Here is a 72,089-nt window from a genome sequence, read left to right as displayed (position 1 = left end):
ACTCGCCTTTGCTCCGTGGTCACCAATTCAGGAGCAAAACGGGATAGTTCTGTGAACTGGACTTCATATTCGGCGACACTCATCGCCCCTTGCTTACATTTTATGAAGTCATCCTCCCTCTTTTCTTGGATAAGAGGTGGAAGAAATTTGGCATTGAACTCCCTTGTGAAGTTTGCCCAAGTCCTTGGAGTATGGTTCCTGTCCCAATTAGTCCTTACCAGATTCCACCAGGAGCGAGCAGCTCCCTCGAACTGGAATGCGGCAAAAATCACCTGCCGCTCTTCCGTTTAGTTTAAAGCTGCGAAGATGTCGGAGATTCTCTCCCACCATCCCTCAGCTATATCAGGTTCGGGTCCTCCGTAGAATTTAGGAGGTCCAAACTTTAGAAACCTCTCCAGTGCCCGGTCCTCAGAATCGGCTGGGCCTCCTTGGCGGTGCACTGGCCCAGAGGCTTGATGTTCAGTCAAGCGCTCCAAGACATCAATGATACGGTTAATTGCGGTGGCCACCTGATCTCCGGCCACTCCCTCTTGCCCTTGGTCTTGATTGACCTCGGGTTCCCTATCACCACCCGCTTCCGGGTGTTGTCTAGTGGGTCTCCCACGGCTCCTTCCCACCATTTGGCGATCCATTGCCTAATTATGCCTATTACTGAAGGGTAAGATAATTAGGCAAAATTTTATTTATAATTAATTTTTATGATTCGTTATGTGATTAAAACCAACATGGAAATAGAGGAAAAGAAAATGAAACACTTAACATATATATTTCCGTGGAACAGTCATACAATTAGCAAGTTGGAACATTTCCCAAAAGTAAGGCACATACGTTAGCAAAAATACATACAGATAATCCCTTAAACAAAATTTTAGGGATATGGTGCCTCGAAAGTAAGTCATTCACCTAGACAAAATTTGATGACTTAACTAATGTCCCTTTTCTGATCCTACGTATCCGATACTATCAAATCAATCTAATCTAACCCTCAGCAGGGCTATCAGGAGCAACGTCCTCAGCCGGATCCCCCTCCGGATCCTCCTCCGGGTCCTCCTCCGGATCCTCCTCCGGGTCCTCCTCGGCGCCTGCCTGCTCATCATCCTGAAGGTAACTAGTGGCCTCATCCATAAGCATAGAAGCATCAGCCCTGATGCCAGCACTCCTATCTCTGATCCCCTCAGCAAGTCGGGTCACTCTAGACCTCTGTCGCTCTATCTCCAACCGAGCAACCTCCAGCATATTATGCTCAGCAGTTAGCCTAATCTCCAAATCAGCTATGCGGTCGAACTGGGTATCCACCATGATACTCAGCTCCTCCACATCCTGGGTCAAGGTGTGGTTAGCGTCCCACAAGTGGCGGCGCTCATCATCTAGGGATAACACCAAGTCGTTGGGGTAAGCATATGTGACTCTACACTGGCATCTAGGTTGCCTATCAGCAGGCGAGTATCGAACTCGACCTCCTCCACCTCGAGGCCTATTGGAAATGGATCTCAGCGGCTCTACATGTCCATTAGCCGCGCCGTTACCATTAACATGTCCATTACCATTCTCCATACCTGCAAAATAATCAATACTTAAAGGTTAGAACTTAAATAGCTAACTGGATCAGATACCACTTAAGGTAATTCTAATGGTCTCAATTCTTATTCTTAGAGAGGATTAAGGTTTCTACATATTTAATATGTCTTTCAAATAACTTTTCTAACCTAGGCTCTGATACAACCTATGGCGACCCCACTTTCCCCTGAGGCGAACCAAAGGGTTGGCGGGCCGTCTGCCCAGCTCTCGCCAGGACTCACGCAAGCATTCTAACCCAAATCTTTCGAAGGATAACTTACTCTATGATAAAACAATTTTTCCTAAAAAGGATCATCCTTAAATCCACCTTAACATCAGAGATAGCAATGACAAAATAACCAGTCGAGGCTCTTAAACGTCCCACGTGCTACAAACCAAAGTCTAAAGTCGCACCAGTCCGGATAGATACATACATAAATCCCAAATACAAACTTACAAGCCAAGCAATAGAATTAGGGTTTACACAATTTCCAACTTCAAGTAGCAATCCAAAATGGAAATTTACTTTATCCCAAATAACACATTACAGCCCACAGAATAGGTTATAGTATTCAAATACAAGCCAAAAGGAAAAACATAAGTAAGCATCCAGCTTTCAGTTTCCAGAACCTGTTAAGGAAAACAATAAACGTGGGGTGAGCTAAAGCTCAGTGGTGCCCCAAAACATGCAATCACATAAATCAAACAGCGAGTAATAATTCAATCAAATTGAACAGTTAGGAAAGCGTGTAACAGCACACGATAGGATACAGGGGCTCTCAGGAGCCATTTTTCACGCTTGATCAGATACCATCGTAGTTGACCCTCCGTCAACTTTCACTACTTATAATCCATGTAGATCCACTTATTTTAATCCTAACCCGTCACCGTTCATACCTCTGCTTCGGGCCCGAACTTCGTCTACCGACGCAGTATACTCGAGATATACCCGTATAAAATTAGTCGAGGGATTCATCCAATGACGTGATTGCAATCAGATACATGCGTCGAGGAATTGACCAAACAACGTGATTGCAATCAGATACATGCGTCGAGGGATTCACCCAATGACTTATTGTAGTTAGATACATGCGTCGAGGAATTCGCCCACCGACGTAACTACATATTGATTTATGGTAGTTAGATTCATGCGTCGAGGGATTCACCCAACGACGTAACTACATTTAGATTCAAGGATTTAGGAGAAAATATTTTGCACAGGTCACCACTCGAACGGCTAGTGTGATAAAGTACACACAGCTCACTTCGGTGGATCAGAAACCAATATTTCAACCTATCACATAACAAGTCAAGAAAGCACTTTAAACGGATAGGCATAGAACAGACAGGGACACTCACCAAGAGTGGAGTTCAGATATCAAGTTGGGGATCGAATTCCGCGTCCTCGGAAAACCCTAAAACCAAAAATTTGAAACTATAAGTTTCTACTCAGTTTTTAAGCTTATAGTCATTGAGGTATATTTAATATACTACTAGTTCACTTTCCCTTAGAAAGATCAAGGGTTCCTTAGATTAAAACTTGACAACAGTAGAAAAGATATTTCTTATGGTTTTCCTTGAGGTACTTTTCTAAAATAAAGTAACTAGTATTATTTTATTGAAATAAGTCGATAAACCTCTGAATATCAAAGCTAGAAAGTTACTTTGAACATTTCTCTAAAGATACGGCTTTTTGCAAGATTTATTCCCAAAAATAGAGTTTTCTTGCCGAGCAAGTCTCCCAGGCTTTTCGCTAAAATTTGTAAATCTCGTATTTTGAAATTTTTCCTAAAGTTAGCTATCCAAATGTAAAGCTTAAGGAAAGAAAAGAAATTGAAATAAGACCTAGAATTTTCAAAAGCTATAGCATTAAAATACTATAGCTATCAAGACTAGTTTGAGCTAAAGGAAATTATCGGGTTGAAAGTTTTAGGCAAAACACTAGATATTGAGTTTTTATATTATACTACTAGCTGGAAAATATTTTTGATTACTTTGACCACAGTCACTCGAGTTCGCAAGATCGATACAACTTCCACAGCTCCGATTCCGTTTTGAAATCATAATATGGATCAAAATATGGCAAAAATCACATAACAAATTACTAGGGCTTCGTCAATCATTAGCCCTAGATTTCAACAAGTGCATTTCTGAATAAAATAAAATGATCAACCAAGGCTTCATCAATCATTAGCACTTGGTTTCAGCAATCCCATCATAAGCAAATAAAATAAAAGTAAAGCCTCCAAGACATTCCAACAATTTACTTTCGTCACCCTGTAGTACTTATAAAATCATTCAAATGGCCAAGGGCTTCATCAATCATTAGCCCTTGACAATATCAACCACTTCCAACCACAATTTAATCAAGAATTTAAACTACAGGTAAGCTAAAATCTCAACCCAAAACCCAATTTCTGTTTCACAAAGAAACAGGACATTCATGCAAAACAGTCCACTTTAAAAATTCACAGACAGTAGTATACATGGAGGAAAAATACGAAATTTCTACAGGAGAAAGGCCTATGATTCTAGTTTCAAACGCCACTGACAACGCCTTAAACGGATTTTCCTACACCAAGATATCAACATTTTATTGAGACTGGTCATGGGATATCCGAAAATCTGGAATTTCATTGGTCCACTTATGAAAAACCCCTTTTTCTTTTCTTTTCACACCAACAGTTTTTATTCAAACCATCATATATTTCTTATAGACTCCAAGACAACATATTCCAGGCATTTCAATCCATCATGTATCAAGGAAAAATTTCCAAAATCCAAGTTGATATCTCAGCTCAACATTCGGCTGTCTCAACAAAATTCCAGCATTCATGTACTAACCTTTTTGGTTCCATCATTCAATGTCCCAAATATTTCATTGCTAAACAACTTATATAATTTAAACTTACCACTCTTTTGTATTTCTAAGTCATTATTTTCCAAAGGAAAAATTAAAATAAGTTTCCACTTCAAAACCAGGTTCATATAACAACTCCAATCATCTAGGAAATCAGAAATTTTATCCAATCAGTCACGGTTGAACATGCATGGAGAGCTCTCTGTTTTTTTTTTTTTAATTTTATTTTCTGGTTAAAACATGCTTTTAAACTCTCATTTTCCTTATACACTTATCTAGCCAGACAATAACGTTTCCAGTTCAGAAATCAAGTTCAAACAGCGACCATTAACCTCAAAAATTTCAACCAATCTTCCAGCTTGGCTCGGATAATCTTGCATTGAGGCAGATTGCACTCTTAATTTTATTTCTCTGTTTTAGAACTTACTAATCAACTACATGCAGGGCCTAATCCTAATAATCATCCAAAATCCAGTTAGTTCAGCTCCATTTCATGCTCAGATTATCACCGGGAATCAGAAATAAAATTGCATTTTCATCTCAGCTCTCGGCTGGAACATCAACATCCAAAACAGAAATTTCTAATGGCTTAATATCATCATCCGACTGCCTAACCTCACATGCATGTTACTAGATGACTTAAACTTCTTGTTTTTGATTAGTTAGACACTTAATCCAACTCAGATTGTCGCATAAAGTCAGAAATAAAAACTACAATTCCAAGCAAGCTCCTCGGCAGAAATGTTTTTAACCAAAACAGATATTTTCCACAGCTTTGGTTTCATCATCTAATTACCCAAATTAACACATGCAAGGTCACGGCTGGCTTAAACTACCTCTGACTATCCATTTTTAGTCCAGAAAATTTACCTCAAAGCAAGCTAAGATCACACACGAAAATCTGAAAAAATTTCTGCTCCCTCTCGGTTCTCACGCACGCGACAGGTTTGCTGGTTCTGGTTTGGTGTAGCGGCTTCAACTGGTGGAGGTGGAAGCTGGTGGTGTTGCAGCCGTGAAGTTGGTTGCAGAATGGTTGAAGTTTTGCTCACGGTTTCTCTCTGCCTTTCTTCCAGCTTACGGTCAGAACAAAACGGACAGAAGATTTCAACTCGCGTTCCCTCCCTTGCTCTCGGATGCCTCACGATGAAAATGAAGTGCAGTGGTTTGCGGTGTAGGAATGAAAAGGAAGAGGGATGGTTCCGTGGTTTTGAGTGTAGAAGTGGTTGAGTGTTGTGTTGGTAATGAATTTTGATTGGTTGAATGGTGCGGTGCTGAAGCTTCTGTCCGAGGAGCTGTTTGTGCAGAGAAGGAATTAACATTTGTGGTTTGTGTCAGTGAAAATGAAGGAATGGTATTGTGTCTTGTGGTTGTGGAATGAAATGTGAAGTAGAGTGATTGATAGGTAGTTTTAGCCGTGAAATAGAAAGAATAATTTGGTGGTGCCGTAGTTTGTGAGAGTGGTTTACGTGTAAGAATCGATTTCGTATAACAATTGGTTTGCGTATCGAATTGGTAATAACAAATACGATTTGATTTGCGGTCAGACGTCTTGTTTGGTTTGTATGGAAGGTAAGGTAAGGTTATTTTAGTCTTTTCACTTCACTCCTTAATCTCAGCTTAATTCCTCAATTCCGACTTAATTCTAAAAATTATCCCCAAGTGCGATTTGAGCGCCTAATTATACCCTGCTATACCTAACCCATTTTTATCGAATAATTATCGATTAAACTTAAATGTTAAGGTTCCTAATAATATAAAGCCAAATGAAACCAAGAAATTTCATAACTTTGGAAAATTATATTATTTTTCACGTAAACCTATTTTTACATACTTAATTGTGAACAATTAAAAATAATGCTAGAAGTTATTGAACAATAAAAGAAATGCAAATGAAATATGCACTAACTTATATATCCATTTTTCAGGGTTCTCACAGTCACCGAAAGTAAAGGGGGATTTAACAAGGATAGAGTCTAGGAAGAAGCGTGATGGTAGAAGAGGTATGGGAGAAGGAGACGTCACCGAAAGTGGAGGGGGATTTAACAAGGATGGAGTCTGGGAAGAAGCGTGATGGTGGAGGAGGTAATGCAGGAGAGGAAGGGTTGGTGAGCGATGACTTTATAGCGGGAGGATGTAGAGAAACAGACGTAGGTGGTGATGGGACTGCAATTGGTAGAGGAGGAGATGGTGAAAGAGTTGGAAAGGGAGGTGTTATGCCAAAGGGAGGGGAAGGTGATGCTTGTGGGGGAGGAGGGAGTGATAAGTTTACAGATGGAGGAGGGCAGCAGGGGGTGGTGGGTGGTGGCACAGATGGAAGGGGGAAGGAGGGATGGAGGAGGTAAGGAAGGGGAAGGGGGTGGTGTTGATAATGGTGGTGGTGATGATTGGGATCGGGGAGAAGGGGGGAGGTAAGTAAGGAAGTATGTTTTTCGGTTTTGCCCTTAAAAATATGTCCATATGAGAGAGGCATGCTATTTTTAGGCTGAAAAATGAGCAAATACGATTATTAGAACTAAAATGGATCATAATTTATATGTTAGGAACAATTATGGTTGATTTTAAATGTTGGGGATTAAAAAAGTTTGTTGTGAAAATGTTAGGGGCCAATTTGGCAAATTTTTCTTAAATATATTAAGATCTAAACCCATTAAATTTAAAGTGTTGAATTCGATTATCAAACAGATTTTAAGTTTTTGGGGTGTATACATCTTTGTTTGAGACTGCTTTGCGCTTCTGATAAAAAGGAGCAAACTGTAAACACTGATTTTTTTGTCATTTTATACTGATTTTTTTGTCATTTTGATTTTCTTAGAAATAGGAAAGGTAAATTGATAATTTTTAATTAAGTTTTATTTTATTTTCTTTCCTTTTGTTTTGTGCACTAAGTTTTGATTTTTAGCTTTGAAAAAAATGAAAATAATAATAAATAAGGTAAGTTTCTAAGAAATTTTTGAGTGCACGCACCCCGACGCACTCGTGCACTCCACCAACATCAAAGGAAACAACATATATAGAAGTTGACTTTTGACCAAAAAAAAAAAAATCAAAGGAAACGACCAGAAAGCTTCCTTCCAGGATTCCTTTCTCATAGTAAAAGCGATGGCCTTCTCTTTTCATCTTCTGAGATCCTATGCGCTCAACCGACAGCAATGGAAATTACCAGAAAGCTTCCTTCTTCAATGCCTTCCAACTCAAAAAAGTCCACTACTATATTTTTTGGATTTTTTAAAAACAAGAAAGCATAGCTTTTGATGCACTAATCGAGATTTAAACTCTCGATATTATGCACCGAAAAGATTTAAGGGATAATTTCAGAAACCTCCCTTGAGGCTTCTGACAATTTCACTAAACTTCTCTAAAGTTAAAAAATTACACTTATTTCCCTTGATTTGATAATTTTAGTAACAAAAGCTTAAAATAATATTGAATTGGTCAAATTTTTAAATGAATATCCAAAAATACCTTTGTGTAATGAGTTTTAATTTATTTTCCTATACAATTATAAGATTATCTATTATAATTATAAGAAAAATATATCAAAATTTTTATGCCCATACTTACTATTTGATAAATAACTATAATAATAATTTTATCATTATGATAAGATACTTTTGATGGTATTTTATTATGAATTTAAATTTATAAGATAGAAAAGAAAATGTTGAAATAATTCATTTATAGTCTTTGAATTTTTCGAATAATGAGATTATCACAATTTAGTTGTGCCTTTGGGTTATTTCTTTTTGATTTATTGTTAATTTTAATAACAAAAAATAGAAAACAAAGATTAACAAAAACATTAGAGTACATATAAAATTAACTTGTAAAAACAAAAAATCACTAGTTCGATACTTGGTTACAATAAAAACTAGAGGCAATAGTGATAATTCTACAGTTTTATTGGTAAAAAATTTTAAAAAAAGGAAAAATAATGAAAAATAATTTTAAAATTCATTCTAAGTATAAACATACCAAATAAGAGAATTTTATTAAAATATTTAAAGATAAAATTGTCATTTTAAATAATAAGGGAGATATGTGTAATTTTTTAAATCTCAAAAAAGCTTAGTAAAATTGTTAGAAACCTCAAGGGAGGTTTCTGAAATTATCCCAAGATTTAAAGAGGCTCTCTGAATCATCTTCTAAAATTCGAATGCGTCCATATCGGGAACCGTTTGACAGTTCCTACTATAGGAACTGACCACCTGTGAGGCCAAGAAATAGACACGAAGGTTGCTGTCCAAACTCGTTGGATTTGTGATGGGGAGGGCCACTGAATGCACGGGCGACGGTCGTGAATGTGGAGTCGCTTAAGAAAGATCCGCTGGGGCTGGGCTGGGGACCCATAGTCACATGGCTGGATTTAGTACGAAATTGGTGAGGGTCACCATCGGATTGTCCCACTGAATGAAATTATTCGAGGGGTGCTAGTACTGCCATGGTTGCTTATCTTTTTCTGACTGGACTGTTTCCTTTTGTTTTCTCCTATTGCTCGTCAGTTCTTGGTTTCAAAATGAAAAAGAAATGGAAAATAAGGGGTTTGGTTATCAAGATTTGTAAGAAGAATTTCTAAATTTTTTGGTTTACATCATAAATATAGATTTTAATCACTTTTTATATCACATACATATTGCACACCATAGTATTATTTTAGATAATTTTTTTCAAATAATCTCCGACCCAAATAGATCCATCGTTTTCTCTATTTTTTGCTGATAGTGTTCTAGAAAATGGATCCAACCACTCAGGAAAATGACGTGAAATATGTTAAAAGATTTCAAATACAATCATTTCATGTGAAATACAGGATTTGGGAACAGTTGCTTGTTATGGGGTAATTATCCTTTCCTTGTCCCACTTTTTCTACTCTGTATTATAATCATGCTTCAAAAACTCGACGGAGGCTTACGGGGAAACCTTAATGGTAGGAATGCATTGACCGTTCCTACAATAGGTTGAGGAGCAGAGCATGACACGTATATTTGAAAATAAAGGTGCTAACGGACCGGTTATGTTGTAGTCCTAACGCGCGTGGAGAAGGTCAGCCATATAGAAGCATTGTATGTGATTTGGTATATTTTAATACTCTACCATTTTAAAGACATTGATCAAACATGATCAGTTCAATTTCTTTCATTTTCTCCAAAAACTCTCCTTTTTTCTTCTTGTATTTTTTTCGTTTTCAATACATTAGTTTGGACCAAAAAAATAAAATAAAATTGAAAATATGTAAAAGATTCATAAATTAACTCAAAAACACCTTATATACTACCCAAAACATTATCTTTGTAACTTGCAAAAACTTCAAATACTAACTTTTGGTATTTAAAAAATGCACTATATTTTATCGAATCAGAATAAATCCTTATACTTTTTTATTTTTATTTGTTTTTAATATACTCAAGTTTTGGTAATAAAAAGTAAGACAACAAAAAGGTAAATTTGGAATTACATTTTTTAATATACTTAAAATGAATTTTTTTAATATTATATTTTAAAATGAGCTGTAAATAAACAAATAGTTTAAAGTAAGGGAGGCAAGTGAGTTTCACACCAAAAAAAAAAAAAAAAAAGAGAGGCTAGTGAGATTTTTCAATATTTGTGAGTGCCAAGTAAAATTGTTAGAAACCTCCGAGGAGGTTTATGAAATTATCCCAAACAAAAATTTAGAATGAATAAATTGCTTTTTATAACGGTTCTAAAGGTTGCTTAAGACTTTATAAATTAGGTGTCTTGAATTTGCAAAAACAATTTCTTGCATATCTATAGCTAGTGGAAACGGAGTTTAAACTTGCTATAGGTTAGTTTCTTGTTTTCCATTGTATCCTAAAGGGTAATTTGCCATTCAACCTAATTTTATTCTGATTTTATCCAACTAATAAATTAGCTTATGGAAAAATGGGTAAATGGATAATTTATGCAGGAAAGCAATAAAGAGCTGGTGTTTTATTAGAAAACAGGTTTATTTTTATTTTATCCGATAAATAAATTTGTTTATGGGAAAATGGGTACTCTGTTTTTATAATGGAGGAAAGTCATAAAGAGCTGGTGTTTTATTGGAAAATGGATTTATTTTTATTTTATCCAATAGATAAATTTGTTTATGGGAAAATAGGTACTCTGTTCTTATAATGGATGAAATCCATAAAGAGCTGGTGTTTTATTGGAAAACAGGTTTATTTTTATTTTATCTGATAAATAAATTTGTTTATGGGAACATGAGTACTCTGTTCTTATAATAGAGGAAAGCTATGAAGAGCTGGTATTTGATGGAAAAATGATACTTTAGGATACCAATGGATAACAGTTAAAACACATTCATAGATTTGGTATTTTAAATAATGAGATTGTTTTTAGGGGTATTTTTATGATTGTATTTTGGGATATTTTTAGAATTTAAGAATTATTTGAGATATTTTATAAAAATTTCAACCACCCACTACCACCCCCTTCTCCTCTCTCTCTCCCCCTTATTTCTTCCTCTTTCACTCTTCTCTCGTCTCCCTCACCTTCCTTCCTTTTCTTCACCCTCCCACCACTACCCCTGCCACCACCCACCACACACTGTGTGACGACCTCACCTTCTCCTAGGGCATACCCTAGAAGTTAGCGGATCGCCTGCCTGGCTTTCGCCAGGACTCACTCACTCACATTAACTTCAGAGATAACATTACCATTGGACAACTGAACATTCACTCTTAAGTACATCTCCAATCAGTTTGAAACATAAATTTGTCCAATAAAAGAAACAAAATACCTGTTCTAAATATCCATTCTTAATATCACACCAACTCAAACAAAAGATTCAACCGTCTCAAAATTCAAAAGAAACCATGACTACACTATATACACAGAGTAATGGATTTTCCCAAAATAACTTTCTAGTTCAATCCAATCACTTTTCAATCTCCAACTCCTATAAGGAAAACAAATCTAAAAGGGTGAGCTTACGCCTGTGAGGTTTCCATGCAAGCAACAATCAATAAACACTTAAATCAGTACAATTAAGCAAGTAATGCATATTTCACAGTACAATCACTTTCATTAAGCAATTGAGAAAATACTTCACTAAACAATCACTTTTAAAAGGATACGGTGCTCGCATTAGAGCCACTTTAATGCACTACACACTCCGCCGAACTCCTCCTTATAACCTCAAAAATAGTAAACACTTCCCTCACTTAGATGACCATATCAATATCAGCAATCTGCTACTCCGTGATAATACTCGAGTATACTGAAACACTTACCCAAAGCTACTGTCCTATCCGACCAAGCCCTTTGCTAGCTCGAATAGTCCGTTGAATAGAGGGTTTTGGGGCTCAGTTTAGCGAGTGTGATAAAGTACACACACGGCTTACAGTCATGCACACTTACAATATCACTTGATCAATTATCAACCTTCAAGCTCAACTAAGCCGAGTGCGATAAAGTATACCCTCGACTTAGAAGGCGAGGGACAATTAAAAACACTTCACAATGAATCACTTAGCAATATTTCATAATAAGCACATTTGCCATATAATTGCACTTAGGTATACATAAGCAGTTTAACACATAAATTTGGAAAACACTCACCAAATATCCAAATAAATTACTCTGGAGCCTCGAGTCAGTTTTCTGGTTCACAGCTACTTCCTGGACAAGTTAATAATTTATAAGATATTTATTTTAGGATTAAATCATTTTCCACTCAAGATTCCAAAATTAAGGCTTAGAAGCATTCCATTTGTTCCCTTTTAATTAATTAGACTCTAAGTTATTTGGAAATTAAGTTTTATTCCACTATACCAGCCCCTCAGATTAATAGTCTTTAAAATATTTGTGAAAACAATATTAAATAATTAGAAGCCACTTTACGTATATAACTATCGTTACTTTCACTCAATCACCTTAGTTTAACTCTACTCGTGGAACTAGGTATATCACAATCGTAGCTATCATTTATGAAAGCTTACAAGATTGGAAATTAGAAGAAATGTTAGTTAAAAGTTGGTTTCCTCACGGCCATTATCAAAGCTGCATGCATGCGAAACAAAAGGAAAGCTAAGGCAATGAGGAAGGCAGCTTTGTCATCCTCTGGTATTTCAATCATAACTAGAGCTACGCTTATCGGATTGAGACGAACTTTATAGCGTTTCGAAGCTAAGATATAGACCTACATTTCTTATGAAGACACCAATGCCCAGTTCTCACATTTTCAAGGTAAAAAATGGCCGGACAGAAACACATCCTGCTTCACTCTCTCGGACAGCAACCACAAAATTAATCCAGTAACGTTATTTCAACTTTTGTCAAAACTCTATTCTTTCACTTGCTTAAAGCGCTAAATACTTAAGGTACATTCAGTCCAGCATATACCAAGGCAAATAGCATCTAGTTTCAACAATTATTCAACCCAAAAGCTACGCACAAGCAATCTGAAGTCTACTTCTCTCTCTCGGTCAAGCTGTGACTGATTTGTACAGCAATCAGTTTGACACAACTCTTCTCCAATAAACTCTTCAGTTTATGTTCAAATCTTTCATGCATGTTCAGACCAAGCTTTAATGCAATATATATTACAGCTTAGCATAAAAATTCAAGGCCAAAATTCAAGGAGACAGCTAGAAACCTCTGCATTTCCCCCTCTCGGATGAGACTGAAAAATTCCAGCAGGTTCTAATCAACCTTTACACATCCAAATTTCCAGCTTTTCACAAACCTGTTCAGCTAATGTTCTCATAATACTTAGAGTAAACATTTTACATGCATTTCCTAACATTATTCTCCACAGAAAACTCGGTTAACAAGCTGCAATTCCGGTTCATCGTCTCGGTGATTTCAGTTTTCTTTTCTAGCACTTAGTCAGTTACTAAACAGAGTTTCCCTCGGTCAAGAACTCATTTTCTTTGCTAGAACCTAACATGCAGCTTATATATTCATTTAGGGCAAATTACATTTTAGCCCCCTGTGGTTTTCGCAAAAATCACATAACCCCCATGATTCAAAAGGCTATACATAAACTCCCTGTGATTTGGGTTGAACTGTCAAATAGACGGAAAGAAGCCATCGTGACGGTTCGTGGGCAAAATGTCCAAATTACCCTAATATAAATACAAAAAGAAAGCAGATGAAGTCAGACTCTCCCTTGCTCTGGCCTTTGTCGTGAGAAAGAGAAGATTATCGGCTTTTACCTTCGGACTTTGGAGAAGGTTCGGTGACTGGTGGGTAGTGATAAGGGTGGTGGGATCTTGGCTTGCGGAATTTGGCTGCTTTGGGGATTTCTTCTTACAGCTCCTTTCCTTATTTTTGTATTATTTCGCTTTTATTTTTTATTCCCTCCTTTTGAGTCTTGTGAAGGGGTTTGTTATTTATGGGTAGCGTGAAGAATTGTGTTGTAAAAAGAATCTGTCAGCCACTGGGGAGATATGGTAGGACACAGCCAGAGGACTTAGCAGCTTCTTCTTCTTCTTCTGTGTCTTCACACCATAACATTCTACTGTATCCTTCACACCGCCGACAACCCAAGCTCGTGCCACCCCTGAAATGAGAGTGAATTTCGGAACCAGAAATGGGAGGACCAGTCAATCAAAACAAGAGATGCCCTTTGACCCATGATGTGGACGCAGGGTCTTCCCCATCTGCAATTCAGTACATAACTAGAGTACGATAATCGATGTCCCCAAAGAAACTCCATCAATCTCAAATGCCGGTGGCCAAGGCTGCCTTAGCCCCAAATATTCCCAAAGAACTCACAGTCGACATACTCTTACGTCTTCCGCCGAAATCTATCGGTAAATTCAGGTGCGTCTCGAAGTCATGGCGATCTCTACTCTCCAACCCACTATTCATCACAGCCTACCTCACTCTTCATCTCCATTACCCCCAAAAACTCATCTTCTTTTCTTCTTCCCCTGTCCCTCTCTCTTCACGCAGCATCTACACCCGAACTTTCACTACCGCTGACAACCCTGGTTCCGAAGCTGTTTTGCAAAAGCTCACCCTTGCAGAGAACATTTTAGAGAATACATCTTCGAAGTACGCCTCAATTGTTGGTTCTTGCAACGGGTTGGTGTTGGTGTTAGGATTCAGAATGGAGATAGGCTTCCGGGATACAATGTATTTGATAAACCCCACGACCATGGAGTTCGTGAAATTGCCCGCTAGCCCTTTGGTTCGGGAGGCTGTTCGAATTGGGGGTGCATTGGGTTATGATAGTTCTAATGATGATTACAAGATCGTTACTGTCTCGTGTGATGAACCCACGAGTAATGAAACTTCTAGTTAGCATTCTTTTTGTGTACAGTTAGCATCCTGTCCACATCAGGGTCAAAGGGTAATATGGGAATGGTTCTTATTGATACCAGTAGTACAAGCGCGTTTTGCCCACGAACCGTCACCAAGTGTTCATTCCGTCTATTTGACAGTTTAACCCAAACCACAGAGAGTTTATGTATAGCTTTTTGAATCATGGGGGGTTATGTGGTTTTTGCGAAAACCACAGGAGGCTAAAATGTAATTTGCCCATTCATTTATACCAGATAAATAAACAAGAGATTGTTGAAGTTTCTTACCTTTTTCCTCCTAAAGCTCGATAATTACAGATTGCTCTCTTCTCTCGGCTCTGGTTCCTCCCACTCTTGCACCCGCTATCCTTCTCCCCACTGATGTAGCTGATACTCGAAGTTGCAGCCTGGTTTCTCCTCTTAGCTCTCGGCTTTGGTTGGTTAAAAAGTGCAGAAATGGAAAAGCGGTTCAGTTGCTCTTTTTTTTTTCCTCTCTCGGCTGTTGCTGCCTAAGGAAAAATGCAGAGCTATCTCACTCACTCTCCCAGTCGATAACTCCAAAGAACTGATCACTCACTTCCTCTCCAGTCGGTGGGAACAATTCTAAGCTCTCCACTCAGTTTTATTGCTACCATTCTGATAGTTTGTTGGCCGCATGGTGGTTTAGCCAAGACTCAAGGTTAGTTAGGTCATTTGGTACCAATTTAATTGCTTACTAAGGAGCTATGGTTTTTTTAGTTTACACATTAACTCCTAACTTTGGTTATATATATTTTTACACCATTCCAAAGTATTTATAATTTCTCGATTTGGTTGTAAAATTTAAATTTTGACCTTTAATCGACCAATTATTATTTCTAATAGCAAAATGAAAATAATACATGCAAGACCTACACAAAAATTTTCTAGGGTTTTCACACGCTGCCACTGCCACTGCCACTCCCACCCCAATTGGCCCCCTCTCCCCCCCCAATTGGCCCCCTCTCCCCCTCACGTTACGTATTTTTATTAATGAAAACTTTTCTCGTAAATGGCCTGCTCTTTATGGCTTTCCTTCATTATATGATCAAAATACCAGTTTTTAACGAGCATTTTACATCTATTTACTTAGTACTTTAAACAATGATATTTAGCTATTTCTTTCCTTATTAGACCAACTCTTTTGACTTGTGAATTTTTTTGCTCTCGGAAAAAAATTTTCGATTAATTTTTTATAGAAATGCAAAAGGAAAAAATTAATTATGTATAAATTCCAAAAATACTAATTTATTCACAGGATAAAATCAGAGTAAAATTTCTAGTGAATAAATGGGTTTAATATGTAATACCCGTGTTCCCAGTAATTACTATTTATTTTTGACTTTCCTCCATAAAGTGCTCATTTTTCCCTTTTTCCATGAATTACCAGCTCTTTATATCACTTCTCCATGAATTATTTATTTAATTCATGTTGCATGCATAATCCACCAGTCTCCATTTCATAAGTCTAGGGTACCGAAGGATTAATAATTTATTTATTAGATACAGTCAGAGTAAATGGCGAATATGTGGGTTTAACATGTTATACCCATTTTCTCATAAATTTTTTATTAATTATGCAGGGTACCATAGGATTAATAATTTATTTATCAGATAAAATCAGAGCAAATAGCCAATTATACCCATTTTCCATTTATTCTTTATAGAAATGCTACCAATTTACAGTTTTGTTGCATGAAGTGCCCATTTTTTCATAACATACCAGTTCTTTATGGCACTCCAACATATGAACAAAGCACCCACTTTTTATGGGTCGTTTACTTTTACATATTTAATTGATATTAAATGTATAATCCACTGGTTTACCTTTCATAAATGTAGGATACCAATGGATAACATTTAAAACACATTCACAGATTTGGTATTTTAAATAATGGCAACTCTTTATGGCAGTCCTCCAACATATGAGCAAAGTGCCAATAATTAAATTAGTAATTTTTTTGATTTATACATAATTAAATTTTTTTTTTTGCATTTTCACAAAAAATTAATGAAAATTTTTTATCAGAAAGCACAAAAGTCAAAAGGATTGGTCTAAAAGGGAAAGGAATAGCAGATATGTACAGTACTTGTATTTCACGTTCGAAATGCTACAGTGCTGTTTTTGAAAAACATCTCCAAAAACATCTAATCCAAACGGAGCTAGTATTTTTCCACTGTTTTATCCTTAGAAGAGTGATATAAATACAGACATATAAACACAGACATACATGTGTTGTGTGTGTATTTGAAGGCAACTTCTGCATCCAAAGCTAGCTATTCAACTTTTGTGTCTCCATTATTGTTTCTTAAGTATTATAAATTTTTGGAAATTAACAAAATGTCATTATTAGTTCTGTGTATGGATTCAATCCAAAAATATGGTTGTATTAGTTAAGTTTAGTTCGTAAAGTTAAAGTCTTCCAAACATACCATAAGAAGAAGTAGCAAGCATTGGCAATGATTTTGCAATATAATATCAATTTGAATAACTGACAAAAATTAAAATATCATCATATTTGATATTGGTTAAGTTTACAAAAATAATAATGAACAATTAAATGGCAGAACCTACTAATAACGAAACCTTCCCCAATTGCTTTAGACTTCGTATTAGATGGCAAATAAATTGATTTTGAAGTATTTATTTCCTATAAAACAAAGTTATGGAAAGATCATTTTTTTAGATTGTAATTGTATTCAATTTAAAAAATGAACACATTAATAGTGTGAACATAAAATTAAGGAAATTGTAAATGATATGATTTCGGGGAAAAAAATTATGCTGCCGACTTTTTTTACATTTATCACGAATTCACATATTGTGGCTGTAAATTAAAAAATTTTCGAGATCATCTTTTCATTAATTAGTCTTGTTTTTTTCTCGTACTATCATTAGTTTTGAATGGAAAGTTTAGTTGCACGTTATTTGTGAGTAACTTCTAAAGTAACTATCCTAATAATTTTTATGATTGCTTGGTATATTTATGTCACGGGTATATATTGTTGGTATGTTGTTATTAATTTTAATAAATTTTTTGGTATATTAGGTGCAGAAAATAGTAATTTCAGAATTTTTTGAATGTAATAAAGCAATGGGAGAAACAATGAAATAATTGCTACGAGAGAAACACATGCACAGTGAATGGAGGAAAACATACACAGTAATTGGAGAGGAAAACATCCATGTGGGTGCTGTGCATCTATATGGTTCGATAGTGGTTTAGTCCTCATCAATTCCCCGTGACCCTGTTGGATCACCCCCTTAGGATTAGGATTACGAGTAAGTATAAATGTAGACTTAGATTAGGACTACGAGTAAGTATAGATGTAGACTTTGACAAGTAACAAAAAAAAAAAAACAGAGAGAATGGCAAGAAACCCAGTACTAATGCGTAGGGCCCACTGCGTATATGACAACAGCGTACGGTATTCGTTGGTTGGCTGCATCCGGACATGTTCGTTTGGTTTATCTCCACGCGCATTAGCACTACAACATAACTGGTCCGTTAGCACCTTTATTTCCAAATATACGTGTCATGCTATGCTCCTCTAATAAAACACTAGTTTTTTATGGATTTCCTCCATAAATTATCCATTTACCCATTTTTCCATAAGCTAATTTATTAGTTGGATAAAATCAGAATAAAATTAGGTTAAATGGCAAATTACCCTTTAGGATACAATGGAAAACAAGAAACTAACCTATTGCAAGTTTAAACTCCGTTTCCACTAGCAATAGATATGCAATAAATTGTTTTTGCAAACTCAAGACACCTAATTTATAAAGTCTCAAGCAACCTTTAGAACCGTTATAAAAAGCAACTTAATTCATTCTAAATTTTTGTTTGGGATAATTTCATAAACCTCCCCGGATGTTTCTGACAATTTTACTTGGCACTCACAAATATTGAAAAATGTCACTTGCCTTTCCTTTTTTTTTTTTGGGTGTGAAACTCACTTGCCTCCCATACTTTAAACTATTTGTTTATTTACAACTCATTTTAAAAAATAATATTAAAAAATTATTTTGAGTATATTAAAAAATGTAATTCCAAATTTACCCTTTTGTTGTCTTACTTTTTATTACCAAAAATTGAGTATATTAAAAAAAATAAAAATAAAAAAGTATAAGGATTTATTCTGATTCGATAAAATATAGTGCATTTTTTAAACACCAATAGTTAGTAGTTGAATGTTTATTTGAAGTTTTTGCAAGTTACAAAGATAATGTTTTGGGTAGTCTATAAAGTGTTTTTGAGTTAATTTATGAATCTTTTACATATTTTCAATTTTATTTTATTTTTTTGGTCCAAACTGATGTATTGAAAACGAAAAAGATACAAGAAGAAAAAAGGAGAGTTTTTGGAGAAAATAAAAGAAATTGAACTGATCATGTTTGGAAACCTTTATGGTTGGAAGGCATTGACCGTTCCTATAATAGGTAGAGGAGCAGAGCATGACACGTATATTTGGAAATAAAGGTGTTAACGGACAGATTATGTTGTAGTTTTAATGCGCGTGGAGAAGGTCAGCTATATAGAAGCATTGTATGTGATTTGGTATATTTTAATACTCTATCATTTTCAAAACATTGATCAAACAGGCCAGGCTTACGGTCTGAGACGCTTTGGAGTCGCATCCAAGGAGGAAAAACTCCCGAGAAATTGGAAAGACGCGGTCAACTTGGACCGAGTTGTCTTTGAGATGACTTGAAAGACGAGATCCACGCAAGCCATTCCCAAGCTGTTTCGTGTTGAGAAGATGAACCGGCATTAGAAATTGGAGCATTAGTCCTCCTAGTTTCTTGAACTTTTAATGTTTGCTCCCAAGTTTTTGTACTTTGTAATATTTCCCTATACTTTACTTTTATGTTTTCAATTAGGTCCTTAATAGTTAACTAGTTAGCTATTAGTTTAATTAGTTTGTCATTTGTTAAGTTAAGTTGTAATTAATTTTAGTTTTTTAAAGATGATGTAACCCATATTATTACTGTATTTTTATTTTTATTTTTTCCTTTCTTCTTTTTTTTTTTGTCTTAATTACTCTTGATTGTTACCAAATGTGATCGAGCAGGCCACAAGTGTGTTTTTTCATGGCTTTTTAAATGGAAGCTTTGGAACTATTCATCTTGTTTTTACTATTTTTTTCTATTTATCATGCTATGTTTAGGTGATTTATTCTACTCTAATTAATTAAAATGCATGTTATGTGTTCAGCATAAATTAACTCATTTTTTGCCCTTGGAATTAGAAGAATAAAGTTAAACTCGCATTCAATTTTTAGTGGGTATAAAGGGATGCTTGAGGGTAAATCCTTAACTTTCCCCCCTCACAAATGTAATTCTTGAATTCATTTTCTTTTACTTATTTATTTATTATTTTTGTTTAGCATGGTTTTTTTTTATAGTTTTAATAAATTTTCACAATTTTTAGAATACTACATGCTTCAAAATATACATCTCGCTGAAACCACAACAGATATGCCAAGATTAATACAGAACAGTAATGACCGTGACCACGACCGCGATTTTAGGCTATGATTATGATGAATTTTAGGGCCCATATTTTTATAGTTCAAATTAGAAATGGAATTGTGCTGGCAGATAGATGATACCTAAAGAATTTAAGACCTTTAGTTGATTTTTAATTTTATTTTTTTGGGTTGAACCTTTAATTGATTTCTGAGAGTTGTTTAAGTTATATATTTATGTATTGAAGGACATGTATGCAACTTGAGAACCAGAGGAAGCATTTGTCATTTTTGCCTAACTTTTAGAATTTGTGGAACTATAGTCAGATTTCCATGACTATGGTGCCTCCATCTTCAGCGCTTTTATGCCCCTGCATCTCTTGCTTTACCTCTTGAGTGTCATACCCAGTTTTCCTTTTTAGTGATACTTAACGTTAAAGATTAAGAAAGACAACAGCACATATCTTGCCATGTTGAAAAATTTAGACTCTGCTGATACTGTTGAACGAGAGTATTGAGGATTTATGCTTTGTGGTCTTTGACGTTGGGCGTTACACATTATGGCCCCTAACTTTTTCTTCATGCAGCACTCATTGAATCTAATAGATGAAATTTAACTTGAACAGTAATAATAAGAATAAGTAATTAAAATTATATGTTTGTTGAAAAAAAAAATTTATATGAATTGCACGTAGTGAAAATGAAGCAGTCACTCCTTAGTGAATAATGTTTAACAACAGTATTAAATGGTCGGTAGTATTTTCAAGAGAATCACAGCTAACATTGAGCTTCTTATGTCCTTTGCTTGAGGATCACAGCTCGAGTTGCCAAGCTATGCCCGTTACTGTCTCATGCCGTATAACAACTGGTTTTCTTCCCTTGTCAACTTTAACTTTTTGATAGGTTGCATAATATCTATTAAAATTGTCAATATCTTCTCTTTATTTAGGTCAAATATTGTGCTAATTGATAGATTTTATTTATTTTTTGTATTTGGTGGTATTTGTAGGAATTAGTGGCAAAAAGAAGCTAAAGAGGCCGATTTCCAGAAGCTTGTATCTAATTAGGCATGGGCGTGTATGAGCATTTGCAAAGTCTTGAAAGCTCACGTGCGGAAGTTTCCGATCATGAATTCTCGCTGAAGCTTTGGACGAGACTTTACTCTAGGCGCAAGCTTCCAATTTCTATTAGAAAACTTATTAGTTCACTTTTGTCTATTTTAGAAATTCTTTTCCTATGGGAATTGGACTATTAGTTTTTAGTTTAAAAAGTAGGAAAAAAGTTAGAAGTAGGGTTCGGCTAGCTCTCTTCTTAGTCGACTACTACATCGATTTTTTTTATTCATCTTTTTACTTGGATTTTCCCAATGAGGAGCAACTAAACTCCCTTTTCTAGTCAAAGCTAAAGATTTGGTTCTACAAATAACTGGTTGATGACTGCATATTTGCATACTTGTGTACATCAAAACTCTATGTGTTGTCAAAGGGTCGCAGGTAGATCTGCTATTTGTGGTGAAATTGCAAATACATCATGGGTTCCTCCAACTTTTAACTGATGGTTGAGAAATTGGTGCTAACTTAACCAAATAACACTGATTGATACTCAGCTGCTATCCCAGAAGTCAACTTCAGTATAAACATATTTATCATAATTTGTGGCTGAGTACACATTGAAGAACATTGGAAGAAGATAGCAAGAATACCTCTTCCCTGATTACTAAGTTGATATTGGATTATACTATTTTCAAGAAGTGGATAAAAATAAAATCTTGGGAAAGAATGGACGTTTTTAATGAAATTGTTTGAATAAGTTAAGTTGTTGGGAAAAGAAGCCCTTAAGTCCTTCAAGTGAACCAAGGAGCTAGTAGGATAAGAAACCCAAGCTCAGTCTTTTAAGGGAAACCAAGATTGTAGGGAAGAGACAAGTTAATTAGGGTTACCATTCTGCTACAATGTCCTGATGGATTTTGTTCTCAGGTTTCTTTCTAGGTTAATAAATGATTTGAGCTACGGAGTGTGTTTTGATGGTATTCCTTTTCTTAATTTGGTTCTTCTACCTTGATATTCCGCATGTATGATCACTTGTGCATTTTGAAATCTAAGATGCGGTACTGGCTGGAACTGCTTCTGCAGGTTTGAGATAGAAGAAATTTTGATTTACAACATATTATTTGTACTGTTTCCACCTAACTTGCCGATCTGAAAGCACAAGCAATTTTCCATAACGACTTTCTGGTTTAGTGTAAGGAAGAATAAAAATCTCTTGAATTAGCGGCAACCATTATTTATGAACTTGGCCTTTTTATACACGCACACACAAAATTACTTAAACACTAGACTAAATGTCTATCCTGTATAAATTTGAGTGGTATTGCTTGTTTGCTTACTCGTTTCTCTAACATTTATGTTGGACATGAGAACGGCAAGTTGTGAACGAAGCTGGATACTTACCATCAAACCCTGAAAGGTATCCTCTAGGGGGCATAATCACAGCAATTCAAAATGCTTTCCATGCAACTCCGGAACTCCAGTGCAAAGGAGTGCAGTTGAGGAACTCCATTTGTGCTTCTTTAAGGATTTCAAGGCTTGTTCTTGCCTTAATTGGTTTTACTAATGTTAAAAGAATATAAGTATTCTTGTAGATAATAAATTAGTAAGGGTATTCTTGTAAATAGTTTATTAAGTTTGTACTCCTATAAATATTAGTTGGTCACTCATAATACGGTGACTAGATGTTTTTCTTCCAAAATACATATTCTCATGGTATCAGAGCTAAAGTTCTAGGGTTAGAATTAAACATCTAACAAAAGTCCTATTCACGCGGTTCATCACATACTGTTCACGTGACACTATTCATCGCAACTGTTCACGCGATACTGTTCATGCGGTACTGTTCACACGATACTGTTCATCATGGGTTTTGATTGTTTTTTGATTTGAAGTGCTATTCGCGTCCACTAATATTATGCCAATGGTGATGCCTCAAATCATAAATTGGAAGTTGAATGATACTAATTATCAACAGTGGTCAAAAGTCGTTAACATTTATCTGACAGGCCTAGAAAAGCAACGATATCTCACAGATGACTCTCCTATGGAGGACAACAAGAGACTAATGTGGATTCAAGAGGATGCCTAAATTCTTGGAGCAATATGGAATTCTATGAAGACACGAATTGTTTACATGTGTTCTCATTATGAGACAACAAAAGAAGTTTGGGATTACGTCCGGTTATTATACTGCAGTAATCTTTCATGGATGTATGATATTTCTTTGGAATATTTTCACTTGCAACAAAATAACAAGATAGTAACTGAATACTTTGCTGATCTCAAGCGAATTTTAGAAAAATTAAATGCTGTAATGCTTCTCTCAAATGATATTATAGTTATGCAGAGGCAAAGAGAACAAATGCTTGTGCTCAAATTCTTGGCTGGCCTTAAGCCAGAATTTGAACCAATCAAATCTCAAATTTTAGCTTGTGAGCAATTATCATCTTTTGCAAAGGCGTATACTTGGGTCTTATGTTCTACATCTAAGGACAATGCACAGGATGATGGTGCTCTAATTAATGACAAGTCTGCTTTAGTTGTTAATAATAATCGGATAGAGTAACTTAGCTCGGGACGTGAGCAACTTAGTTCTGGACGTGACCCTCGTGGAGGAAGAAGTAGAGGAGGTCATGGGGATCGAGACACCCGTGAGTGCACTCATTGTAGTTTGAAGAATTACAATCATGATACTTGTTGGGATTTAGTTGGGAAACCTCCTCGGTTTGCTAATGCGGTTACCACTAACCAACCTGAATCAAGTTCTTCAGCACAAGGGTCCCAGAAAACTTTTACCATATCTGAGGAAGATTATGTCAAATTTCTATAGTACCAAACTGCAAATCACGCATCTCTTCCCTCTATTTCTTTAGCACAAAAAAATAATACTATGGCTTGTCTCTCCACATCCTCTAATTTTGACTCATGGATTTTGATTCCGGAGCTACCGATCATATGTCAGATATCTTTAGAAAATTTTCTAATTTTCAAGAGTCTACCTCCTTTCCTCATATTACTTTAATTGATAGATCTACAACTAAAATTAAAGGGTTAGGCACTGTAGAAATTAACACATCTCTTCCGCTATCTTTTATTCTTTACGTACCTAATTTGCCTTTTAATCTAATGTCCGTTAGTAAATTTACTAAATTTCTACAGTGTTCAGTTACTTTTTCTCCTGATTTTGTTGTCAATCAGGATTTGAAGACAAAGAGGACAATTAGTGGAGGGTATGAGTATAATGGTCTTTATTTTCTCAACTCCAATGGTCTGATTGCGTGTTCTGCTACTGTTTCTTCTCTTGAAATTCACTGTCGTTTGGGTTATCCATCTCTACAAAATTTGAAAAAGTTGGTTCCTATCTTGAATCAGTTGTCTTCATTAGAATGTGAATTTTGTCAGTTAGGAAAGCATCATTGTGTTTCTTTTGCCCCTAAAGTCAATAAACGAGTCTCTGAACCCTTTTTATTAGTTCATTCTGATGTTTGGGGTTCTAGTCAAATTATTTCAAAGTTAGGTTTTAAATATTTTGTAATCTTTGTTGATAATTTTTCTAGAGTTACAAGGATTTATTTAATGAAAGATCGTTCAGAACTATATTCCATTTTTTGTGCATTTGTTACAGAAATAAAGAATCAATTTGGTGTGTCTATATGTATACTTCGTAGTGATAATGCGAAAGAATATTTTTCCACTCCTTTTGATACCTTTATGACTAAATCCGGTATTCTTCATCAATTCTCTTGTCCTCATACTCCACAATAGAATGGTGTTGCAGAAAGAAAAATTGGACATTTAATTGAAATTGCTCGAACACTTTTGTTGCACATGAATGTGCCCAAACAATTTTGGAGTGATGCAGTTTTAACTACATGTTATTTAATTAATCGTATGCCATCTAATATTCTTGGAGGCCAATTACCTCACTCTATTCTTTTTTCTCGTGAACCTATATTTAAATTACCTCCTCGTATTTTTGGATGTGTGTGTTTTGTTCATCAACTTGCTCTCAGGGTGGATAAATTAGATTTTCGTGCTATTAAGTGTATTTTCTTAGGATACGTACGAGCGCAAAAAAGGTATAGATGTTACAATCAAGTTTTAAATCAGTTTTTTACTTGTGTTGATGTTATTTTCTTTGAATCCACTCATTATTTTATGAAACAAGGTATGTCTTGTGAATTAGACCAGTATTCCTCTTTTCCTTCTCCTAGTTTACCAGTCCCTTCATCTTTATTACCTGAGTTATCTAGTCCACCAAATTCCACTACTCGATTATCTCGTCCTAATTTTCAAGTTTATTCTTGTCGTTTCATAGTTGTTATCTGAGTTATCTAGTCCACCAGATTCCATAACTCGATTATCTCGTTCTAATATTCAAGTTTATTCTCGTCGTTGCATAGTATCTCTTGATATGTCATGCACTTCACCAATTAATTCTCAAACTTCAAATCCAGGTATGACGCCCTTCTGTGAGTTAGATTTTCCTATTGCTTTACGTAAAGGTAAGAGACATTGTACTTCTCATTCTATTTCTAATTTTGTTTTTTATTCTCGTCTCTCTCTGTCATATTCTTCTTTTGTTACTTCCCTTGATTTTGTTTCCATTCCTAAGTCTATTACCCATGCTCTCAATTATCCTGGTTGGAGATTAGCTATGTAAGAAGAGATGTTTACTTTGGAGAAAAATGGTACTTGGGATCTTGTCCCTCTTCCTTCTGGTAAGCCGGTTGTTGGTTGTAAATGGGTGTACACTATAAAAGTGCAGCCTAATGGTTCCATTGATAGATTGAAGGCTCGTCTGGTAGCTAAGAGATTTACTCAGGTGTATGGAATCGACTACTTAGAAATATTTTCTCCTGTTGTAAAGATTACCTCTATTCGTGTAGTGTTGTCATGGAGTTAGGTCTGACAAGATATGGAATAGATCACTCTGTATTTTATCGGCATTCTAATATTGATAAAATTTTATTAGTTGTTTATGTGGATGATATTGTAATTACAGGTGATAATGTTGTGGGGATCCAGAAACTTAAATCCAATATGCAGGCAAACGTTCAGACAAAGGATTTAGGTCATCTACAATATTTTCTGGGTATTGAGGTAGTTCGGTCTAAATATATGATTTATTTATATCAAATGAAATATGTACTCGATATGCTGAGTGAAGTTGGGATGTTAGGTTGCCGACCTGTGGAGACTCCTATGGATCCCAATGTGAAATGAGTAGGAGATCAAGGTGCATTACTAGATGATTCTAAGCAATATCGAAAACTTGTGGATAAATTAAATTATCTCACTGTAACGAGACCTGCCATTTCGTTTGCAATGAGTGTTGTGAGTCAATTTTTGATACCCTTTGTACTAGTTATTGGGATGCTGTTATACGGATTCTCAGGTATCTTAAGAATGCTCCTGAAAAAGGGTTGCTGTATCAAAATCATGGACACACTGATATTGAAAGATACAGTGATACAGATTGAGCTGGTTCTACCTCAGATCGAAGATCGACCACAAGATATTGTGTGTTTGTTGGTGGTAATTTAGTGTCGTGGAAGAGTAAGAAACAAATAGTTGTCTCCAGATCAAGTGCAGAATCTGAATACCGCGCTATGGCTCATACTGTGTGTGAATTGGTTTGGTTGAAGAGCATGTTACTTGAAATTGGGTTTCAGCATAAACAGCCTATGAATTTAATATGTGATAATCAGGCGGCTGTTTATATTGCGTCTAATCCAGTGTTTCATGAAAGGACAAAACATATTGAAATTGATTGTCATTTCATTCGAGAGAAATTGCTTGATGGAGTCATTAAGACATCTCATGTACCGTTTGTAGATCAACTGGCTGATTTGTTTACCAAGTGTTTAGGGGACTCTAGGGTGAAATATATTTGTAACAAGTTGGGTGCTTATGATATATATGCTCCAACTTGAGGGGAAGTGTTAAGAGAATATAAATATTGTTGTAGATAATAAATTAGTAAGGGTATTCTTGTAAATAGTTTGTTAGATTTGTACTCCTATAAATACTAGTTGGTCACTCATAATACGGTGACTAGATGTTTTTCTCTCAAAATCCATATTCTCAACTAATAGGTTGGCTTTTGAACTTGTTACAGTTTTCTGGGAGTGTTACTGGCTTTCTTCAAACATTTATGGTACTTCTATGCAAAAATGCACATAATCCTGCAGTCCTTATTGTTTATGTACCACTTATACAGCAACTAGCTGACAGTATTCTTGATTTGCATTTGAGCATGAGGGTGACCTTAATATTACAGTTGATTAGAGTATGTTTCATCTCATTTCTTTCCCTCTTGACAGATTCATAGTTCTCTTCGGGAAATTACTATTCTTGCAGCCTCGAGATTGCATCAGTGAACCTCACATTGAAAGTTATCTCGTTGCTTTAAGCTCATGTGCCAAGTGTGTCAGCTTGCCTGCTGTTCAAGCCTCTTCAAGTGAGTCCACTTTTGTCTATTTATCAAATAACTATGCTACATTTGTTACAATTTTGATAATTTGTTTGCTTAACTCGAAAGTCTAAGGATATGCTGACACATGAGTGGCTTTTTGAATAATCACCAATGTGGAACATTATGCCAGTCGTCTCTTAAAGACACCTGTACCGAATGAAGAGCCGCAGATGATTTGGAGATGTTGTATGACAGACTAGTAGAAAATTGAACATCAAGGATGAGATATTTGTTCCTTGCAGAGCTCATAGTTTACTACTTCAGAATTATAGGATTATTGGAGCTGTCTGAAATTATAGCAATGTATGTAACGTAAATATTTCATCCTATCTTCTCTAGTTGTTCAAATGCAATATGTTAGTAGTTTATTTGGTCAAACGGTCCTCCTATTATCTCCACCCCAAGTTGAACTCCTCTATGCTTATCTTACATGCCTTCAAACAAATGGAGCTGTATTTCCATGGCGCCTTCTTTTTTTTTCACTGGCAAATGTTGGAAAGGGGAAGAAAGTCGCACAGGCTTTGGCTTGAAAAGCACAGGGCACATATACCATATGCTGTAGATTTTTAGGGAAAGGAATCAATATTGCAACATATGAGTAAAGTAACCAACATTTATAAAGATGGATAGCCCTATGCGGCTTCTGAACATTAGTTGATCATTATTCAGACTGACTGAATGTAGGCGTTTAAATTGGCTAAATACATATATGTATTGGATAGTAAGCTGCTCATTGGCAGCAAGGATGGCTGCCTACTCAATGTTCTTATATCTTAAGACTCGAGAACTCTTCTTGTAATTCTTGGTTCACTTTCATTAGGGTTGGCAATTAAGTTTGTCATGGTTTACCAAAATTTCTCAAAGATTTTATTTTTTGAAATTAATTGGGATTTTTTTTGGGGAAAATTGTAAGTTAATTGTCCTCTAGAATTTTTTTGAGAAATTTGTTTTTTTCATCTATTGGAGGGATGGAGGTGTATATGATAAAAGGGACTTTTCAGCTTAATCCTCTTAGACAGCCCTCGACCAGTAGTCCTTTTATTCCTTTTTTTTTAAATTTTTTTTAATTCCTTAAAACTTTTGAACCCATTTGACTGGTTGATTTAATGTATACATTTAAGAGGGCCCTCAATCCATAGTTTTTTATTCCTAGATTTTTTATTTATTTTAATTACTTAAAACTTTTAAACCCTCTTTTGACTAGTTGGTCTAATGTATACATTTATTACCGTTCATTATTGTCTATAAACGTGTACAGTTAAATTTGGAATATTTGAAAATGCTACTAAAAGTATAAAGTAAACAACAATATTTTTGACACTCATTATAGCAACTCTAACAAAAAAAAAAAATCAGTTCTACCAAAAGTAGGGTAGGTACATGTTAGTTGAAAATTGGTTATGAAGGAAAGAAATAGACATGCAATAAATGAATTATACAACAAACAAGGAAAATATTCATTAATAAAGTCTAAATGACCAAATATCCATAATAAAAAACTTGATTAGGGAAAATATATTTTATTATTGAATTATTTTAATTACCAATAGAATGTAAACAAAAGACCGCATAGTTGAATTAGAAAGTTATGGTTCATATCGATAAGCAAAACTTTATCCACATTTCAAGCCTAATATTTATGAAAATAAATGATCAGGAAACAAAAATAAGTTTTCATGCTATGGCCCTATTTGATAAAACCAATTTAGCACTTAAATTTAATGAGTTTAAATGTTAGTATGTTCAAATGTGTTTGATAACCAAAGATTAAATATCTTAATTAATTAACTGGCCCTCAATTATTTAAGCAAAACTTACTCAAAACAATAGGTGATAAGTTGTTCACTTATCACTTATTGCAAAATACGGTCAAATATTAATATTTTAGCACTCAACAATTCAATAACTTAACAGTTTTAAATTTTAGATTTCGATTTTATCAAATGCACCATATATATATATATATATATTTAAGAAGGGCTTTTAGCTAAGTCCCCTATTTAACCTTTAGATTTCCGTTCTTTTTTTTAAATCCCATTGCTTCTTTATGCCTTTTGATTAATTCCATTCTTTTTTATGCCTTTTTTAATCCCGTTGTTTTTTTTATTGGATATAAGTATATGCAGTTATTACCTCTTGATGTTTTCTGTACTTCTATAGTGTTTTATACCGTTAAATTTGAGAATGATACAAACAAATAAAAAGGAAACAACAATACTTTGGACCATTATTTTAGAGATTCTAACAGCAAGTTTTATTTCTACAAAAAAAAAACATAGGAGATTACTATATTCAATCCTTGAAATGACATTAATAAATACAGAAAGAGTAATGATATTCACACATCCTTGTTTGATACGAAAACACGTTCATCATCATAATTTTTGTTGCATCCTAAGTCAATTCAAGGAAGTAAAAGCATGTGGTATCAGATAGGAATATGTGAATATCACTACTCGATAGGAATTTTAACCAAATTTGATCCAAAATTGTTTGTGGTTTTTCATTCTACCAGAATGTCAATCATTTCAAAGATTGCTCGCAACAAATTTTTTTTTTTAAAGATAACAACCAATTTTACTAATAAGAGACAAAATCAAAAAGCTCTTCTCCTACTTTGAAAGATTGATCTCAACTTTTCTTCAAACTGCATCCAATTTTCTAAAATGAAATAAAATCAAAAAGCTCTTCTCCTGTTTTGATTCACCAAAGTTCATCTGGAGGAAAGATTAATTTTTATTAAAAATTTTCTTGACTCCTTTCATGTCTTTATATTAGAATTCAGGTTCATACATTTTTAAGGGCAATTATTGGCAGCCAATAATACTGGTACACCACTTTTAATGGTAAATAATTATAGCCAATAATACCGCTATAAGATAAAAGAATTTGTTATTATTTTTCTTGGTATTTAATAAGTATAGAGTACTTTAATATGTTCATTTTTTTCAAAGTTTTAGATTTCTAATTTTGAACTTTATAATCTAACACAACCTCTAGATTCGATAAATAATAGTTTTTAATGATTATTTTCACTTAAAATAGACTCATTATAAAAGAAAATGTAAATATGAATTTAAATAAACAAAGTGCATTTGGATGATTTTTTTAGAAAATATTCTCTCTAAATATTTTCTGAAAACCATCTCCAGATGATTGTTAAAAAAAGGTAGAATTTCACAAAATTTGAAATCAAAATTCAATTTTCCTCTAGATTCTGATATTAGTTTCTGATTTTGGTAAAAAAAAAAAAAGGGCTTGAAAAATGATCAAATGAATCATGAATAATGAAAAGAGGAGCAAAGATAGGGCTTGGACATTGAGTGAGGGTGACTTGTGGCCAAGGAGAAGTTGGCTGCGAGATAGAGGGGATGAGTGATAGGATGGAGAATAAAAAGGCTATTAGGTAGATGGGAGATTAGGGTATTGAGTGAGGAAGGGAAGGGAGAGGTGGGCCTTGTTGGGCTGGAAAAAGGATTGTAGGGATAGGGAAAGGTGATGGCATAGGAAGAAAGGATGGTAGTGGAGGGAAATAAATAGGTAGTAGGGAGAAGAGAGGTAGGTCAGTGGGTTAGGGTTACTGGATGGGAGGAGTGGTGGAGAAAGAAAGGAGAGAGAGGGTGAAATTGTGTATTTTTGGTATTTCTTTTTGTGTTTTAATTTTTTTTGTTGTTCTCAATTCATTCAGTGTTTAAAATAATATTTTGGTAAAATTGACACTAAAATGATGCCTTTTTTTTAACTTTTCAGCTTTTTTTTTTCATACAACTTTTTAAAAATAATCTAGGATTATTATTGTGAATGATCATGTAAATATAACTACCGATATCAACAATATTCCTATGCTGAATGCACAAACTTGAAGTCTTGAAAAGAAAACCCCTTCATAGTTTTTGAAATAATGGATCTCGACTTTGCGTTAAGGGATAATTTTCCTCCACTTTTTACAGATAAAAGTACCTCTGATGATAAAAGGGATAAGGAAAGGTAGGAGAGATCAAATCACATGTATCTAATGATCATGAAAAAGACTATTTTGAAAGCATTCGAAGCATAATGTCTGAAATGACAACAACAGTTAAGGTGTTCTTTTAGGACATTAAAAAGAGGTTTGTCAAAAATAAAAAGGTTGAAATAAATACATTCTTGACAGACTTAATTTCATTGAGATATAGTGGCGTAGGTAATATCAAGGAGTACATTATGAAAATATCTCATCCTGCTTCTAAATTGAGTGCACTTAACCTAACACTCTCTTAGAAATTACTAGTGCATCTAGTCTCGATATACTTTCCTACACAGTTTTGCCAATTTAAGGTGAGTTATAACTGTCAAAAAGAAATTTGGTCTCTAAATGAACTCATCTCATACTATATAGAGGAAGAAAAAAGGTTGAAATAAGATAAGACAGAACGTGCTTATCTAACCTCAACCCACTACTAATAATGGCAAGGAATGCAAAAGGAAGAATGCGAAGAAAGCTATAGATACGACACCACAAAAGAAACAACAAAAGGAATTGGTTGAATCGAGAAAAAATGGTTGTTTCTTCTGTGGAGTTGAAGGGCATAAGAAGAAACATTGCGCCAACTATCATGATTAGTGTGTTAAGAAAGGTATTCTTCTTAATTTGCTTTGTTCTAAGGATGATTTAATTTGAATATCTAGACATATATGGTGGACAGATTTTGATGCAACATCTCACATCAATCTATCTATGCATGGTTGCCTGAGTTACCAAAAGCCTAGTAATAGTCAAAGATATATCTACGTGAGTGATGGCAACACAATTTAAATTGAGGCAATAGGAGTTTTTAAATTATTATTAAAAATTGGATTTTATTTGAATTTTAATGAAATATTTATTGTACTGTCTTTTCAATAGAATTGAGACAAATTCGATTTTTCTTGTTCATTTGAAAATGAAAAGTTTAGATTATTTCATGATTTAAAATTGGTTGGTTCTAATTCTTTATTATATTATGATAATCTATATTTAATTAATACAATTACTTCATCTAATGAATCCCTACATTTGAATACAAGAGGTGTAAAGAGAAAAATTAATAATTGAGAATTTAGTTGCATTATGGCACAAGAGATTAGGTCATATATTCAAACACAGAATAAAAAGGCTTGTGTCAAATGAAAATCTTGACCCCTTAAATTTTGCAAAGTTTGATGATTGTATTAATTATATAAAGGGGAAACAAACCAATTAAAGAAAATTTGAAGCCAACTGGACTTTAGAAGTCTTAGAACTTATACGTATGGACTTTTGTTGGCCATTCCCTACATCTGTTTGGAATCGTCACTAATATTTTATAACGTTCATAAATAATTTTCAAGATATGCTACATGTGTCTCAATTATGAAAAGTCATAGTTACTGGATGTGTTAAAAAATTTTAAACCTGAAATTGAGAAACAACTCAACAAAAAAAATAAAAATCAGAAGTGTCAGATCTGATCATAATGGTGAGTACCCATATAGGTTAACATGTATACAGCCCAAGTAGTTCAAAAATTTGTCAAAATTGACCCCTAAAATTCGACTAAAATCTGGAAAATTTCCAGAATTTTTTTTTTTTTGGACAGCATATACCTTCCTTTTCCTTCAATTCCTCAACATCATTTCAACTACGAAAGTGGTGTATTTTCCCTCAAATGACCATAGACATTCAGCTTAACATTTACACAACCCATGAAGCTCAATTTCTTGTCAAGAATCAGATCAAAAACTCGAACACAAACTGGGAAAATTTGGACAGTTTGGTTCAACAGCAGAGCAGCTTTCGTATTTTGGTCACATAACGGTTTAGATAAATAATGTCCAAGAATGTTTGCTAAATATTTAGAGGAATGCGATATCATCCCGCATTATATTATGTGGGGTTCACCCACTGTGAATGGTATTGTTGAAAACTGAAAAATGAAATAGGCTGCTTAAGGATATTGTGAGGACTATGATTTATCATTCTACTTTGCCACAGTCACTCGAGTGAGAAGTACTTAAAACTGCAATGTATATTCTTAACAAACTTCCAACTAAGGTAACTACCAAAACCCCTTATGAGTTTTGGATTACAAAATTTTAATTTGAAATATTTACATATTTGGGAATGTCCAAACGAGGCAAGACTTTATAGGCTAAATCAAAAGCAACTAGATTCAATGACGATAAGTTGTTATTTTATTGGATATTCTGAAAGATCCAGGGGTTATAAATCTTATGATCCCATATCTAAATTAATTTTCAAAACAAAAAATGTTTGATTCTTTAAGGATGTTGAGTTTGGAGAAAAAGATAGACACCTTGTCTTTGAAGAGTAATATATTAATATTCCTATAGGTGCCATTGATTTTGTTTGGAACCCTATTTCTGATCTTGTTCATGATGCAATAGATTAAGATAATGTCGGGAACCGCCCATTCAATGAATTGTTGCAAAAGAACAAATTTTACCACCTTAAGAACAAATGCCATTAAAAAAATGCATTAGAGAAAATGAGAAGTACAATCCTAGATGATTACATTTCTCGAAGAACATGAGGATGACACTGAAATGATGAAAGATGATCCAATCAATTTCCCTCAAGTTATGAAAAGTTCAAACTCTCAAAAGTGAATCGATACCATGAATAAAAAGATCAAGTTTATAAAAGACAATGATATCTGAGATCTTGTTCCATTGTCAGAAGGAGCAAAATTTATTGGTTGTAAATGAATATTTAAGGTCAAGAAGAATTTGAATGGCAATGTGAAAAGGTACAAAGCTCATCTTGTCGCAAAAGTTAGAAGGCATCGACTATAAAAAGACTTTCTTTTCAATTTCTTCAAATGACTCTTTTAGGACTATAATGATATTAGTGATGTATTTCAATCTTGGGTTACGTCAGATGGATATAAAAACAATGTTTTTTAATGGTAACATTGATAAGACAATCTATATGGTGCAGCCAAAAACTTTGTACCAAGAGATTTTAAAAATATGGTTTGCAAACTTAAAAAATCTATTTATGACTTCAAACAAGCATTACGATAATGGAATTTTAAGTTTCATCAAGTAATCATCTTATTCGATTTTGAGATGAATTTGGTCGATGAGTGTATATACCATAAATTCTGTGGGAGCAAATATATTTTTCTAGTATTGTATGTTGATGATATTTTGCTCGTGAGCAATAATATAGACTTATTGCATGAAACCAAAAGATTTTAGTTAAGAATTTTAAGATGAAAGATTTTGGTGATGTGTCTTTTGCGCTAAGCACACAAATACACAGGGATTACTCTCGAGGTAATTTTGGAATATCATAAAAGAGCCATATTGAAAAGATCCTCAAAAAATATGGCATGCAAAATTGCAAATCAGGTGACACCTTTGTGGTTAAGAGACACAAGTTTAGTTCCAATCAGTGTCATAAGAATGTTTTTGAGGAAAAAGAAATGCAAAAGATTCCTTATGCGCCAGCACTAGAGAGTCTAATGTATGTTCAGATCTATATGCATCTGAATATTGTATACATTATTGGATGTTGGGTAGATATTTAAACAATTCAAGATTAGACCTATGGAAAGCAACCAAATGGATATTGCGGTATTTACAAAAACAAAAGACTACATGTTCACATTTCGGATGTCAGATGAACTCGAAATCATTAGGTATACTAATTCCAATTATACTGGATGTCAAGATAGTATGAAATCAACATCAAACTATATCTACTTATTGGCTAGGGATGTCATATCTTGGAAGAGTGCTAACCAGTCTCTTATAGTCTCTTCTATTATGGTAGTAGAGTTCATAACTTATTATGTAGTGTCCAATCATGGAATTTGGATACAAAATTTTGTCACAAGATTACATGCAATAGTTGGTATTGAAAAATCATTCAAATTATTTTGTGATAATAAGTCAGCAACTCAAAATTCTAATAATAATAGGAGATCAACCAAATCAAAATATATAGACATCAAGTTCCTGACTCTTAAAAAAAAATTCAGAATGGATAGTTGTCTATAGAACATATCGGAAAAAACTCCGTAATTGCGAATCTGCTCACTAAAAGATTGAAATCCAAAATATTTTATGAGTACACTGCTCATATAGGTGTCATGTCATTAAATGATATTTAGTTTTAATGGAAATTTGTTATTCTAAATGCCTTTACGGCATTGATTTTTTAGTTATTAATGTTTTAAAGATATTTTTTACATAATTAAAGTTTGGGCTTATTCACACTCTGATTTTTTTTTTGTATGGTTTGATCTTACAAGAGTTGAAGGTGGATGGATCAGTTAGAAATAGGCATGTTAAAATCACATTGTATGAAATTTTCATACAATACATTCACATTATGATTCATATCATTCAATTGTATCAGCATAGGTCGAGTTAAGAAATTGTAACAAAGTCCGGTTTGATCCTATATTGGTGTAACAAAGGTTGCTTTGCAATGCATTGATCCTATGTTATTGAATTGGTTGTAGATACATTTTGATAATGACAGCAAAATTGAATTCACACAGTTATTTTGTAAAATATAATCATAGAATTACACATATAGTCCAAATAAGAGATTGTTGGATTTTTAATTCAACATTGAATTTATATATGAATAATTATGCATTATAAACTATCAATAAGATTAAATTCAATTAAAGTGCTCAATTGTAATTTGGATTTTAACGTATCTAATAGGATGTGAGTTTTTAATGTGCAGAGATTTAAGGGTAATTTATATTTTTATGATGAGTTGAAATAGAGATATCAAAAGATAATAGGGAAATTATCTATAAGTAGAATTATGGTCTCCATATCACATGTATTCTTTTGTAATATCACATAATAGTTCTTCCTCGGTATTCTATTGTCAAAAAAAATACCAAAGAGAAACTAAAACACTTTCTTAAAGGATTATATGTTGAACCGGAAGGTCACTCCAAACACCGAGGATTCAAGTAACAATCAGTCACTATAAATCCAAATATGCCCTCAAGATTTTGCTGTTCATTTATTTTTTTAGTAATCACCATTAAGTATTCTGGACTCAATAAGACTTGGTTTCCACCAAAGGTTAATTTTAATCAACCATTAACACTATTGCCCAAGAATTAGTGGTGAAACAAGAGGGTCTATGATTTGCTTTGGTGCATTCATTAGAGTAACTGGATTCCCTTTCTTTCGTCAACTGGTTAATTTGAATATTTAATGTAAAAACTACCCTGGTTGACTGTAGAACAAACACCGTAATATTATACTGCTCCATTGTTGAAATTGTAACTTTTTATTATTAAAATTATTATTCAAATACATGACCAAATATATATAAGAAGAAAATCTGGAGTAATGAACATCAAATTTACACAACTTACAAAGTCCTCACCAGAAATTAAAGCAGAAACAGCGACTGGAGATTGTAAGGCCCTGTTATGTTGGGAGGCCCTCCCCACATCGCCTCCGCAGACTGCAAGTTCGCCGCTGCAGTTGGATGATTAGCGTCGAAAAACAAATAATCTTTGGGATTATCACATAGCTCGTATTCTTTCATTCCTCTCTTTCCTCCGCAGCTAAAATATCCTCGGAATGGGCCGCTACCACAGCATGCACTCTTCACTTCCTTAAAACCTTTTTTAAGTAATCAACGAATAAAATGTTACTCTACCACCTTTGCTAATTGTTAGCAGTATTATACTACTATTTTAAAAAAGATCTAGTCCCATAATAAGAGAAAATAATGATATTTGGAGTAGCAATTTAGGAATTGGAGATTTGAGGATCTATTTATTGTGGGACGTGAGACACCTGCATTTTTTCAACTTCTCTTTCAGTTACTCTTCTCTCCACTTTTCACATTACACATCCGGATTTCATTGACTACGCGCATCCAGTTGTCTACTGTGGTAAATGAAGAGGAGAGTAATTGGAAGAGGAGTCGAATCTTGATTCTCGATCGAGGAGCATGGTTTCATTTTTGGAATTGCAAAAATGATTAGTTAAACTCACAATGGTTAAATAATTAATTATCTCCAAAACATACAATATTTTTTAATACAATGAATAAATAATCTTTATATTTTAACCACTTTCCATGATTCTAAAGAGATTTATTTATTTATCATTTTTAATTAGAAATAGAGATGCCACTAATTCTGCAGACATTTCTCTGCTTCTAATATGAAAGATTGTAGTACTTAAGAATTTTCCCCATCATTCGTGAAAGTGTTCAAGAACATACCGAACTTGGAAGGATTTTGAATTGTCGCGATGGAAGCTGTGAAGACGTCAAAATACGAGTACTTAAAATCTTTGAGCCGTTTTTGTAGCAACTGGAGTTTTTGGGAAAGCAATACGTTGTGTAATTTAGCCAAAGCTGTGACCTGTTCCACGCACTCTCCATTTCCTCCAGCGGCCACATTGGCTGCTCTAAGCCTTGGCAAACAACCTAAGGGACCCAAATTTAAAATCCCGAATTTTCTTCCACCTTCCCTGTGAATTTTCTGTGAGTCAGTTAACAATGGGATTAGATACATGGATATTAAACACACTATGCCAAAAGGCAACATATAGGGAAGGGGCGAGAAGGGAAAAAAAATGTAGAAATGGGGATCACAAATTGTATTTTACTTCATTTCGGGTAGATTAGTAATTTTATATTTTGTTACACTATTTCTTAACTTAGTTACACCAGATTCGAACTTTTATTATACCATTTTCAACCGAATTACATAAAAGGGTAAATTTGTCGAAAATGAAACTTGTGAAACCCCATCCACATATTTGAGGATGGTTTGTGCTAATCAAACTGGTACTTCAATCCGAGAAACATAAACACTTAACCATTGGTACAAGGAAGTTTCAATTATGGCACTAAAAAGTTTAGGTAGTTTCAGTTTCAATCGTTACCATAGGTTGGAATAGGCCCTCGGCCACTTGTGATCCGTTTTTAGAGGAAATGGTACTAAGGAAACAAAGTTGAAAGAGAAAATAGTCGAGCAGGTTTAGATCTAGTGATTAAGGTTGAAATTTTGTAATTTAGAGATTCTGAATTCTTAAATCCCACATTTTCCCTACTAATTTTTTTTTTTAAAAAAAGGTTGAAAAAGAAAGAAAATCGGAATATTACCTGAACCACCGATGTAATGTTGCCAACCACCATTGCTACATAATCTTGTGGTGCATACAACTTAAATATACTGGAATTATTAGTCAACGGGCTCAAGTAATCATTACTACCAATGCCAAACAAGTATACAGCATTTTTCACCACTCGTCTTGCGGCTCTTTTACCTATATTCAACCTCAAATGTTTCTTAGCTTTCCTAAAGTTCTTGAATTGCATTTTAAGGTCGATCACCTGAAAAATGACATGAAAAACTGACCTCTTAGCAATTAGCTGTGACTAAAATATTGGAATTAATTGCTCATAATCACAAGTTAATACGTACCAATCCGGTATTAGTTTCAGCAAGAGCACCAGCACCGCCAGATGCAAAGTTCACGCCATTAGTCAAGAATTCATGATATCCAGTTTGCAGGTATGGTGGAATTAGAGATAATTTTGCAAATTCAGCTGCAAAAAGTCACGGCTAGCTTTAAATATATTTTAAAGATTAATCTTTTAAAAACCGCCATTATAAAAGTTTTTTCTTTAAGCACTAACAGATATAGATGCATAACGTATCAAGTATCAAATGCTCTATCTGCACAGGCTTTAGCACGTAAGATTAATTTGTAAACATATAGATTTTTGCAAGAAAGCGCTCTTACATATAAAATCAGGGATAATGCGGCCATCAGTGAACCTCCCGGTTGGGAGCTTAAAAAATGTTTCTCCATAAGGCGGAAAATTTGCCTGGAAAGTAGTGGTTGTCTTAATGAAGTCATTGTTTCCAGGGTCAAAAAGTGAATCACCAAAGACAAAGAGGGCAACAGGGGCTTTAGGATAAAGGCCAGGAAGGCAATTAGAGGGGATTGTAAGACTTGCAAGGAAGAATAATGCTACAAAGTGAAGTTGGATGTACGAATTTGCCATGTTTTATAACACTTGTATCTATTTTCTTTGGCGATCTTGATGCCCAGTGTCAATTATATATTTCTTCATGGGCAAGTCAATTCATAGATTAGGCAAATTGCTCAATAGTTTTTGAAGTGCCAGTTGGATTGGAATCTTCTACTGGACCTGGCTACTAGGAGAAATTGAACAACCATCTGCATAATTGCTGGCAAGTACAATAGGAAATTTAGAAATGTTATAGATTGCTGAGATTATATTAGTAATTAACTAGGTGAATAATCAACGTTAAGCATTTAATTGAAAAAGTCAGCCTCTTATTAAGCCGCCAGAAGAAATAAAGAAATGTTCAAGTTAAGCACCACAAGTTAAGACCTTCATTGATGATTGATCTAACTGGGGTATTGGAAAAAATTAATGCAGAAGTCAACACATTTGGTATTCCCTTGTTTTTTTTCTACCTTTTGTAAATAAAGAAGGATTAATTACATCTACCTCTCTTGAGGTTTGGCCAAACTATCTGCCCAAACCCCGAGGTTTAGTCAAATAACAGATACCCCGTTTAAGAAACTTCTGTTACATATCTTGGACAGAATTAGTGAAATGATTGGATGCCCAGAACACTTATGAGCTGCATCAGTGCATTTTAAAAACTGAAAAAAGTAAATTTTCAAATTACACAGCTATCTGTTTTGGAGATAAAAGGCTACAAAGGCATTCCTGCGCCCCTTTGTCAGTATATTACATCAGATGCATGTTCACACACACACTTTCTGATAAACTAGTCTCTCCATGGTTTAGAAACTTACCTCTGATTCTCATGATTCCACTCCAAAATAACTGAAAAATCTTCTCTAAAGCATATCCAGAGTCCGCTACAATAGGTGCAACGAGCAAGGCTCATTTGCAATTCTATTCCATTTTTTTTTTTGACAAAAAGCAAATTTCATTAACGGATTATTGGAAGTTGTCTAATAAAATTTGATTTACATGGTAGATTTATGAGTAAAAGATTTTGTCCTACATTGGTCTGAAAGATAGAGAAATGGCGATTAATATGCAAGTAAGGGGTCGAAACTTAATGGCTTAAGTTTTCGGGTCAGAATTGAGTTCCAGATTTACATATTGAACTCTTTGATGGACTCTTTCGAAATGTTTCTCCCTATCAAATTGGTATCAGAGTTTTATGTTGTGTGACTGGACTACTCATGGGCAAGTGAATTCTTCTAGGAGTTACACCAGTAAAAATTCTCTTCTTGACGGTAGATTGAAGTGCCGAAGTGTTAAGAAATTTGGCTAGTGTTGGACCAAGTGGTCTTCGACCAAGGAGCCAAAGATTGGCGGGAGTCCAAAAATGTAGTTTGGATGTTGAAAAAGAGTGGGTTCGTGTTTGGGAGAAGAGATGACCTTAGGTGATAAGGTGGGCTTGTGTTGAGTATTAAAGTGGGTTCGAAGAAGGGCTTGCAAATTTGGATTTAATGTGAGAGGTAACTCATGAAGGGGGAGATTTGTTAGGTTTACGAGTAAAGGATTATATTCCACATTAATCTGAGAGATAGAGAAATGGCGGTTAATATGTAAGTAAGGATTGAAAACCTAATAGCTTAATCTTTTGGGTCAAAATTGAATTCCTGACTTATATATTGGGCTATTTGGTGGACTCTCTTGAAGTATTTCTCTCTATCATTACATCTTTGCCACGTTAAACATGCATTTAAAATAACAAATCTGCAATTTAATAACTTTTTTTTTTTGGTTGCCTGCCACGGTATCCAGGGTTTTGCCCTGACTAATCCGGGTCGCACACCCGGATCTAAATGCTTTTGAACAAATTTGAAAAATACAAGAAAATTTAAAATTGCCTTTTCATAAGATGAATCGCTGCAACTCCCTTCTATACATGTTCCAATCAACACATCTGCTAATCAAATAGCTTTAAACTCCAATAACAATGATGAGATCTGTTGAGATAGACCCAAAATCCAAAGACATTCCAGATTTGAAGTAAATTCGAATCAAACAACATAATGAAGATAAAAACAAAAATTCATTTGGATTAGCTATTTTTGGGGGGTGTCTTTGAAAAATTTTACTGTAGAAAGTTTTTAGAGTATATTTTAGGATATTTTTAGAAAATATTTTAGGATATTTAAGAGTAGAAGAGTTTTTAGAATATATTTTGAGATATTTTTTAAACATTAAAAAATTTAATCTATTTTTTAGAGTACTTTTTAAAAAAATTTATAATATTTGAAAAACTAATTATTGAAAATTAATGAATCCAAACAGAGCCTTATTCTAGGAGCAATATAAAATTCTCACTATAAACTCTTAGGAGAAACAAACGAGTCTCACTAAAATACTTAGCAAAGACATTATTGAAAAACATCATAAAATGGAATCCATGGAATGGTCTCCCTTCTGAAGAGGAAGGACTTCTGAAAAGATGAGAAGAAGTAGAGAAAAGTTGGAGGAACGAAAAGGTAAAGAGAAGTTTGTACTTCTGTTTTATAAACTAAAGAAATCATCTAAGGCTGCAGCATATCACTGATAAAGCAGCTTCATTAATTTGATTCACAAAGTTCTCCTAATCAACAAATTCATTAGTTTCACATTTCCAGTCCTCCTATTTGAAAAGGTTCCATCAATTTCACCATTTTTTAAAATCTGCTCCACTCTTTTTTATACTCCTTTAAAAAAGCATAATAATCATTTATAGCTTGACATAATTTTAACTCTTTTTCATTATTTATAGATAAACCAATCCACTTGCTCACCAATAGGCTCTGTTTTGAAACTCGGACCGGACCGGCCGGTCGAACCGGGAACCGGCCAGGTAGCCGGTCCGAGTCACATTAAAAAACCGGAAATTTAAAATTCGGTCAAAGCCGGTCAAAAACCGGGTTTGACCGGGTAAAAACCGGTTTTTCCGGTTCAACAGTAATTTTTTTTAAAAAAAATTCAAACTTTTTAATATTATGTTTTGACCCCCTAAATTGTTAAAACTTATTGATATACCTCAAATATTTGATACTTTATAAATATTATCCTAAAATTTGATGTTATTTTTCAATTAAATTCATAATTTTAATTCTAAACTTGTTAATATTTATTAAATAATATAAATTGCTACTTGATTGTTCTAATTTCTTTGTATTTTTTTGTTAAATATATTTGAAACATCAAATATATATGAATATACATTTATTAATATCAATATATTATTAGATATTATATATATAATATTTTAATTTTTAAATAATTTTTATTTATGACGTCATCCGGTTCGACCCCTATCGACCCCCGGTCGAACCCATTGACCCCTGACCCCTGACCTCGGCCGAGTCGCTATCCGATCCGGTTCTGAAAACATAGCCTATAGGTGCATGACCTTGACGGTAAACCAGGGTTCTTGAAACCTTCACCAATACCCACCGTCCAGCTTCCACATTTGGTACATCATCCGTTTTTCAACCTTAGATTATCAATTGGAGTACTATTCATGATGAATCCATGCCTAATTTCACAAAAGAAAAAACTACTCATAAAATTAAAATTTTAATTAATACCTGCTTACTAGAAAAGAAGAAATCACAGAGTTTTCATTAAAGAAATGTAAATCAAACGTGAAAAAGAAAAAAGAAATCTACTCGAACAACTAAAAGAAAACACACTTACTAAAAATTTTGAAATTAAACAGAAAGCTCTTACTTGATCAACGCCCACTAATCATGATAACCATATAATGATAAAAAAAAAAAAAATCCAGTCTTCCATGGATTTTCAAACCCAATTTCAAAAACTCTCAAATCTTCAAAACAATTTTAAAAAAAAAATTGCCTTGATCCTTGAATTATGGACATTCACATGCATGTCAGAATCTTGATTTTGATTGTCCAAAACTTAATCCACAAGTGCTTGCTTTCTTACTTCTTCCTCCTCGGATTTAATAACCTTCGATTTTATTATTATTATTATTATTATTATTGTCTGTATTGAGCATCAGGATTGGGACTTTGGGAGAAATGAACGATATTCTTGGGACTTTGGGAGAGATGAACGATATTCTTGAACCCTGAGGCATGTTGATAAACTTTTGTGTGTAACCAATGTATAAAACGCCAAAGGGGTATTTGCAGAACAAAAAATGAGCAGGCCTATGTCATGGCATCTTTGGGCTTGCACAATATTTTTTTCTTGACATCAGGTGCATCTCTAACGGCTTTAGATGTTAGGGGGTTTTTGGACAAACGTTTGTATAGTCAAGAGGTGAGACTGTTATTTAACAAAACTTCAAGGTTTGTTTAGTAACTTGGCTAAATCTCAAGGTTGAAAAATTAATGTAATTAACCCATAAAGAAATGGAAATTCCAAGGGACACTAACCTCCTACATTACAGGTTATTAGAGCAAGTAATGTTGGAAATAATGCGCTCAAAAAATTGAATTAAGATTGTATAGAATTAATTATGGCCATAAATCACTAACAAAGGCATACACATAAATTTATGAGGAAAAGCAAATAGAGGAGAATATATGACTAGACTATAAACCTTTCTTAAGTCATCATGTAGCCCCCAAAAAAAAAATTTAGATGACATATGCAATGACGTTGAAGCTTGATCATCAAAAATCAATCGATATGATTGTGTTTCCTCTTCTATCCATTTAATTTGGTTTAAATCAAAAAATTACAAAGCACTAATTCTATTTTGCACCCTCAAACTTATATGTCTTTTGTTTTACTTTCTAACATCAATTTTGGACATTTTGTACCTTATCGTCTCAAATATCTCCTACTTAAATATAACCTATATTAGTGTTTGTATATGTGTAGTTTAATCCAATCACAAATCAATAGTTTAAAGCCATAATTAAGAGGTCATTGAAATTGCAATTATATTTAACTCCATTTTTGTAAAAATATAACTACTACCTAAAATATAATGCTCCAAGAAGTTTTTTTTAGTTGTATTTCCTTTTCAAATCTCACTTTTTGCGGCTGTACGATTAGATTATGGACGTCACAAACATTTAGCAAAGAGAGTGGGCATTCTAGTAGGTACCTAGATGCCAAAAAAAATAATTCTCTTAATTTGAATACTAGTTTGAAAACCATTCACATTATTTTTAGCAAGGTTGGAGATATCACACATGGAAAATGGGAAAATTGCACTTGCAGTCCTTTATGCATGGGGGTTGGAGCAAACTAGTCCACAATGCTTTATTCAAATTAAACAAATGTAGTCTCTAGAGTATTCAATTTCAATCTAATTAATCCCTAATGTTTCAATATAAAAATATATAATTCCTAAAGTATATTAATTGACTGAATTAGTCCCTAATGTTTTATAAAATCTAAGAAAATTTATTTATATAATATAAAAATCCATCAAAATTCGTGAAATTTATATACACGTCATAACAATTTATAGTTAAATCATAAAATTTTTAATACCCTAGAAAATAAGCTTAAGGTAATCTAAAAAATCTAATTTTAACACTGGAACAAAGCATGTGTAGTGCATGTGTTCTTTTCTATACGTTTTGTGTACTTTTTTTAATAAGTAAATTAAGTATTGTAATTATATATGCACTTTTGTATACTTTTATGTACAAATTACAAAAATGGAATATCTACAAAATGTCTTTATTTTGTCAAAAGTGAATATCTTACCCTTACTTTATACTTTATTAATGTTTTTAAAATCTTTGTGGTCTTTCTAGAATTTTCTATAACTTTGATGAACCTTTTCAAACATTTGTTTTATATTATTAAATTCGGTTATGTTTTATAAACCATTATGAACCAACTTGGTTAATTGTTATACTTTAGAAACTATATTTGTTTAGATCGAAACATTAGGGATTAATTGATCGAAATTGGATACTTCAGGGGTTGCTTTTATTTTGGTTGAAACATAAACACAATACTTTGAGGTCTAAAGTGCAATTTTCTCCATAGAAAATCAGGTAATCTTGTCGAGGAAACATAAACGCAATACTTCCAAAACTAAGCAGATGATAAGCAAGGGCTGATGTAGTCTGAGCGTAGTAGGGCCTATTGCCCACGAGAAACTCTTGTATGTACTAAAAAAATCTGACAACTATAGTTTTGCATTAATTTTTGCCCTTTTGTAAATAGTGGGATCTAGGTAGGATGATTAGATTAGGTACGATTTAATGCAATTGTTGTGTTTTATCCACAATATATGGTGTGTACTTATTGATGCAGTTGTATTTACAAATTAAGTTGGTGTACACAAATAAAATTTGAAAATACATCAAAGTTATATAAACATACATTATCTTATAAAAAAAAAGTAAACATACATTATCTTATAAACAGACATTTGTAAAGAAAAAGATATCTTAGTGCTTTCTACGCGTAAAATCATCTATTATCCAACAAATCTTTGCATTATTAAAACATTTAGTACGCCTTTGGGAATATTGGAATTATAAAGGATGGATTGGTACAATTAAACCTTCGAGGCAAGTTCTGAAAAGAGTTTTTTTTTAGGGCTTTATTGGAATTAACCCTTGTTTTAGTGATTAACCTTTTACTTTTTGTGATTAATATTTTTGTTAGTTTGTTAGCTGTCACCTACTTTCATTATAAGTTTAACTCGACAGACATAGATACTACAAGGGGAAGACCAATAATGAAGAGTCATTCCACATGGAAGAAGCCAATGATAGCAATAGTGGGAAAATTTGTTCCAAAAAATGGTATTTATCAAGTTGATGATTTGTTAGCAAATACCAGGTTTAGGGAAAAAATTATTACTCATCATCCTAATTTTTGTGATGAAATGTGAAGATATAATCATGTAAAAAAAAAAAACACTTACGTTGAAGGTGTATAAAAGATTAATCTAGTGAGTCAATATTAAAGAAAAAAAATGGTAAATTCTGCCAAAAAATCATAATGGTTTTTTTAAATTATAGTAATTAGTTTTGTCACAAAAACTAAGTAAAGTGTTAAGACTAGAAAGGAAGAATAATGCTACTAAGTGAAGTTGGATATGCAAATTTGCCATGTTTTAACACTTGGTATCTATTTTCTTTGGCGATCTTCCTGCCCATTGTCAACTATATATGTCGGCAAGTCAATTTTTGGGTTGTAGCATATCTGTACCTGCTGGGTCCGAAATACTGCACCTACCCACTAGAATAGACAAATTCTTTAATGAACTCAGACGGTGTGGTCCTTGAAAAAGGGACGTCACCCTTTTGGTAGTTTAAATAGGCATACATGCTTTCACATATTAGTTAACTAATCATGGATTAACCTACTGTTATTAGAGTAATTGACCACTACAGAAAAATTTAAAACTCTTCTTCGATATAGGCTAAGGATCAAATCTTTTAATTTACATTTTTCTGTAGATTTTCTTTTGGAAATTTTACCATCAGATGCACATACATCCATTTGATTTGGTGGTGATTCTGTCCCCCAACCTTTCCCCTTAATATAGAGTCTTAGAATTTCTTTTTGACCCTTTTAAGTTCACTTCTTTCGTCGACTAAGAGATCAAATCCTTTCACTTATATTCTTTTCTAAAATTTTTTTGAAATTTTATCATCAGATATATATGCATCCGTTTGATTCGATGGCGATTCTACCCCTCCAACCCAACCCCCTAATATAGAGCCTTAGAATATATCTTTGACCCTCTTAGATTCACTTCTTTCCTTGGTTAGGGGATCAAATTTTCTAACTTACGTTCTTCTCTAAAATTTTTTGAAGATTTTATCATCAGATGCACATGCATTCGTTGATTTGGTGACGATTTACCCCCTCTAACCCTGTCCCCTAGTATAGTGTCTTAGAATTTTCCATCGACAAAAGTAGAAGCAAAAAAAAAAGAAAAAGGTTAACTAGCCATGGTTGACAGACGTAGGTGTTAACTTTTGAAGAATCCTTCAATTAATCCAAATTTATCAAAAGAACCCCTGTCAAACTCCATCATCACATTTGCTGCTTCACAACCTTTCTCCCACAAAACCTTCTTGCCCAATAACCCCACCACTAACTCCATCCTCCATCCCCAGCCCACTATCTTAAAATCCGCCCCATCTCATTCCTTAGAGATAATCAGACAAAACCCATGCTACCAATCCCCCGATCCCTCTCATCCCTTACTCGGCCCCATCTACTACCTCTCTATTGCAGATTTACTTTTTCAAAGCTATTTTTTTTTAATTTTCTTCCTTAGTTGCAATTATCCCCACTGTTTCCTGCGAAATAATATAAGATCTTTTTTAACTTTACAACATTGTATAGAAGTTCTTCTTTGGCATCTTCTGTTATTTACGTTATCCCCAAAGACAGAGAATAAGAATTAGATCATTGGATTGGAGACTTGTTAAATTACCAAGTGAAAGATTAGAAATGATGGGTGTTATTTGTGAGAAAGAGGTGTGAGAAGAAGATATTGACAAATCGGTTTGGAGAGAGCATAGAGAGGAGAAGAAGATAAGTTTACTCATCTTTGCATTTAACCAGGCAAACCGGTTGTCCTTCCCCATCAAAACGTGCACTAGAAATCTGTGATTAAGATGTATCCATAACTTCGATTTAAGTTATAGACTGTGGTACTCATATTATCCTTTTTTTTAAAAAAAAAAACTTTCAATTTTTTCCTCTTATTCTTGTCTATAATCTAAGTAAGGCTTTAAAAGACCAGATTTGTTTAATCCAATTTGCCCAAAAACTCTCCTCAACTGCCTTCCTAAGGAAAGGTTTGAAGTTTGGATATTGATAGGAGCGGAAATCATTTTTATTTTTTGGTTGTTTTTTTGTAGCTAAAAGGGAAAAAAAAAACAAATACAAGAAGAGGAAACCCGTTAGCCCCAGTTACTAGAAGTAACATGGCTGCTTAAAAAGTCCACAAGGTCCATAATTGGGGATATAGATCGGGTTGACCCAAACTTTTACTACTGGAATAAATTGAATTTGCATAACAACTGGTAGGTGTAATACACAATTTAGAACTGAAATATTGTTCAAAACATCACTTATATTTCATCAAATGAAGTTTTTTATTATTTATTTTTAAAATATTAGTTTTTCGTCTCTTACAAATTCAAGTCGGCAAAATTTGATTCTAATCTAAGTTTTGAACTACTTTTTAGCTTAAAGTATCACTTTTAAATGTTAATTTTACCCCTTTTCAAAATATCATTTTCTCTTATTCTAAGGGTACATTTGATAAAATTGAATTTTGAAATTTGAAATTTGAAGTCTAAAATCTGAAACATGAATCCATTAAGTTAGTGAATGTTACGTACTAAATTTGATACATTTGAGTGTATACTATATTAAGTGATAAGTGAACAGTTTAAAACTTATTTTTTGGCGTAAATTTTGTTTAGAAAATTCAGTATCAATTAATGAATTCAGATATTCTAATTTTGATTATCAAATGTATTTAAATATAGGAAATTTTGCCAAATTGGTCCCTAACATTTTCACAAAAAATTTTTTTAGTTCTCAACATTTAAAATCAGCTAAAATCGTCCTTAACATATAAATTATGATCCATTTTAGTCCTAGTGCTCATATTTGCTTTTTTCTTCGACTGAAAATAGCACACCTCTCTCACGTGGACATATTTTTAAGGGAAAAATCTAAAAACATCATTCCAGGTTGAAAACAAAAGTACCCCTTTCACCTTTTCCCCTAAAATTACAGTAAAAAAAACCCTAATTTTTTCCCTGAATTTTGGGAGGAGGCATTGTGTATCTAATGTTGAATGGGGCTCTCCTTTTCTTTTGCTTTCGTGCCAACCAGACACCAAGCACCATAAGACCAATTGCCAGAAAGCCCATGAATCCAATTGCCATGACAACTCCGCCCTTCATGCTCCCACCATTTCTGGATATTGTGATTGCTTTAATATTTGGAGCAGGTGTAGTTGATCTTGCAGTGGGTTTCTCAGGGGCAATTGCTGGTAAGACTGAGTTAATTGGAGCATTAGCTTGGGATGTATTATTCCAGGAGGCAGGGGAGAAGGTGGAATAAGAGATGTGGTGATGGGAGAAGGAGACGCCATCGAAAGTGGAGGGGGATTTAACAAGAATGGAGTCTGCGAAGAAGCAGGTGGTGGTGGAGGAGGTAATGCAGGAGAGGAAGGGCTGGTGAGCTATGACTTTATAGCAGGAGGAGGTGGAGAAACTGAGGTAAGTGGTGATGGGACTACAATTGGCAGAGGAGGAAAGGGTGAAAGAGTTAGAGATGGAGGTGCTATGCCAAAGGGAGGGGAAGGTGATACTTGTGGGGGAGGAGGAGGTGATAAGTTTATAGATAGAGGGGGGCACCAGGGGGTGGGTGGTGGTGGCACAGACGGAAGGGGAAGGAGGGATGGAGGAGGTAAGGAAGAGGAAGGGGGCGGTGTTGATAATGGTGGTGGTGATGATTGGGGTCGGGGAGAAGGGGAGAGGTAAGTAAGGAAGTATAATTTTCGATTTTGCTCCTAAAAATATGTTCACGTGAGATAGGCGTGCTATTTTCAGTCAAAAAATGAGCAAATACGATCATTAGAACAAAAATGGATCATAATTTATATGTTAGGAACGATTCTAACTGATTTAAATGTTAGAAACTAAAAAAGTTTTTTGTGAAAATGTTAGGGATCAATTTAGCAAATTTCTCTTAAATATATTAAGATCTAAACCTATTAAATTTAAAGTGTTGAATTCGGTTATCAAACAGATTTTAAGTTTTTGGGGTGTATACATCTTTGTCTGAGACTGCTTTACGATTCTGATAAAGAGAAGCAAACTGTAAACACTGATTTTTTTGTCATTTTGATTTTCTTAGAAATGGGAAAGGTAAGTTGATACATTTTGAATTAAGTTTTATTTTCTTTCCTTTTGTTTAGTGCACTAAGTTTTGATTTTTAGCTTTGAGAAAAATGAAAATAATAATAAATAAGGTAAGTTTCTAAGAAATTTCCTAGTGCACACACCCTCACGCACTTGTGCACTCCACCAACGTCAAAGGAAACAAAGGCCTTGTTTGGATTGTAGTTTTCCGTCGAAAAATTACGTTGTTTTCCATGATCACATTTCCCTATTACCTTTTTCCCTCACATACATCAAATTGTTACAGTAATTTTTTCATGAAAAATCATGGAAAATGCAATCCCAACACAACCTAGAAGTTGACGTTTGACCCAAAAAAAAAATTAAAGGAAATGACTAGAAAGCTTCCTTCCTGGATTCTTTTCTCATCTCCAAGTAAAAGCGAGGGCCTTCTCTTTTCATCTTCTGAAGATTCTATGGGCTCTACCGACAGCAATGGAAATGACCAAAAAGCTTCCTTCTTCAATGCCTTTCAACTCAGAAAAGCCCACTACATTTTTTGGATGTTTTAAAAACAAGAAAGCACAGCTTTTGATGCACTAATCAAGATTTAAACTCTCGATGTTATGCACCGAAAAGATTTAAGGGATAATTTCAGAAACCTTCCCTGAGATTTTTAATAATTTTACTGAGCTCCTCTGAGGTTTGAAAAATTAAACTTACTTCCCTTGATTTTATAATTTTAGTAACAAAACCTTAAAATAATATTGGTTTGGTCAAATATTTAAATGAATACCCAAAAATACCTTTGTGTAATGAGTTTTAATTTATTTTCCTATACAATTATAAAATTGTCTATTATAATTATAAAAAAAATATTCCAAATTTTTCATGTCCATACTTACTATTTGATAAACAACTATAATAATAATTTTATCACTATGATATGATACTTTTGATGGTATTTTATTCTGGATTTAGATTTATAAGATAGAAAAGAAAATGTTGAAATAATTCATTTATAGTCTTTGAATTTTTCGAGTAATGGGATTATCACAATTTAGTAGTGCCTTTGGGCTATTTTTTTTATTTATTGTTAATTTTAATAACAAAAAATAAAAAAAATATTAACAAAAAACATTAGATTATATATAAAATTAACTCGTAAAAACAATCATTAGTTCGATATTTGGTTATAATAGAAACTAAAGGCAATAGTAGTAATTCTACAGTTTTATTGGCAAAAAATTTAAAAAAAGGAATAAGAAGGAAAAATAATGAAAAATAATTTTAAAACTCATTCTAAATATAAGCATACCAAATAAAGGAATTTCATTAAAATATTTAAGGGTAAAATTATCATTTTAAATAATAAGGGAGGTATGTATAATTTTTTAAACCTAAAGAGAGTTCAGTGAAATTATTAGAAACCTCAGGGGAGGTTTCTGAAATTATCCCAAGATTTAAAGAGGCTCTCTCAATCATCTTCTAAAGTACGAACGCGTCCATATATCGGGAAGCGTTTGACAGTTCCTACTACAGGAACTGACTATGTGTGAGGCCAAGAAATAGACACGAAGGTTGCTGTCCAAACTCGTTGGAATTGAGATGGGGAGGGCCATTGAATGCACGGGCGATGGTCGTGAATGTGGAGTCGCTTAAGAAAGAGCCGTTGGGGCTGTGCTGGGGACCCTTAATCACATGGCTAGATTTTGTAGGAATTGGTGGTGGGTTACCATCTGATTGTCCCACTGAATGAAATTATTCGAGAGGTGCTAGTACTGTAATGGTTGCTTATCTTTTTCTGACTGTACTGTTTCTTTTTGTTTTCTCCTAATGCTCTTGCCAGTTCTTGGTTATAAGATGAAAAAGAAATAGAAAATCAGGGATTTGGTTATCAAGATTTGTAAGAAGAATTTCTAATTTTTTTGGGTTTACATTATAAATACAGATTTCAATTACTTTTTATATCACATACATATTGCAAGCCACAGTATTATTTTAGATAATTTTTTTCAAATAATTTTCTATCCAAATAGACCCGTCGTTTTCTTTATTTTTTGCTGATAATGTTCTAGAAAATGGATCCAACCACCCAAGAAAATGACATGAAATATGTTAAAGGATTTCAAATACAATCATTTCATGTGAAATACATGATTTGGGGACAATTGCTTGTTATAGGGTAATTATCTTTTCCCTGTCCCACTTTTTCTACTCTATAATTTAACAAACCTCCCCTGAGGTTTGTGACACTTGCACTGAAACCCCTCCAGGTTTTAAAAATTTCACCTAGCTCCCTTGCTTTTCAAATTTTGATAATAATTCAGTCCAATTAGGATTAAAATATTACTGTCATGATAGAGATGACATTTTATATTCCATGAATACCCTCTTCCTCCCTATATTAGTACAAGATTGCTTGTTAATAAAAAGGTAGACATGATTATCAAAGTTGAAGGGGTATAAATGTAATTCAGGAATATTTCTTCTATTACACTAAGGCATCTTCAGTAGTTGACAAGAATAGCCAACAGTCTGATGCAATCTTCCAACGGCCAAAAATTTGGAAACCTCTAAGTGTGTATAAACATCTGGAAACCACATTTTATCCTCAAGCCAAAAGATTGTGAGGAGCATTAATAGAAGGCTAAGCTGAAAACATTTAGCAGATTCAATGGTCTCTTCAAGCCAACTAGCAAAATCCTGGAATTCACCCACAACTTTCATTATTAAGAACAGATATTGCTACTGCAATTGCAAGGCCACAGTGAAGATATCAGAGAGCGAAAAGAATCCGAACAAATTGTATTTCTACTGCTCAAAATGCAGATATTTCAAATGGTATGATGGAGGAGAAGAAGAAGAAGTTAATAGTAGAAGAAGCAACCATGACACAAACAGGGAAAGAGATATTAGCAGAGCTAGAGTGCTTGGCATTTCAGAAAGGCAATCTGATGTTGCCGTGGAACTGCAAAGACAATTTCCAGCTCCAAGTGTCTTAGGTAACGTGTTGCTCATCACCAATATGCTACTGTTAGCTTTATTTATTTTCATTCAAATAGTAAAATCAATTGGCTGAATTCATGTAAATCTGCTGCAACATTGTAGCAGTTGTAGTATGCCTTTTGTGGTGAAATCCAAGTGAAGCTAGAAGGCTATGTCAGTTAGAATGCTACATAAACCAATGTAAAATCCATGTATGTAGCAGTTTACAGTCATTGTATGAGGTAATGAATAGCACCAGTATGCTAATTTGACAATAACTCCTGAATGTTAATAGCAGTGACATTTCACATGCTAAAATGCAATAATCATATCAGTAGTACATATAACATTTCCATCAATGCAATCCACAAGTACAAAACACCATCTACCAGGACAGTTTCTATAGCAGATGGTGAGGATTGCACCACTAATATTATAAGAGAGTGTGAGCTTGCATTAACAAAACATTTCAGCAGTCCTAACTTCTGGTACATTTCCATATAGCAGCACCGAATTCAAAAGAAGCTAAGCTAATCATTACACGCTAACTAGTCTAAACTAGCAACTCAAAACCAGTTGCTGAAAGTGCTGGTACTGCTAATGCTATTGGAGTTCACATTTACTGGTGCATTCATGCTGACAGATGTAGCATTTTCAGATTCAGAAGTCAATTGAACTGGCACCTAAGGATTGGAGTAGATTTTGGTACTTTTGGTCCTACCAGCACTTCTGACTATTGAAGTAGAAGGATTGTTTGAAGCAGGCCTTCCTCTCTGTAAACATAATAGCATGAAAGTCAAGTTCAGAGCAAAAATTGTATCACTGAACTTGTTATTCTCTTAGACAAGTTATAGTATACAAGTTAACACCTTTCTGTTAGAACTTGCAGCAGTAGTTTGACAATTGTTCTGCACGTTAACACCTCCATTATGATTAGTAGGACTAGGATTGCTCCCTTGACTGGAGTGAACTATAGGTACTGCTCCTTCTGCATGATCCTGTAAAATGAGAGTACTTATCAGTCTCTGGAAACCTCTGCATACATAATTGTAATAGATAAGGAATGAAACATAAAACTGGCAACAGTTTATCCAAAGAACAGCTCCTGATAAGCCTGTGCTAGCCGTTCCTTTGTCTGGTCTGCCTCTTCTATTTGTCATCTGTGATAACAACTTCAAATGAGTTGCACATAACAAAAACCAATGTAAGATGATGCAGTTTAGTAATGATTATACAATACTACTACCAGTTCATCAGGGGTTCTGTTTGCAATCCTTTTGTGCATAGGTTGTCCTTTGCAAGTCCTCTTATTATGACCAAAAGCTCCACAATGGCCACACTTGAGAGTACTTGACCTTTTTGGTTGTGAAAAGGAAGCTCTCTCATCAGCTTCCCTTCTTCGATTTACTCTTGGTCTACTAGGAGCTCTTCGCAAAAGAGGTGGCAACACAGTTTTTGGGAGTAAATCAGGCATAGCAGGCCACCTTTTTATATCAGAAATAGGATGAATCACTACTGAGTATGCTTTCAAATACATGTCCTTTGTGAACCAGGCTTCACAGTAATATTCCAATTTTTCTCTCCTGTACATAATTCCTAGTGCTGCATGTTTACATGGAATTCCAGATATCTGAAAAGCACCACAATCACAGATTCTTTTGCTGAGATTAACTATGTAGCTTCTGTCCAGATCACCAATCTCGAATGTGTCTTCACTAGCCATATGTATCTCACATTTTCTTGATGCTTGGCTAATTTCTGTGAGTTTCTCAGCAATCCTAGGAGTGATATTAGCAGTCATAGTGAAACCTTTCTGGTATCTCGTGTAACTTTTTCATGAACTTTCTCCTCAAACCATCCACTAATGTCAGTATAGGCTTTTCTCTAAGATCACCAACCTAATTATTAAAGGATTCAGTGAAATTATTTGTAACATGATCACACTTAAGTTGAGATGAGAAGACATGCCTACACCAGGAACTTCTTGGAATTTTATCCAGATATCTCCAAGCAGCAATGTTAATATCTTTAATACTTGCCATTGCTTCATTATAGGCAACAACATCATAACTTTTTGCTGCATTCCAAAAGAAACTTCTAAGTAATATTCCTAGAAATTGAGACTTGAAATTGTTGCATATATGCCTACAACAATGCAGTCCAGTTGCATCAGGAAATATCTCCTCATAAGCAAGATTCAATCCATTCTGCCTATCACTCATGAAAGTTAAAAGGATGTTGTTGTTAAATGATCCAAAAAACTCTTGAAAGTAGTAGAAAAACCACATCCAAGTATCCTTGTTCTCACATTCAGTTATAGCAAATGCTATTGGAAATATGCTATTGTTTGCATCCAAAGCAACTGCAATGAGAAGCACACCTCCAAATGGACCCTTTAAGAAACATCCATCAAATCCCACAAAAGGCCTACAACCTTCTAGGAATCCCAGCTTTTGAGCTCTAAAGCTAATTAATATTCTCAAAAATTTAGGCTCAACTAACAGATTTGGTATATCATAATGTATTTTACAAATGTTGTTGGGATTATTATTCCTTAACAGTTCAGCATATTTTGGAAGTTTAGAATAAGATTCAGCATGTGTGCTTTCTATTTCATTAAGTGCTTTGTTCTTAGCTCTGAAAATCTGTATTTTACTTTGCTTCACACCATACTTCCTCAACTCTGCCTCTACACCTTTGCTGGTCATATTAGGATGATCTCTCATGACACTAACCAGCTTCTTGGCCATCCAATCAGATGTGGCTTCATCACAGTGTTTATCCATAACACAAATGTGCTGTGGTTGGTAACTTTTAATCTGAAAAATGATATTATCAGCCATTGGTGATGCATGTATTCTCCACTTGCATCCCTCAGCATTGCAGATAGCAGTCACTCTAGATCTCTCATTTTTCAATCTCAGAAGCGGAAAGCCTTTTTGAATAACATAATCTTTCAAGACAGCCCTAAATGCATCCACATTGGTGAATAATTGACCTTTCTCAAACTCTATGTCATCTTTAGGATTGTAAATCCACATCTTTGATCTCATTAATTGTCTTATAGGATCATCCCCTTCCTCACTTTCAGAATCAGGAACTAGAATTTCTGCTTCATTGTCTTCAAAATCAGAAAAATTAGTATCACTATCCTCACTGTCATCATTTGAGACCCTATCTAGTACTAATTCATCCTCATTGTCACTATGCAGATTGTGTCTCCATGAAGAATCAGAACTAGAGTCTCCATACTCATCATCTGAGATATCAACCTCTACTGCTACTGTCTGTTTATTCTGTTTACTAATAGCCACAGTATCTTGCATGTTCACAGTAGTTGGATTTACTAAGTTATTCTCTTCATCAGCAGGGATAATTTCCATATCAGAGACATGTAAGTTTATCACATGCAAGTTGGAGAATTGGACCAGTTGCTAAAAGTACTGGTATTTCTGATATCATTACAGTTCATATTTGCTAATGCATTCATGCATATTTTTAACGGAAGTTAATGAAATTTCCAGAAAACATCAGCATGCATTCATCGTGCATGAAATTTCAAGAAACATCTTTAGTTACAGTACTGCATGAAGGAAAAAACATCTTTAGTTTCTTGACACATCTACTGATCAAGCAAAAAACTTCTCCATAACATTAGGGGTGAGTATCGAATTTGAAATCAATAATTCGGTAGCTTGAAATCGGTAATTTTCGGTAAATGGTTCTTGATAGGGTGATAATTGAATGTTTATTCATTGGTATTTGGTCTTAATTTTGGTTACTTATTGTGCAAGACACTGAATTTCTGTCCAGATTTGGTATTTGTATTATTTGCAGGCGAGTGGTGTTAAAAGTGGCAAAAAGAAGTGAATTTCCAGAAGACTAGGCCTTCTCTGACGTGCCCACGCCAGACAGGGCAGAGTTGCGTGAAAAAGACGAACCGCAGGTCCTATCCCTGGAATTACTACCCTTCTTTGGAAACAAATTCTGAACCTGCGTGAGATGAGAAAGGAGAGTAATAAAAAAGCAGCCTTTTGGCAACAAGTTGAGGAGAGAAATAAGGAAGCTTTCCTTTGGAAAGAAAAGTTCCAATTAGTCAAGCAAAAGAAGCGGCGGCGCAAACAATATAAAGAAGACAGCAATAGACTAGGGATTATTGGGTTTTGGACTTTTCTTTTCTCTGCTTTTGCTTTTATCATTGTTAGTAGCCTAGCGGCCGCATCACTTTCACTTCGTTTTTCGTTCAGCAAAATCTCCATGACAACTCTGAATTGCTTCGTCGTTATGTGGCAAGGCTAATCTCTTTATCTAGTTGAGGTGTAATCAAGGGCCAGAACACAAACAATTGTGAGATCATTTTTTTTATTATTCTAAATTCTGAGTTTGTGGGTATTTAATTATTCTCTAATTTAATAGTCTATTATTGTTTGGATTTGTTGGATCAATGTGGCCAGTTGTTCAGTTGTCTAAATAGTATACTGTCAATTAGGACAAGGGTGCGTATCACTTGATTGTCTTAAATTAGTGGCGAACGGCACAATTTCATTGCCTCATAAGCAATCTAATCTGAGTCGTGGGAATAATTAATCTAGTTTAAATGAACCCACATGTGTGTTTGTTAATTAGAATTGGGTCTCTCTAATTCCTAAAGCTGTGATTAGATTAAATCCTTCGAGCGTCTCTGGGGTTATCTAATTTACAAGAGAGTAGTTTAAGGGCGTCTCTGGACTACCATATAATTAAGGAGAGATTGGGAGTTTGACGGTTGCTAAATTGCTAGAACAATTTATTTGTGAACGTGTGATATATCCTTGGTATCTATGATTAATTGTGTGAACCGGTGCCGAAATTATCTCCTTGACTAGGTTGTGTCAATTAATTGCTTATTTTATTCTTGAGTTATTGCATTCATTGTGATTGTTCGTTTAATGATTTTAAGTCTTTAATTTGTTTCATTTATCTCTCTCTTTTAAAAATCCCCCAATTATCTGTGTGTGATAAATCTACCAGTTCTCTGTGGAAACGACCCTACTCACTACTATACTCATTCAGTTTTGGGAGTAGGTATCATTATAAATTTTATCTTTGGTTATTTAACAGCCACCAAATTTTGGAGCCGTTACCGGGGACCTAGTGCTTGAAGTGATTTATTGCACAGGCTACTCTAGTCTTGTTTTATGCCTCGATCTTCTCGTACAGGAAAACTCGAGTTTGACCCGGAGATCGAGAAAACCACCAGGAGGTTGATAAAGGAGACAAAGATGCAAAAGCAACAAACCTCAACAGCACAATCATCTGAACTTGAGCAAAACTTTCACTTTGGTGACGCATCAATTGAACTGGAAACAAATTCGCCTAGACCCAACGAAACAATGGCAGCCCAAAGAACCTTGAGGGAGCTTGCAACCCCGGATGTTAACCAACAGCCTCTGTGCATCACGTACCTTGACACTGAGGAGGCATTTGAATTAAATTCTGGTTTGATTCACTTATTACCCACTTTTCGTAGTGTTGCAGGTGAGGACCCACACAAGCACTTGAAGGAATTTCATGTAGTGTGTTCAACCATGAGACCTCAGGGAGTCACTGAGAAACAAATCAAGTCGCGTGCCTTCCCGTTTTCCTTAGCAGATAAGGCCAAGGACTGGTTGTTCTATTTGCCATCGGGGTCCATCACTACGTGGGAAGCATTAAAACGACAATTCCTTGAGAAGTTCTTCCCAGCCTCCAGGGCCGCCAACATCAGAAAGGAGATATGTGGAGTTAGGCAAGCAAATGGAGAGACTCTCTATGAATATTGGAAGCGGTTCAAACAACTGTGTGCCAGTTGCCCCCATCATCAAATTCCTGACCAACTGTTAATCCAGTATTTCTACGAGGGACTCCAACCCATGGATAGGAGTATGGTAGATGCAGCCAGTGGAGGAGCTTTGGTTAATAAAACCCCAGACGAAGCCAAACTGTTGATTTCAAACATAGCTGAGAACTCTCAGCAGTTTGGGACCCGGTCTGAGGGCATGACTAGGAGAGTCAATGAGGTCAATCATGCTGACCTGGACATCAGTTAATGGAGCTAACAACTTTGGTTCGACAGATGGCAATGGGGAAGGCTCAAACCGTAAAAACATGTGGGATATGTGCGGCCCCCGAACATACAACCGACATGTGCCCAACTCTTCAAGAGGATCCGTACGAGCAGGCCAATGCCATGGGTGGTATGTCTGGAGCCCACCCAAGAAGAAATAACCCTTACGCACCCACATACAATCCAGGGTGGCAGAACCACCCCAACTTCAGCTATGCTCAAAAACCTTCGGGCTTCCAACAACCATTTTCACAAAAATCGCCAATACAACAACCGTCTACATCTCAGATTGGTATGTCCCTAGAAGATATGGTTAAATCGTTAGTTGAGAGCACTTGTCAAATGTGGCAGGACCAACAGAGGTTTGAACAAGAGACATGCGCCGGCATGAGATCCTTGGAGGCGCAGATATCCCAACTAGCGTCCTCAATGAGCAATTTCGAGAATAGCAAGAGAAAACTACCATCTCAGGTAATCCCCAATCCCAAGGAAAATGCGAGTGTAATGCTCCTGCGAAATGGAAAGGAGATTCACCTTACCAAACCGGAAGCAACAAGAAATGGGAAGGAACAAGTGACCGAGGAACCTGAACAAGAAGAGGTAAGCACCCCACCGCGCATTCCTAAGACCTCTGACATAAACCCTCATTTTCCTGGCAGGTTCACCAAAGCGAAGAAAGAGGAGTCAGAGAAGGAGATTTTGGACACGTTCAGGAAAGTAGAGATTAACATTCCCTTACTGGAGGCGATTAGGCAAATGCCAAAGTATGCAAGGTTTCTAAAGGGGCTGTGCACCAACCGGAACAAGTTGAACTTCCAGGACAAAGTAAGGGTAGGTGAGAATGTGTCGGCAGTCCTCCAGAAGAAGTTGCCACAGAAATGCAAGGATCCAGGTATGTTCACCATACCATGCATTATAGGTAAAAAGAGAATAGAAAGAGGTATGCTTGATCTGGGAGCGTCTATTAATGTTATGCCTCTGTCTATATTTAAAGTCTTAAACTTGGGATCCCTGAAAGAGACAGGAGTGGTGATTTAACTAGCAGACAGGTCCAATGTCTACTCCGAGGATGTAGTTGAAGATGTCTTAGTAAAAGTGAATGAGTTTATCTTCCCTGCTGATTTTTACATTGTTGACATGAATGATGATAACTTAGCTAACTCAGCTGTACTCCTTCTAGGTAGACCCTTCATGAGTACAGGTAGGACTAAGATAGATGTGCATGAAAGTACCCTGTCTGTGGAGTTTGACGGGGAAACAATCACGTTTAATATTTTTTATGCAATGAAATATCCCGATGATACCGAGTCTATTAACTGTGTTGGTATTGCTAATTCCACTGTCCAAGATTTTCTTGAGCAGAATCTCATGGAAGACAAGCTGGAGTTCGTGCTACAACATAGCAAGACGACCACCGACGTGGAGAGTAAGGATGAGGAGGAGATTTTAGAATCCATCATGTCACTGCACTCTCTTCCGGTGTTTCCCGACGGTTAGTAGACTCGTTCTTGCCCTTACCCACATCTACTGAGAGGATTTTGCCTTCTGTGGAACAGGCGCCCGAGTTGGAGTTGAAGGAATTGCCAAAACACCTGAAGTACGCCTATCTTGAAGATCACAACACTCTACCGGTCATCATTGCGAATGATTTGACCGAGGTGCAACAAGAAAAACTCCTACGAGTTTTGCGGGAGACTAAACCAGCAATAGGATGGACGTTGGCAGATATCAAGGGCATTAACCCCTCTATTTGCATGCACCATATCCTCCTTGAGCTAGAGGAGAAATCAGTAAGAGAATGACAGAGAAAACTGAACCCAGTAATGAAAGAAGTAGTTATGAAGGAGATTCTCAAGTTGTTGGAGCTAGGAATAATTTTTCCTATTTCTAATAATGAGTGGGTGAGTCCAGTGCATGTCGTACCTAAGAAGACCGGCATTACACTTGTACGGAATGAGAAGAACGAGTTGGTGCCTATAAGACTTCAGAACGGATGGCGAATGTGTATAGACTTCAGGAAGTTAAACGCGGCCACCAGGAAGGATCATTTTCCGTTGCCATTCATCGACGAGATGCTCGAGCGATTGGCAGGTAAGTGCTTCTTTTGCTTTCTAGATGGTTACTCTGGATATTATCAAATCACTGTCGCTCAAGAGGACCAACACAAAATCACTTTCACTTGTCCTTTTGGCACATTTGCTTACTGTCGTATGCCTTTTGGACTGTGTAATGCCCCAGGGACATTTCAAAGGTGTATGATGAGTATTTTCTCTAATATGATTGAAAATTGTATAGAAATATTTATGGATGATTTCACAATTTATGGTGATTCTTTTGATCAATGCCTACACGATTTGACAAAGGTTTTACAACGGTGCATTGAGACGAATTTAGTCCTCAATTATGAGAAATGTCACTTTATGGTCAAGGAAGGTATTGTTTTGGGACACGTTGTGTCATCTAGGGGTATTGAGGTAGATAAAGTGAATGTTGACTTGATTATTACCTTACCTTACCCTACTAACGTTAAAGAGATCCATAGTTTTCTTGGTCATGCAGGATTCTACAGACACTTCATAAAGGACTTCTCACGAATCGCACACCCATTGTCCCAACTACTTCAGAAGGACATGACATTCGACTTTGGGGAGGCTTGTAGATTATCTTTTGACGCATTGAAGAGTATGCTGACCACCGCACCGATTATCCAACCCCCGGACTGGAACTTGCCCTTTGAGCTAATGTGCGATGCCAGTCAATACGCAGTGGGAGCTGTACTCGGTCAACGAAGTGGAAAGTGTAGCCATGTCATCTACTATGCTTCAAAGACACTGTCGCCAGCCCAACACAACTACACTACCACAGAGAATGAGCTTTTAGCCATTGTTTTTGCGTTTGAAAAATTCAAATTGTATCTATTAGGGTCAAAAGTAAGGGTTTTTTCTGACCACGCAGCGTTGAAATACCTTTTGGCGAAAAAAGAATCCAAACCAAGACTCATTCGTTGGATACTTCTGCTACAAGAGTTTGACTGGAAGATCAAAGATCACAAAGGGGTGGACAATTCAGTAGCAGACAACCTGAGCCGGTTGATCAGAGAGGAAGAAGGGGCACCCATATCTGAGGTATTTCCAGATGAGCACTTGTTTCAGTTTAGAGGGGAGGAACCCTAGTATGCTGATATTGTTAATTTTCTAGTAAGTCATAAATTTCCAAGGGGTATGAGTAAGAGTAAAAGGGATAAAATTGTCCAGGACTCCCGATATTACATTTGGGATGAGCCCTATCTATGGAAAATAGGCTCTGATCAAATTATTCGGCGATGTGTTCCACAGGGGGAAATTCCCTCTATACTTGCTCATTGTCACAATTATGCCTGTGGTGGCCATTTTGGTCCTAAGAGAATGGCAAGAAAAATTCTTGACTGTGGATTCTATTGGCAAACCTTGTTTCGCGATGCTTATGTGTTCTGTAAAAACTGTGAAAAATGTCAAAAGTCTGGGAGTTTATCTCACCGGGATGAAATGCCCTAAGTCCCCATGCTGTTTTGTGAAATTTTTTATGTGTGGGGCATGGATTTTATGGGACCTTTTCCTAGCTTTTTCGGGTTTCTTTATATCTTGCTAGCCGTTGACTATGTGTCCAAATTGGTAGAAGCAAAAGCTACCCGAACTAATAATTCACGAGTTGTTGCAGGATTTCTCAAGTCCCATATTTTTAGCAGGTTCGGAGTACCCAGGGCAATCATCAGTGAGTAAGGCACTCACTTCTGTAATCGCACCATTGAAACCCTAATGCGTAAGTATGGGGTTCATCATCGAGTTAGTACGGCCTACCACCTACAGACTAATGGGCAAGTTGAGGTCTCTAATCGAAAGGTCAAGAGTATCTTGGAGAAAACGGTCAACCCAAGTCGTAAGGATTAGAGTACCCGATTGGATGATGCACTATGGGCGTATCGTACGGCATATAAGACACCAATCGGAATGTCTCCGTATAGGCTGGTTTTCAGTAAAATGTGTCATCTACCTGTGGCTGTTGAACATCGGGCATTTTGGGCAGTTAAACAGTGCAATTTAAACACGGATAGAGCTGGAAAGGAAAGGAGACTCCAACTTCAGGAGTTGGAGGAAATCCGTTTGGACGCCTATGACAATGCCCGACTATACAAAGAGCGCACGAAATCTTTCCATGATCAATTAGTGCGCATTAAGCATTTCTCTATAGGGCAGAAGGTGCTTCTATTTAACTCACGGTTGAAATTTATGCCAGATAAGTTGCGGTCCCGGTGGATTGGACCGTATGTTGTTGTCAACATGTTTCCGAATGGTGCGGTTGAGATTAGGAGTCTAGAGACTGACAAGAGTTTTAAGGTGAATAGCCATCGTCTCAAGCCATTTTTGGATAATTCAGAAATTGGTACTGTGGAAGAAGTCCATCTACTCGACCCAGTTCTAATTAAGTGTTGATCTCCCTATCGTCTGGCCACAGACGTTAAATAGAGACGCTGCTTGGAAGGCAACCCAAGAGTTTCATCTTTTAATCGTTTCTTGAGTTCTTATTCCTTGTTTGTGTGTTTTAAATCAAGTTCTTAGGAGACCTATTGATGAACGACCTGTTTTGTAGGCTTTGGATGTGCTTGGTATAGTTTTGTATGAGATTAGGGGCACAAATTTTGGAGCAGACGACTTTACGTTACATGGCGTGCCTGCGCCTTGAATTCACCACACATTGACTTTTGTATCAGCTGGTGAACAGAGGACTTACACTTTCAAGGCATGCCCACGCTCTACACGGTGCAGTCCGATGCCCAGTTCAACGACAGTGGTGCCCACTTAACTTTCGGTTCCAAGGCGTGCCACACTGAACAACATCTCACATTGGCCATGCTCCAAGCTCTTGGTCAGATGACTCTCCACTCCAAGGCGTGTCCACGCTACCCCAACAGTGCCCCACAATTTTCCCTGCTTCCCCTTACTTTTCCCACTTTTCTCATTCTTTTCTTTGTCTTTTCCTTTTTGGTCTTCCTTATTCTACCCCAGTCCTTGACCCGATCTCCCAGCCGTCACCATCCCAAGCACGCACGCCGCGCCCCATACCCACGGCCGCCGCCGCCTGGCTGCCATCCACGACGCGCTCGCTGCGTGCCTGCCGACGCCACCGCTTCTGACCTCTGGTCCAGATCGCACCTGCCGACGCCATACTCGCACGCCGCGACCCCTACCCTCTGCCGCTGTTCTCTCACGTTGCCATACCCACGGCCGCCACCCACTCCGCTTACTCACCACCCGCTCGGCCCGAGTCGCGAACCGGCTCTGTAACGCCGCTTTCGCTGCAGCCATTCCAGATTTGCGCCTACTGCAGCGCGCCAGCCACCAGGCCGAGTCCCATCTCCCAGGCCAGTCGCACGCAGCTCACGCGTCGTCGCGCGGTCTCCCCTCGCCATGGCCGTTCCTCACGGCGTGATTCAGTGGTACTCCTACTTTTCTCTTTTAGTTCCTGGTGACTTCGATTTGGGGTGGTGGGGCTAATTATTTGATACTTGTGGGTTTGTGACTCGGTTATTGGTCTGGGATAGTTGCCTGTTGACTGCTATTTTGGGATTTCTTGGCTGCTTTTCTTTCCTTTTCATTGTCACAAGCACACTAGTGGGCGCTCTGTTATCTATTCGTGCTTTATTTGTTGACTGTTGACTGTGGGTAGTGTATTTGTGGTCCCCTGCCTCCATTTGGCATTTCTTTGTCACTCTCTGCCTTTGGAATTGTCCTATTTACCCCCATGCCTCCAAAGCAAGGTGCTACCTCTGGGGCATCGAGCTCCAACCCTCGTAAGAGGCGGGCCCCGGTCCAACCCCCTACTCGATCCCGTTTGCGACTGTCCAGAAGTACTTTGTCTCCTGGAGTATGGGGGAACCTCTGAAGGACCTCAATCCGGAGCAACAGCAGCGCTTGAACTCATTGGTGCCCCATCCGTTCGTTTCGTGCAAATGTTTCCACCCCCCAACTCTCGACCAGTTAAATATTGCTCGGGAGGTGGAGCAGTTGTTTACTACCATAGGGTGGGGTAAGTTCCTGGTTATTGACTGTCCAGCGTATGAGGAGCTCTGCTTTGAGTTCTACACCACTTTCGAGTTCAAGCGGTCCGCTGATCTCGTCTTGGATTCCCCGGGGGTCATCACGTATCGTCTGAGGGGCACCCCGTAGTCCCATTCTATCAACGAATTTAATTTGTTGTTGGGCTTTGTGACTGAGGACACCATCGCCTCCAACACTTATATCAATAGCGCGTGCGACTACACCCGCCCTTTCGCCACTTACTACATCGAGATCTGGCGGGAGTGGTCTACTGACAGGCAACTCTACTATCCGAGTCAGTCCAAGGCCTCGTATCTTAAAGATCCGGTGCTGAAGGTTATTCATCGGTTTCTGGCCTATAACTTCTCGGGTCGGAAGGATTCTTCCGGCATTCTTGCCAAGGCCGAGTTCTATTTCCTCTGGTGCATGTGTAATCGGGTTCAGGTAAATTTTGGTTGCTGGATGGCCTCTCAGTTACAGTCCGTCCTTAGTAAGCGCCATAAGCCCTTGATTATGGGTTCCCTCATTACTTATTTGGCCACCCACTTAGGAGTCCTCGATCTCGATAAGGAGCATAAGCCTATTTTGGCTCGCAAGCTTGAGACTTTGAACCTGCGCAGCCTTCAGAGGATAGGGGTCATTCACAAAGTGGGGGACACTTATCAGTTCACATCTCCTGGAGAGGGTATTTCCCAGCCACGAGTTCCTTCCACGGCGCCAGACGAAGCCCAGGAGGGTCCTTTCTCTTCCGTTGCCCCGTCGTCTTGGGACAGTCAATTCCGTCACCTACAGGACTCGGTCACTGATTTGGGTGACCAGGTAGCGCACCTGGATGGCCATCTCGCAGCTCTGCAAGTTTTCACACGTATCCAGGCAGAGAATCAAGCCGCCTTCTACGCCCACATTGGCTTTCAGCCTCCTCACCCTCCGCCTCCATAGTGCTATCGTACCTTCGTGGCCCTTAGGGAAGCTCCAGTCCCTTCCTTGTTATCTTTTCTTTTTCCTTGCTTCATTGAGGACAATGTAGAATTCTGGTGTGGGGGGACTAGTTTTAGCTCTGGCCTTTTAGGTTTGATAGATAGTTTTAACTCTTTAGGTTTTTATTTAAAAAAAAAACTCAGAAAAAGGAACAAAAAGAATAGGTGTGGATTCGGTTGATAATGTCTAGGACTTTATGCTATGATGATGATTGCAATTACTCTACCCGCATGAGCAGTGTTATTATGTGGATAAATGTCTTATTTTCTGAAAAATAGAATAAATGAGGAAATTTGCAAGTTTTGACTGTTGATACCCTGTTGTGAGCTATTGAGCTATTGGGCTCTGTATTGATAGGTGCTCGATTTTCTTTCTTTGAGTGATATCACACTTAATTTGATTGTTCTAGAACTTGCTTTGTTGTGCATGTCAAGACCATATCTCCGAGTTTGATGCATTAAAAGGATAAGGGCACTTAGGTTCACCAGTGTTTAGCTTTCTAAAGACCAACCTTATTCCGATCTTCCCTAGTTGACCATTGTTGAGCCTAGACTTTTTCTTTGTCTACAATCCATTTTGTTACCCCTAAACCTCTCGTGTTCAAACATTCTTTGTTCCACCCTGTGTCAAAGGAATGCCTTGATTTCAATGCATGATGAGTTCAAATTGGATTGAAATGAGACAAGTGAAGTAAGCAAGTGTGTTACATGTAGCTATGCGCATTTAAAAAAAAGAGAAAAAAAAAGAAGAAAAAAAGAAGAAAAAAAAGAGGAGCAGAAGACTATGGGTTCCAAGGCGTACACATGCCTTCCCAAAAAAAAAAGAGAGAGAGTGCTTTTGTCCATATGTGTTTGTTGACATAATTAGGTGAAGTCCTTGGTTGCCCTTGCACTTGCTATTGTTGGGGAATTTATGGATATGCTTTGGAAAGATCAGTGGAATGAAGAAGGAAACTGGAAGTCATGCAGTAGGTCAGCGGCATTCTCTTGGACATACTGAGCCTAAATTACCTGTTTAATCCTACCCGTGCTTCAACCCTATTACAACCCGCATAAAGACCCTTTGATTTTTGCATGAAATTTGGTTTCAGTGGTGGCGATGTGATATATTAGCAAGCATATGGTAACATCATTGTGTGGTGTGAGTGACCCTTTGTGTTTCATGTCGGAGTGGCGAGTAATCATATTTCATTCTATAAGAGAGGAGTAAGTCTTGCAATATTCTGAATTTGATAACATTGTTAGAGGAATAAGATATTTGTACTTGCATGGTGGACTGCTACATGTGTGTAAATGTGATTGTATCTCTGAGCTTTAAGATGCTTGAGAACAAGCATTGTCTTGGTGTGGGGGGATTTGATAGGGCGATAATTGAATGTTTGTTCATTGGTATTTGGTCTTAATTTTGGTCACTTATTGTGCAAGACACTGAATTTCTACTCAGATTTGGTATTTGTGTTATTTGCAGGCGAGTGGTGTTAAAAGTGGCAAAAAGAAGTGAATTTTCAAAAGACTAGGCCTTCTCTGGCGTGCCCATGTCAGACAGGGCAGAGCTGCGTGAAAAAGACAGACCACGAGTCCTATCCCTGGAATTACCACCCTTCTTTGGAAACAAATTCTGAACCTGCGTGAGATGAGAAAGAAGAGTAATAAAAAAGCAGCCTTTTGGCAACAAGTTGAGGAGAGAAATAAGGAAGCTTTCCTTTGGAAAGAAAAGTTCCAATTAGTCAAGCAAAAGAAGCGGCGGCGCAAACAATATAAAGAAGACAGCAATAGACTAGGGATTATCTGGGTCTTGGACTTTTCTTTTCTCTGCTTTTGCTTTTATCATTGCTAGTAGCCTAGCGGCCGCATCACTTTCACTTCATTTTTCGTTCAGCAAAATCTCCATGAAAACTCTGAATTGCTTCGTCGTTATGTGGCAAGGCTAATCTCTTTATCTAGTTGAGGAGTAATCAAGGGTCGGAACACAAACAATTGTGAGATCATTTTTTTTATTATTCTAAATTCTGCGTTTGTGGGTATTTAATTATTCTCTAATTTAATAGTCTATTATTGTTTGGATTTATTGGATCAATGTGGCCAGTTGTTCAGTTGTCTGAATAGTATACTGTCAATTAGGACAAGAGTGCGTATCACTTGATTGTCTTAAATTAGTGGCGAACGGCACAATTTCATTGCCTCGCAAGCAGTCTAATCTGAGTCGTGAGAATAATTAATCTAGTTTAAATGAACCCGCATGTGTGTTTGTTAATTAGAATTGGGTCTCTCTAATTCCTAAATCTGTGATTAGATTAAATCCTTCGAGTATCTCTGGGGTTATCTAATTTACAAGAGGGTAGTTTAAGAGCGTCTCTGGACTACCATATAATTAAGGAGAGATTGGGAGTTTGGCGGTTGCTAAATTGCTAGAACCAATTTATTTGTGAACGTGTGAATTATCCCTGGTATCTATGATCAATTGTGTGAACCGGTGCCGAAATTATCTCCTTGACTAGGTTGTGTCAATTAATTGCTTATTTCATTCTTGAGTTATTGCATTCATTGTGATTGTTCGTTTAGTGATTTTAAGTCTTTATTTTGTTTCATTTATCTCTCTCTCTTTTAAAAATCCCTCAATTATCTGTGTGTGATAAATCTACCAGTTCCCTATGGAAACGACCCTACTCACTACTATACTCATTCAGTTTTGGGAGTAGGTATCATTATAAATTTTATCTTTGGTAGTTTGACAGCCACCAGTTCTAGGAAAATTCAACCTAATTCGCATTCGAAATAGAAATTACTGAATTCGAATTCAATCCGATTTCAATTCAAAAAATGGAAATTTACCGATTTAACCGAATTTCAGAAAACAAATTCTTTGGACCGTTTTTTATTAGCAAATAGCAATACTATTACACTAACTGAGCCACAAACAATGAAACAAACATAAACTAATGATGAGTACTGATATTCCACAATTTATAACACACATAATAATTGGATCACTGATCCACAAATTACAAACTGATGAAACTAAAATTCACACTCCACAGTCCATAAAAGTATTAACTCATTGAAATTAACTGGTCCACAAATAAAATTCATGAAACAACACTCCAAAATTATAAATCAATCTAGCAATCATAACTCAACAGAGATAAAAGTCTAAATTAACTTGTCCAGAAATGATAAACTACAATCCACAATCCAGAAAGCCAATTGTCCAGAAATTGCAACTTTCAAGAAGAGTTGATTCAACTCTCAAAATGCAAACTTCAGCATTTGTGACCTCTCAAAGGTCAATTATAGTTGGTTCAACTCCGGTCTTCAGCAACTCTGCAAGAACAAACAAAATTTATCAAGTATCATAAAGGCAATTATTAGAAACAAAGAAATACTTCAAAATTTGCAATAAAAATTTTGATAGCTTACCAGATTCGAAGGCTTCAAGCTCTTCCAGATTTTCTTCTACGTTTAATTCTGTCTTGGAGGACCGAAACCAATCTTGAGCACATATTAAATCTTGCACAATTCTAGGAGTCAAAGAACTCCTAAATGTATCAAGAACACGACCTATGGTACTATAAAAGCATATTCGGAGGCCACGGTAGAAATTGGGACTGCTAACACATCACGAGCAACTTTGGAAAGGATTGGAAATTTAAGGCTATTGGCCTTCCACCATAACAAGATATCAAATCTCTCATCATCTTGCTCACACTCCTCATTCAAATATGAATTCACTTAGAAAATGAAATACGAGTTTAGCACTAATCAGTAATCAAGTAATCAACTTAGTCAAAAGCATAATAATGACAAGCAATTATTTCCTGGCCTTGGCACTTGGACACAATCATGACAAGCAATCATTTTGCTTGTTTATCTAGAAGTAAAAACCACTTCTTTAAGCATCTGAAGTTCTGAATATATTTATTTTATATTAAACCTTATTCGGAATTTTGAATTTGAAAACGGTAATATTTTACCGTTTTACTGAAATAAATTCGAATTCAGTAAATCCAAATTCAAAACTCCAAAATCATTTTCGACCCTAATTTGATGCTTACTAATTACCGACTTACCGATCGAATTACCGAATTACCGACTTTGAATTACCAAATTCAAATCGATTTCAATCGATAATTTGGTAATTATCGTAATTGCTCACCCCTACATAACATGCACTTTTTTAACAAACTGATTCATTACAACACTGCATTACAGTACTGCATGAAGAAAATGGAAATTGGTACCTTAATTTCTGCTTTTAAGAAGCTTAACTTCCACCAGATGAAGACAACTTCACTTGAGTTCCACTGCCTTCTTCATTGTCCCGTTTCTTAACATTTAGATTTAAGACATGTTTTCTGAGGTTTTGTAGCTACAAAACAAGATACATCTGTTCAATTAGCCTTGTCACATCGCTTATCATCAGAAATTGGTGCCAAATTACTTCTTCTATTGGCGCCTAGGAGTAATGGTTTTTTAATCACCTTCATTAAACATTAAATTTATGTTATTCTAGTTAAATGTAATTACCAACCTCCAGATGCATTTGTCAATTTAGTTAACGCCAGTCATCTAAGCCATCCTCTGAGGACAAATAGGTCATTTTAGCGCTTTGCATGTCAGCAATGGACCCCAATACTCTGCCAGGGGAGCTAGGTGAAATTTTTAAAACCTGGAGGGGTCTCAGTGCAAGTGTCAGAAACCTTAGGGGAGGTTTGTGAAATTATCCCATATTATAATCATGATTCAAAGACTCAATGGGGGCTAAGGGTGGCAATAGGGCGGGGTTGAGACGGGGGATCCTTCTCCCACCCCCCGCCCCGTTGTCAAATAACTCCCCCCGTCCGCTGCCCCATCCGTCGCCCCCGCCCCCGCCCCATTTCCCCCGCGGGGGAAGAAATCAACTTATCATAAAATTTTTATTTACAATAATACAATTGTAAACAATGTTAAATAAGATTAAAAAGTTATCAAGATGGAAATAAAGCATAACAAGTCAAGTTACATTCAGTGCGCAAGAAGGGAACCGATCGAAATAAAAAAGTGTTAGGAGCAAAACAAGTTGGAATTGGATAATTTAGTCTTTGGGGGGGCGTTAGAAACAAATCAACAATAGTTCAAGAAATTTCTTCAGTTGTTGTGGCAGGCGTTGACACTGACTAGCGATGTACTTGTAAATAGGGGTGCAACTTTAGGAAATTTAGAATTGTATTTTTTTTTTTTATTGTATGCAGGGGGCCGGGCGGGTGTATGTTTCCCCACCCCCTGCTCCATTTTAAGGTGGGGGGAAATATTTTGCCCCTGCCCTATTTCTACCCCGGCGGTGCGGGTGCCCGCGGGCACACGCCCCCATTGCCATCTTTAATGGAGACTCACGTTCTGAGACGCTTTGGAGTCGCATCCAAGGAGGAAAACTTTTGAGAAATTGAAAAGACTCGATCA

General features: G+C 35.8%; 7 protein-coding genes and 1 non-coding gene across 8 annotated transcripts in view; 4 read left to right on the top strand and 4 right to left on the bottom strand.

The window, feature by feature from the left end:
• The window catches only part of LOC113766463, a 1,709-nt gene extending 1,626 nt beyond the window's left edge, over positions 1-83 (bottom strand). Inside the window, exon 1 of the mRNA XM_027310656.1 lies at positions 1-83. This exon is cut by the window's left edge and continues 1,280 nt beyond it. Within this exon, the coding sequence (XP_027166457.1) occupies positions 1-83 (83 nt within the window).
• Positions 84-14,075: 13,992 nt separating this feature from the next.
• On the top strand, positions 14,076-14,687 carry LOC113766462 (F-box/kelch-repeat protein At3g23880-like). The gene has a single exon (XM_027310655.1). It carries the CDS (start codon positions 14,076-14,078, stop codon positions 14,685-14,687), a length of 612 nt encoding a protein of 203 aa, XP_027166456.1.
• Positions 14,688-37,096: 22,409 nt separating this feature from the next.
• On the bottom strand, positions 37,097-39,739 carry LOC113766461 (GDSL esterase/lipase 1-like). Its single transcript, XM_027310654.1, has 5 exons — positions 39,475-39,739; positions 39,153-39,277; positions 38,831-39,061; positions 37,943-38,204; positions 37,097-37,332 (listed from the first exon to the last, which is right to left on the bottom strand). The coding sequence occupies exons 1-5, from the start codon at positions 39,737-39,739 to the stop codon at positions 37,097-37,099; spliced, it is 1,119 nt and encodes a 372-aa protein (XP_027166455.1).
• Positions 39,740-49,471: 9,732 nt separating this feature from the next.
• On the top strand, positions 49,472-54,192 carry LOC113766460 (glycine-rich protein DOT1-like). The gene is made up of 4 exons (XM_027310653.1): positions 49,472-49,676; positions 49,724-50,165; positions 53,362-53,534; positions 54,161-54,192. Exons 1-4 carry the CDS (start codon positions 49,472-49,474, stop codon positions 54,190-54,192), a joined length of 852 nt encoding a protein of 283 aa, XP_027166454.1.
• Positions 54,193-55,415: 1,223 nt separating this feature from the next.
• LOC113766459 lies at positions 55,416-56,900 on the bottom strand. The gene has a single exon (XM_027310651.1). The coding sequence runs from the start codon at positions 56,898-56,900 to the stop codon at positions 55,416-55,418; it is 1,485 nt and encodes a 494-aa protein (XP_027166452.1).
• Positions 56,901-59,255: 2,355 nt separating this feature from the next.
• LOC113767196 lies at positions 59,256-59,362 on the bottom strand. The gene has a single exon (XR_003467915.1). It is a non-coding gene; the product is annotated as a small nucleolar RNA R71 (small nucleolar RNA).
• A 249-nt stretch (positions 59,363-59,611) lies between these two features.
• On the top strand, positions 59,612-61,404 carry LOC113766458. The gene is made up of 3 exons (XM_027310650.1): positions 59,612-60,494; positions 60,648-61,081; positions 61,159-61,404. The coding sequence occupies exons 1-3, from the start codon at positions 59,612-59,614 to the stop codon at positions 61,402-61,404; spliced, it is 1,563 nt and encodes a 520-aa protein (XP_027166451.1).
• Positions 61,405-63,618: 2,214 nt separating this feature from the next.
• Positions 63,619-64,071, top strand: LOC113766456. Its single transcript, XM_027310649.1, has one exon. It carries the CDS (start codon positions 63,619-63,621, stop codon positions 64,069-64,071), a length of 453 nt encoding a protein of 150 aa, XP_027166450.1.
• Positions 64,072-72,089: the final 8,018 nt, after the last annotated feature.

Source organism: Coffea eugenioides, chromosome 3 (genome assembly GCF_003713205.1).
Source record: "Coffea eugenioides isolate CCC68of chromosome 3, Ceug_1.0, whole genome shotgun sequence".
In the NCBI taxonomy this organism is placed as follows: Eukaryota; Viridiplantae; Streptophyta; class Magnoliopsida; order Gentianales; family Rubiaceae; genus Coffea; species Coffea eugenioides.
Note: the sequence above shows the minus strand (reverse complement) of the source record. Positions and strands in the feature narration are given on the sequence as shown.

What these genes read in the sequence shown, in the direction of transcription:
- LOC113766462 (XM_027310655.1), top strand. Translation starts at nt 14,076, where the DNA reads ATGTCCCCAAAGAAACTCCATCAATCTCAAATGCCGGTGGCCAAGGCT.
- LOC113766461 (XM_027310654.1), bottom strand. Translation starts at nt 39,739, where the DNA reads ATGGCAAATTCGTACATCCAACTTCACTTTGTAGCATTATTCTTCCTT. An exon ending in CTGAAACTAATACCGGATTG is followed by an intron (nt 39,062 to 39,152) that starts GTACGTATTAAC and finishes GTCATTTTTCAG; the next exon opens with GTGATCGACCTTAAAATGCA. An exon ending in ACATTACATCGGTGGTTCAG is followed by an intron (nt 38,205 to 38,830) that starts GTAATATTCCGA and finishes ACTGACTCACAG; the next exon opens with AAAATTCACAGGGAAGGTGG.
- LOC113766460 (XM_027310653.1), top strand. Translation starts at nt 49,472, where the DNA reads ATGTTGAATGGGGCTCTCCTTTTCTTTTGCTTTCGTGCCAACCAGACA. An exon ending in TTTCTCAGGGGCAATTGCTG is followed by an intron (nt 49,677 to 49,723) that starts GTAAGACTGAGT and finishes GTATTATTCCAG; the next exon opens with GAGGCAGGGGAGAAGGTGGA. An exon ending in GGTCGGGGAGAAGGGGAGAG is followed by an intron (nt 50,166 to 53,361) that starts GTAAGTAAGGAA and finishes CTCAAAATGCAG; the next exon opens with ATATTTCAAATGGTATGATG.
- LOC113766459 (XM_027310651.1), bottom strand. Translation starts at nt 56,900, where the DNA reads ATGGAAATTATCCCTGCTGATGAAGAGAATAACTTAGTAAATCCAACT.
- LOC113766458 (XM_027310650.1), top strand. Translation starts at nt 59,612, where the DNA reads ATGGCAATGGGGAAGGCTCAAACCGTAAAAACATGTGGGATATGTGCG. An exon ending in ACAGAAATGCAAGGATCCAG is followed by an intron (nt 60,495 to 60,647) that starts GTATGTTCACCA and finishes TTTAACTAGCAG; the next exon opens with ACAGGTCCAATGTCTACTCC. An exon ending in TGTCACTGCACTCTCTTCCG is followed by an intron (nt 61,082 to 61,158) that starts GTGTTTCCCGAC and finishes TCTGTGGAACAG; the next exon opens with GCGCCCGAGTTGGAGTTGAA.
- LOC113766456 (XM_027310649.1), top strand. Translation starts at nt 63,619, where the DNA reads ATGTGTCATCTACCTGTGGCTGTTGAACATCGGGCATTTTGGGCAGTT.